We start from the raw sequence: 71,112 nt of genomic DNA, 5'->3' as shown, positions 1-71,112 counted from the left end.
GTAGAAGGACAGGGCTGATTCCTGAAAGCTGGAACCACAGACGGACACATCCAGGAAGACCGGCCGGCCAGGCGTCTCAGCACATGTGAGAAAGATAGAGAGAGAGATAGAGGGAGGGAAGAAAAAGGGGTTAGAATGGTTTTATAAAACTCTGCTGGAGTGGGATGGGCACTGGTAGCAGCAGCTCAGGACATGGGGAGAGAAAGAGAAAGCAGATGATTAGGACAGGGTTTATATTTGCTGGATAAGCTGTAAGAGGAAGAAAATTGTAATGAGACATTACTCAAAAGCTTGAGCAAATAGAAATGTTTTGAGTCTAGATTTAAAGATTGAGAGTGTGTCTGAGTCCCGTATATTAATAGGGAGGCTATTCCAAAGTTGGGGAGCTTTATAAAAGAACGCTCTTCCTCCTGCATAGTTTTTTCTAATACGCGGGACTAATAACAGGCCAGCGTCTTGGGAGCGGAGTGAACGCGGCGGATTGTAAGGAGTAAGGAGTTCCTGTAGATAATGCGGGGCCAGACCATTGAGGGATTTATACGTCAGGAGAAGTATTTTATAATCTATACGAAATCTAACAGGTAGCCAATGTAGGGATGAAAGAATAGGTGTAATGTGATCGAACTTTCTAGCTCTGGTAAGCACTCTTGCGGCTGCATTCTGAACTAGCTGGAGTTTATGGAGTAATTTATGTGGACTTCCAGCCAACAACGCGTTGCAGTAGTCCAGCCTGGAGGTTATGAATGCATGTACCAGCTTCTCAGCATAAATAGAAAATAACAATAGAAAATAACATAAATAAAATAATAAAATAATAACACTGTAAAAAGAACATATAAAATAATAATATAAATTAAAATTACAAAAGGTTGTGACTGTTATATTACACTAAATCAGTTAAAACAAAAAGATAAAAAATCAAAACATAAAAAGAAAACGAATAAAAATGTAAATCAACACATATATGTGTAATAATACAAATTCCTCAACTGGTAAACTGTTGCATTTTTTGGAACATAAAAACCAATTGCTGCTTCCCCATTTCTTATCTTCTTATTAACTTTAGGTACTTTTAGCATACTGGAAGCGGAAGTTGGTTCTGGGGTGTGTTAGGTAGGCTGATGATGTCAGGAGTTGGTTCTGGGGTGTGTGGAGTAGGCTGATGATGTCAGGGGTCGGTCCTGGGGTGTGTGATGTAGGCTGATGATGTTAGGTGTTGGTTCTGGGGTGTGTGAGGTAGGCTGATGATGTTCTGTGTTGGTTCTGGGGTGTGTGAGTTAGACTGATGATGTTTGGTGTTTGTTCTGGGGTGTTTTAGGTAGACTGATGATGTTTGGTGTTGGTTCTGGGGTGTGTAAGGTAGGCTGATGATGTTCTGTGTTGGTTCCTGGGTGTGTGAGGTAGGCTGGTGATGTTAGGGGTTGGTTCCTGGGTGTGTGAGGTAGGCTGATGACGTCAGGAGTTGGTTCTAGGGTGTATGAGGCTGATGTCAGGGTGGAACTGCTGTTGTTGTTAGTAGCTAATTGGCTCAGGATTGGTGCGTCATTAGCAGAGACTTTCCAGCTGAATCTCTGACCCACTCAGAAAGCCCTTATATAACCTTGTTTATACAGAACCCAGCCGACTGTCAGGCTTTAAAGCGAGAGTGTCCTGAATTGTACTATAGACTGGACATACAGTACGTACAAGCATGCTGTTTGTTAGTGGGGACTGGTGGGTTTTATTGGCAGCTGAGCTGGTGGGTTTTGGTGAGGGTTAATGGGCTTATGTGGGAGCAGGTGGAATAAGTGGGAGTTTAGTGGTGGCTTATGGGGTTCAGTGAGTGCGTCCTGATTTTGGTGGGGGTTGGTGGAGTTTCAGTGGGGGCGATTGGGGCTGGCGTGATTCGATGAAGGCTTGTGGGTTTTGGTGGGAGCAGTTTGGGATCAGTGAAAGGATTGCAGCCTCTTATTAATGGACAGATGTTTTTATTTTAAGTTTCTTCGTGACAAAAACAAAATCCTATGAAGCTCACACACACAAGCATACACACATTGCAATGGCAGTGTGTGTATGAAGTGGGTGTTGCTCCTCTGGGCCATTTCCTGCAGGCTGAGGTCAGTGTGTGGAGCTCTAAATGAGGGAATGTGAGATTGGTATTTTGGAAAGTGGGAGATGAAGGACAATAAAATATTCATCCAAAATATACGTGAACTCACCCTGAGGTTCTTTCAGGCCTTCTGTAGAAATAAGCTTTCAGTTCAGTATTTTGCACATTTTCAGTCTGCTTTTTTTGTCGGGAGAACTAATAGAACCCTTCATATCAGTCCTGCTGTGTTTAGAGAAGAAGAATAACTCTTCACTTTTGTTAGAGAAAAAAGTACCATAGATGGGTAAAGTAACTTTAGGTGAGTCCTGTGTCTACTGATGTCATGACGAATAAATAGATGAATTAAACTGAGATGTTTTAATATATCACAAAGCAAAGTCTCGCCTAGACTTTTGAAGAACACTGTGTGTGTGTGTGTCTGAGCGGTTGAAGGGAGCAGAACCACTGTGTTATTTAAAGCTTTACAGGCTGTTGTAGCCTGCAGGAATGTGTGCTTAGCTCAAAATTCACATTTTTCTATGTGGTTGTGTATGTGTGTGTGTGTGTGTGTGTGTGTGTGTGTGTGTGTGTGCGCGTACTTTAACATGCTGAACAGGCAGAATGGCATTGGCTGCATTCACACTGTTAGCTTTGGCACACACACATATATTCACACGATCAGCAGAAGCCAGCTAACCTGTGGAATTCACACATCCCTTTCTCTCTCTCTTTTTTCTCTCTCTCTATTTCTTTCTCACACACACATTTGAGATATCCTGAACTGACCTTATCATCAGCAGCGTCCTCAGAGATACCCAAACTGTAAGGGGTAGAGCACTGAAAAACATCAAAAGGAAGGTCCGTTGTAGAGCACCAAATTAAATGTCTATATCTCTGAAGAACATTAAATGGAAGACCTAGTGTAGAACCCTAAGGAATGTTGACATGAAGACCTAGGTTGGTTCTCAAAGAAATACCAGATGGATGGTCTAGTGTAGAACCCTAAAGAATATCAAGTGAAAGGTCTGTCTTAGAGTCCTGAGGAACATTAAATAAAAGGCCTAGTGAAGAGCCCTAAAAAGTGAAGAGTATTATGTTCTTGTGTAGAGCCTTGAGGAACACCAAATGGGAGGTCTAGTGTTGACCCATATGAAATGCAGAACAGAAGGTTTAGTGTAGCACCCTGAGGAACACGGAATAAAAGTTCTGATGTAGAGCAGCAAGGAATACAGAATAAGAGGTCTAGGGTAGAACCCTGATGAATATCAAATGAAAGGCCTCGTGAAGAGCCCTAAAAAGTGCCAAATAGAAAGTCTAGTGTAGAGCCCTAAAGGGGCATCCCTTTTAAAATGCCTTGTGTAGAACACTGAGGAACACCAAACAGAAGGCCTAGAGTAATCAAATAAAAGACCTAGCATAGAGCCCAGAAGAACATTAAATGGAAGACCTTGCGTAGAGTCCAGAGGAACATCAAATGGAAGACAGGAAGATCTAGTTTTGAGCCCCAAAGATTAACCAATGGGCGGTCTAGTATAGAACTCTGAGAAATATCAAATGAATGGTCTGGTATACAATCCTGAGGAACATCAAATGTAAGGCCTAGAGAAGAGCCTTAAGAAATGCTGAATAGAAGGTATAGAGTGTAGAACCCTGAGAAACACTAAATGGAGGGCTTAGTGAAGAACCCTATAAAAAATACTAAACACAAGGTTTAGTGTAGAGCCCTGAGGAACACTAAATAAATGTTATGGTGTAGAGCCCCAAGAAAAATCAAATGGGTCGAGTGTAGAGCCCTGAGGAATATCAAATAAAACGTCTGATTTAGATTCCTGAAAAACATCAAATGAAAGGCCTAGTGAAGAGCCCTACAAATGGCAGAATAGAAGTTCTGGTGTAGAGCCCTGAGGAACACCAAATGGAAGGTCTAGTTTAGAGTTCTATGTAATGCTAAACAGAGGTTAAGTGTAGAGCCCTGAGGTATGCTTAAAGGAAGGGTTAGTGTAGAATAGGGTGCCCAAACATCCGTATTTCTCGGGACATCGGGACGTATTTCACGTCCTGTCCGGGCGTCCCGGGTTTTTTTCAAAAAGTGAGGAAATGTCCTGGTTTTCAATTACCTTCATTGGACCATTAAATTTACAGGCACTAGGGTACTGCACACGGCGCTGCATGTGACATAATCCCTGAACCCCCCCCTCCCCCCCCCAACAATCACAGGTGTCCTGGTTTACCTAAATGAAAATATGGTCACCCTAGTGTAGAACCCTGAGGTACACCAAATAAAAGATCTGGTGTAAAGCCCTGGAGTAAAGGAACATCAAAATGAGTTTCTCTGTAGTTTTTGCACTCTAAAAAATAAAGCCTTGGGTCAACAAAAAAAATCAGTACTATGGTTTGCAATAAACTTTGAGTTCATTGAATTACATTGATCCAAAAAAAGTATTCTAAGTATGGTGAATTAGTTTTTCAGTTAAAGTAGAAAGCATTTTTAAATAGCGTTAACTTAATAACTTATCTCCAAAACAGCAACTTTACAAGAAAGAGAAAAAACCTTGTAAACTTTAAATGGAAGTCAATGTAAAAAGAGTTTATTTCAGGTCATTTTGAAGAGTTTCTATTGGTCCATTCAACAAGAAATTTTGGCACAGTTTAAGGGACAGTATGTTTGTTCAAATTATGTAGTAAACTACAAATCAACAAGAATGGAGATAAGTGTTTTTCATAGGACAGCGACGATATAGTCTACGTAAACTTAGCAACACAAAACACATTAACTTGCTCTTAGAGCCTTTAGCACTGCTGCCAGGCAGTTATTATATAACACATATATGCATCTCAAGAGAAGGCAGCCTGTGGAGAATGACTACACAGTGATGGTGAGTGAGAGGTGGGAGGACACGCCCAATATTCAAATAGTATGACCAACATTAGGTGAAAACCCCTGCATTTTGCTCAGTAGACCCAGTAGACTTAACTAAAGAGTCAAACTGAGCATGTGCAGCAGTGCTAGAGTAATTGGCTTGGCCTCAACTAGAGTTCAACTACAGAGATGATTAAGTTAGACCAGGGGTGTCAAACTCATTTTGGCCGAGGGCCACATTGGCATATTGGCTGTCCTCCGAGGGCCAGATGTAACTTATAAATGTAATAAAATGTAACCAAATGTAATATATGTAAATGAATGTAATTACTCCTTAATGTTAAATAACTCTCAATATATTATTTATTCAATCAAATATTACAGTTGCATGGAAAAAATGTTTGCTTGTTGCTCTATTAACATAAATCCTGTTATGAAATCCAAAAACTCCATCAATCAAGAACCAAACTATTCAAGTGAATAGAAATGACATCAAGTTATATTAACTTTGAAATTATTAACTGAAATAAGGCTTAATAAATATAAAATCAAATTGTGAGCTGTTAAGAACATAGCATTTCCTCAGATTTAGCAGTTCCTCATCCAACCACTAGTGGGAGCTGCAGCAGCAGCACCACAAGTCCGCAGTCTTTACTGAGTCAGAGCTACAGCCCAGCCACGGGCTACAGGGCTCAGCTCAGCCAGTCTGGAGCGTTTTTAAAATTTTTAAGTTCTTCTGTGTATGAAATAAAGATTTTTGTAACCGAATAATACAGCTCTCTACAGTTCATCTTTCAGCCCAATCACCTAACAGCAGCCGTTTAGAGCATGAGTCACTGCTGGGATTACATTATAAACAGGTCAGTTATCGCGCTGCTAACCTCAGGATGTTTATAACTACGGAGTTTAGAACACACCACGGCTGCAAGGTTAGACTGTTGAAGGCTACTGAAGACTATTAAAGGCTATTGGAGGTTATTGAAAGGGTTATTGAGGGCAGAAATCAGTAAAGGCTGGTTAGATAAGTGATTCACGTCCTCGTACTTTGCTGCGGTGAAACTGCGACTAGCGCTGTCCCAGTGATGTTTATTAACGTCATTAAAACAGATTTTGTCAGGTATTGTCTTATAAATATTTACACAGAACTTATATCTCTCCTAAAAAGCGTTTATTTTGGTCAGTAACACTCTTCGTAACACAAAAGGCATACCGGTCTTTCGCCTTGAAGCACAGCCGTCCGTCTGCATCAACTTCTCTTTTTCTGGACATTATGGGATAAACATTTATATGTCTCAATTCCACCCGCGAAGTTACACCTTCCCTCCGGCAGGGTTTCCACATCAATGACTACACTGCCGTGTAGTGGCAGTAAGCCGTAACTTTGCGGGTAATACAATCGACAAGCATTGTGGGAAATGTATTTTTTGGTCAAAGAACGCTTCTGACTTATTTATTATAGACACTAAGATCTTACAAGCTCTCGCGGGCCACATAAAAAGACGTGGCGGGCCACATTTGGCCCGCGGGCCTTGTGTTTGACACATGTGAGTAGGACCAACATTTAACAAGAAACATACTAATGTTAATTAACTAGTTTCCTATAGTTTATGGTGTGATTCAATATTCGATTCAATATAAAAAAATCACCTTAATCAATTTTTTTAGTGTAGCCTATCATTACCAAAAAATATTTTTTTAATCTTGTTGATTTACTCATATGATATATTTCCTAACCCTTCTGTATTGCCCATATAATATCAGTTTTGCTGAAGTTGTCTTAATAAAGTCAAACATTTGTTGAATTGTCAATATTCAACAGTTTGATCAACTTTATGTAGCTTCTCTACGTCTCCAAAGTGATCTCCAACATGTACAAGTGGGAGAATTTAGATGGATGAGAAAATTAAGTTGTCCAATACAGATAATCAACCCTTGTGTGGTGTTCGGGTCTGTGGGACCCGTTTTCATTTTTCATCAAATGATACTAAAAAAATATTTTTTTCTAACTCAAACTCATTGTCATTGGCTCATTTTTTGTGAAAAACATATATCAAAACACATTTTCGATAAACACACACTGTACACCCCCCCCCCCCCCTCCCCCCCCTACACACACACATTTATATTACATACAGTATGTTTGGCCAAGGGCTAATAAACATTGCTTCATTTGTTAATTTGAAACTAAACAAATTTTCTACTCATATCTTGAGTTTAATTTAATTGATTTTCTTTTACATTTTATTAAAAAACTAATAAATATTAACCATGTAAGCTGTTTATATTGATTGCAATTTAGGTGAAGCGAGCATGTGTAAAGCATTTTAATGTAAAATTGCTTAATTTTGCTGAATTAAATACCAGTAACAAAGTAAACGAGTAACAAAAATATGAACACCACATAAGGGTTAAGTTGCCAGAAAATGACTTTTGTGTTTTAGTGTTTATTGAAATATTTATATTTAGTCTGGGTTAGTCAGGAAAGTGTGTTGAAAAAAACACGTCCATTTTTATGTTACTACAACCCAATAAAACAATAAATGAAAAAAAAAACCTGCCAAATTCATATAACTTATATTTTAACTCATACAACAAGGTATTCATTTAAGTATTGGATAAAGACAATCAAAATTTTAAAGTGTGAGTGTTTTTAATTTTCCTGCCTGTGTTGCTTCTCTTCTTTCAGTTTTGAGGAGCAGCAGAGTGTGAGCGGTTTTTCAGCGTTATGGATTTTATTCAAGTAATTATTTACATTTCACTGCAGAAGCACATCTGGAGGAGGAGCACGGTGGCTCCAACCTCACATCTGGAATCTAACTTGAGTGTAAATGCGGAGATCTTCACTCCGTAGAGAGATATCACGCTTAATAACCTCGGATCACCCGAACCAGTATGAATTTCTCCACATGTTCTCGTCTGCTTAGCTGCGGCAAAATATTTAACTACTGTCTCGACCCTCGGAGTGAGGAACGTCTGCCCACACACAAACACTCCTTGTGTCACTGTCTGGAGGAAAGTGTGTGTCTGTGTGTGTCTGTGTGTGTGTTTATTCCAGTTGACTCGCAGTTTCCTGGGAACACACACACGTTCAGTGTGTTTTCTACAGTGTGTTCCAGTGGCCATAATTGTGTGTGTGGGTGTTCTCAGGAAACTGTGAATCAGCTGCTATAAACACACAGCATCTCAGTCAGATAACTTTCTTTTACTTATTACAATATATTTATTTTTGCAAGCATAGGATTCCCAAATTTCTTAAAAAATTCCAGTTCTCCCACTATCCAGAATCTCCCTATCACACAGTACCATCAGTACTGGGAGAGTGTAGGCTAGAACACCATGTCTTTACACCATGTCTTCTCAAACTGGTGCTAACGCACAACCACTGGAGCTCAACATGCTTGGAGAAGAACACTAACTGCTAACTCTGTTACAGAAGCTAACAACAGCAAATGGCTGTTGCCGCCATGATGATGGAGCAACTCACAAGGTCAAAGGTGTCAAAAGGACGTCAAAAGGTGTCAAAAAGACCAACATTAATTACTCATTAATTACGAGGGTTAAAAATACTTAAGCTTTTTACTCAAGTAAAAGTGTAAAGTGCTGGTTTTAGAACTATTAAAAGTATAAAAGTAAAAGTACTGTAAGGGGAAAAAATGCCATTAAAGACTAAAGCAGTGCCACAGAGTCCTATAGTGCACTACCACTCCCCAAAACACATTAAAAAAAATCCATCATAATGAATATAATGTTATATTAAAATGTTAATGTTTATAAATTTGGGATGCACAAATCTCTCTGTTTCAGGTGCATATATGCCTATTGTAAATGAATGTATTTTGTATTAGAAATGTAAATGTAAATGTATTAGAATGTAAATATATTAAAAAAGAAGCTTGGTTGGACGTTTCTCTGCTAAAGTACTCTTGAGTCTCTGCATGGATCATCTTCATACTAGACTACATATGTTTGCTACGTTCTTGCTGGAGTGTGGGCGGGGGGTGGGGGGGGGGGGGGGGCGGGACGTGTGCAGGTGTGATGGATCACAGTATAAACCAATAGGGTGTTGGAATGGTATATCAGATTTACTCTATCTGGATGGAGAGATTTATCTGAATAGGGTTTTTTTTGAACGATGAGAAGCCGGAATGAAAACAAGCTGAAATGAAATAGGAGTAACGAGGCTTTGTTTAAAATGCAAGGAGTAGAAATTCAGATTATTGTGCATAAATGTAATGATTAGAAGACAAAAGTCTTAAAAAAATAATTACTCCAGTAAAGTATAGATAAAACCCATTACTTGACACTTCTGATAAAGATATATTTACTTATATGTGCTCTGGTTGATTAAAGCAAACCCTATTGCTGGTGTGGTTCATTATGAGTCAGTATGGATGCTGCCAAACTTTCAAAGTTTAGTAATCAGGGTGTGACAAAGCATCGTGACACAATGAATCACGATGTAACAATTTAACCATGTGCATTGTGGGAGCAGACAATTCCATGTTCTGTTTATTGTCTACCTCAGGCAGTTGCCAGGTGTCACAAAGTGACCCAGGCAGGGAGACGAGGAAAGCGGACACAAGTGCAGGTAAGGACTAAATAAATAATAATTTAATAAATAAATAACAAATAAGCAAAGAAACAAGGAACGAGTAACACTAAACAAAGAAACACAAATAACCAATAACCAAAACAAACGAGCGATAATAATAAACAAACCAAACAGGGCAGGGAAATATAAACAAGGGAATAAACTAATAAACACAAAGCAGGGGTATATACAAGGAACTAGGGAACACGGAAATAAACAAGAAACTAGAAACATTAAACAAGAGATAAACAAAGGACAAGGGCTAAAGCTAAGAAAACGAGGGCTAGGCTAGAAAACACGAGAATGACAAAACAACAGAGGAAGGTGCAAAGACCGACGGAGGACAAGGTGGCAGAGGAGGGCTATTTATAGTAACATAAAACACACTAGAATTGGAAACACCTGGGGAAGGGGCGGAGCTACAAATGAGAAACACATGGTGGAAATCTACTGACAGGAGACACAGAGAGGCACAGGTCACGTGGGGAAGACACACAGAGACATGAGACAGGGCTAAGACGTGACACCAGGTTTGACACCAGTGGTCAGAATCCAGCTAGTGCAGGCCAGAGAACCAGTGGGCGTAATTAAAGGGTGGGGAGAATATGTCAAGAAATTTGGACTGAAGCCAATCACACAAACACTTTTTGTTGTCAGTCACTTTTTATTAAGCCAATCTGCAGCCCATCAGAGTCCACCATGCTCAGTCCAGACCGAAGGAAGCAAGAAGCCTCAGATATGATTACTGAGTTTCTGACCAATCATGATTTAGCTGTTTTTTTAAGCCCAGCAAAGCAGAGTTCATTCAGTTCAGTGAACCTTAAATCCAATCAGAACATGAACTGAGATACACAGAGGATTCAGTGTGTTCTTGTGTGTGTGTGTGTGTGTGTGTGTGGTAGTGTTTATCTGATTTAGGTCTCAGCAGTTACAGAACATTTCTGTCCAAATATTTACAGTGCTGCTCACTCTTACATCACCCCTGAATGAGTGAGTGAATGAGCAAGAGAGAGAGAGAGAGGGAATGTGTGTGTGTGTGTGAGATGTGAGAAGATGTTGGTCTGGAGTGTTTACTGGTGGGGCTCTGAACCGTCTGAATTCCACATTTATAAAATAAACAATAATAACTCACCTTTACTCTTCATCAGTCTGGGCCACATACAGTTGTTTCTTAAGACACACACGCACGCACACACACACACACACACACACACACACACATACATAGATAAAAACTGTAAGTGTTGTCTGCAGCCATAGTACTGTATTAACAGTTATTCTTCAAAAATCATCTAAAAACTAAGGCTACGTTCACATTACAAGCCAGATTGCTCAAATCTGATTTTTGCTCAAATCTTGACGGTTCACATTCACAAATGTAAGGGACCCATACTGTATCTGTATGTAATGTAAACAAATCTGTCTCTGAAACGCCTCACGTGCTCACATTGATATGTGTATAAATGCTGCCTTCTTCACCAACAACAAAAAACGTCATATTTGAGATACGACTCGTAGCTTTATAAAGGTGAAATGGATGTGTTAGCAGCTCATATGTGGAGCATCTTTTGCCGGAGTGGAGAAACAGTAAACAGTTGGTCTGAAGTACATGCTCAGGTCGAGGAGGTGAAAAAAGGACAGGCAGTTTGCTTTTGCTGTTTTTGCAGCTATAGCTGCACAGCTGCACCAAGAGATGTGTGGGTACAAAGAGAAGCAGGTAGTGCATGCCTAAAAGCAAAAAGACGCATGAATTCTGATTTGACCGTTAACATTCATGACGCATGTCCATGGATCGGATACGTATCTGATTTAGGTGATTTAAATCTGATTTGACAAATTCAGATTTGGCACGTTCACATAGCCATGAAAAAATCAGATCTGAGCCACATTGAGCAAAAAAAATCTGAATTGAGTCACTTCAGTCTGGTAATGTGAACGTAGCCTAATAGAATTCTATCTTAACTATATCCTAACTACTTTTTTAACTTGACAAAAGCCTGATGCTTGTTGTAGAGTTGAGTGTGATTATATTGGAGATTTTCATCATAAAGAACTGCCTGTATATAAAGAAAAATGTCAGCAAATATGAACCCTTGTTTCAGAATCATGTTTTTTTGTGGAACAGAGAAGCAAATCCATAAAAGCATCCCAGAGCTGCCTCGCCCTGACTGATTACATACTTTTACACCAGTATACGCTCCAGCCAAGTTCAACCGGACATCATGCCGAAATGTAACTACAAGCTATTAAGCCAGTCAACCGTTAGCCGCATGGCTCATGCAGTTTCAAGTGCCCTCTGCAGCAGGGTTAGGATTTTATCTAACAGCTGGTACAGAACTAGTTCAGCACCTGCCATGTTTATTATATGATTGTGCCCGTGCTGTAAAATCCTGGCTGATGACACCAGAACTGCGTCCGGTATCGGAGACGAGAGGTGACACAGTGCTACTGAGAGTTTTTTAGAGATCTGAAAAACAAGTAAAAAATAAAACTGTAGGTGTGTGTAATTATAGGTGTGTGTGTGTGTGTCTACAGCATACATAGTTATGGTATCTCTTTGTTTAACATTCCTGAATCCGTTTATTTCTGCTGCGGTTTTCACTCATCGGAACCTGAACATTCCGGAAAACTCTGGAACATCAGCTGTTGGACTGAAGCCTGCTGTGTCCACACACACACACACACACACACACACACTACAGAAGTGTGTATTTTGGTAGTGAAAGCAGGGTGATGGAGGATCAGTAAGTCCGTGCCGAACAACACCCTGTTACCAGCTGTGTCCAGTTGAGCCGCAGAATCACGGATTATGTGTCCAATCACACTTATGTTCACTGCTATGTTCACACAGCAGATAAATGTGGGCCAAAAATAGCAGTGATGTTTGTGTCTCAGTGTCAACAGCAAAAAACAAATTGAATCTGACAATATTCATTCTGATTTGGTTCATTTCAATATGCCAAATTGAAATCTGATACATATCCGATTCGTGGCAGTGTGACTCTGTCTGAACAGCCAGATCAGGATTCATGTGGCTTTTACTTCAAGGTCCGTTGCAACAGGACTGACAAACCAAGCAATTGCCTGTTGTCTCGAGCTGAGCAAAAAAGCTGTTCGCTCTCTGGATAAACCTATCCTTTATATTTGACAATATTTGATTTACTTTACAGCTCCTTACTCGTTTATTTGTTTATTTGACTGAACTGAGTTTTATATGGTTATATTTGTAGCCGCACTCTATCTGAACAAGGCTGTATGGTGGGGGGTGATGGTACACTTCTGCTCAAATGTTTGGGATTACAGTGAAATGTTCTTGTTTTCAATGAAAACACACTTAAGATTATGAAATAAAGCAAGTAAACAGGACATGCAGACATTGTCAGAGTAAGAAATATTGATTTGAATGAAAATGATGACTCTGTACTTCAAACTTTGCCTTCATCAAATAAGCCTTTTTTCACCTTTTGCAGCAATTACAGCCTGGCAGACTCTAGGCATTCTAGCCGTCAACCTTTTGAGGTAATCTGATGTGATTTCACCCTGTGCTTCCTGTAGTTTCATCTCCCACAACATGGATTGCCTTTGTGCAGTCTTCCACCATACCATACGGTCAAGCTGCTCCCAGAACAGCTCAATAGGATTCAGATCCGGAGACTGTGCTGCCCACTCCATTACAATCAGAATTCCGTCTGACTTCTTATTTTTTTTAAATATTGCAGACACAATTTGGAGGTGTGTTTGGGGTCATTATCCTGCTGTGAGATGAAATTGGCCTTCAATCAAGGGATGTCCACAGGGTATGGCATGGCATTGCAAATCTTGTGGTAGCCTTCTTTCTTTAAAATCCATTCCACTCTATATAAATCTCCTATTTTGACACCAAAAGCATCCCCAGACCATCACACTGCCTCCACCATGCTTGACAGATGGCAGTAAGCATTGGTCGTGCATCTTTTCTTTGGTCCTGTGCCTCACAAATGTTCTTCTGTTTGATCCAAAGACCTCAAACTTGTGGACTCATCTGTCCACAACACCTTCTTCCAATCTTCCAGTGTCCAATGTCTTTTCTCTTTGGCCTATCGCAGTCTTTTCTTTTTATTGGCTAGTGTGAGGTATGGCTTTTTCTTGGCAATTCTGCCACAAAGTCTGGCATCCTAAAGTCGCCTCTTGTCTTATAGCTCTCTCCACAACAACACAGACGCAGGTCAGTTCTTCCAAACGGGCGTTTCTTTATTGGACACGTCTTTTAGCTTGGGTGCCACACAGTAACTTAGTCACGCCGTGAGAACTGTATTTGTAAACGAAAACAGTAAAATAATATCAACAAAGGTACATAATACATGGTCAAAATGAACTTAAATACTACAAACAAAATACCTCGTTGGCTGCTTGTTGAGGAAAGAGGTTCTTGAGTCTTTGAAAGTTCCTTTTTACAGTCCGTATGTACTGCAGACGTCGGTGCTTGTATTTCTTGTGAGCTAGCAGAGTCTCGAGATATTAGCTAGCCTGCTACTAAAGTAAACACAGATCTCATATCCGCCAAACATTCTCGCGAGATGCGTGCCACCCTTTACACAGTATTTTAAACACCAAAAAACAATGAATTTACAGTATATTAAATCAATGTAATTTTAATCTAACATTAAACACTGAGCATATTATTTATTAATTATTTACTTAATGAAAATAAATGGAATGCTTTGTGCATCAACATCAGCACTTACACTCCCACCAAAATCACTCATTAACTTAAAATGTGAGATTTTCTTCTTTCTTTTACAGAAATGTTAATGACAAGTTTGAGTAAAGATATGAACCTGAATGCATGTAACCCTTTATAGTGACTTAAGTTGCCTCAAGTAGTGTAACTACCTTGTGAATGGGTCTTTCAAGGTAAAATGACCTAGTGAGTGGTTTTCCCTTCTCAAGTGTAGTGTCAGTCAGTAGTAATTTTAGCTTTCGTATCATGCCATCTGAACTAGGGTAAACTTCTACAACCCTGGCCAGCTTCCATTCATTTCTAGGTCTGCTGTCATCTCGAAGAATCACAATGTCGCCTACTTGTGAATTTCGTGAGGTTCCTTGCCATTTTTGTCGTTGTTGGAGGTTTAACAGATATTCTCTTTTCCATCTTTGCCAGAATTCATTGGCCAAGAACTGCACTCTTCTCCATCGTTTGCGCAGATAGAGGTCTTCTTTGCAGAACTGTCCAGGAGGTGGCAGAATGATTGAGGATTTCATGGTTAGTATGTGGTTGGGGGTGAGTGGTTCTGGACCAGTAGCATCATGAAGATGTTCAACACTTAGTGGCCTGCTGTTGATTATAGCCATTGTTTCATAAAGGAATGTCCTCAAAGTTGTGGTGTCGAGTCTGCCTACAGACTTGTCGAGGATGGCAGACAGAATGCTTCTAATTGTTCGAATTTGGCGCTCCCAGACTCCACCCATGTGACTCGCTGATGGAACATTGACCACAAATTCACAACCGAGTGCTCGTTGACGTTCTTGATCCATTCCCTTGAGCAACTCAGAAAACTCCTTCCTAGCACCCATAAAATTTGTTCCCTGGTCACACCTTAATTGCCGTACAGGTCCTCTGATAGCTACAAATGTCCGAAGTGCATTCATGAATGCATCTGTTGTTAAGTCATCTATTGTTTCTATATGTACTGCTCTTGAACACAAACAGGTGAACAATAGGCCATATCGTTTTAATTCCTTTCTTCCTTCCTTTACTATAAAGGGCCCAAAACAATCAATACCACAATAAGTAAAAGGAGGGGATGTCTCTGTCCTCTCTTTTGGCAAATCTGCCATTTGTTGGACTTCTGTAGTTCTTCTGTATCTTCTACATTTCACACACTTGTATATGTGTGATGAGACTACCTTTCCACATCCTAAGATCCATATTCCATTTGCACGCAGCTCATTCATGGTCATGCCTCTTCCTTGATGGCATACACGCTCATGATGATGTTTGACGAGCAAAGTTGATACATGAGATTTCTTAGGAAGAATTATTGGATGTTTTACATCATAGTGCAGAGCCGATCGGGAAAGCCGTCCTCCCACCCTGAGGACATTATTCTTGTCCAAGAAGGCGTTTAACTGACGTAAACTGTTACGCCTGTTCAGTGTGTCTGCTTTATTTAGCTTGAATTTCTGAATTTCTTCAGCAAAGGCCTTTTCTTGCACCAGCTTGATAATGAACATTTCCGCTTCCTTTCTTTCCTCAAGGCTAGTTGCTTCATTTGTTCTAAGCTGAAGTTTCTTGAACTCTCGGACAAATCTCTTGAGCCTGGCGACAGCTCTTACTGCTCTGGACCAATCAGAATATTTGGCCAGGCGAGTCAGCACAGAATTCACCTCTTTTGATTTTAGCGTGTGAACATGCACTTTGCGAAGCTCAGGGTCTGTCACATCAACTTCTCCCACCATTTTCTCCTTACATGGAAGATTCTCCTGCCATAGAAAGTCAGGTCCTTTAAACCAGTCCGACTCTTTCAACTGAACTGCATTCAGCCCTCTTGAGGCATAATCAGCTGGGTTGTTTTCAGATCTGACATGCCGCCACTGTTCAGACTTTGTGCTAGATTTTATTCGTTGAATCCGGTTGGCTACAAATGTGTGAAATCTCTTGGCGTCATTGTTTACATAGCCAAGGACCACCCTTGAGTCAGTCCAGTAGTACTCTTGTAGGTTTTCAATCTCAAGCTCTCTTTTGACAACATCTCCATTGCGGACTGAAGTCACAGCCGATGACAATTCAAGTCTGGGAACAGTCATTACTTTGGTAGGAGCTACTCTTGCCTTTCCCATGACAAGTGAGCAACAGATTTGTCCTGTTTTGCTTACTGCTCTGAGATATGAACATGCACCGTATCCACTAAGACTCGCATCTGAAAAGTTGTGAAGTTCATATAGCATGACATCAGCAAAATTGGATGGGAGATAGCTTCTTGGAACCTTCAAGGCTGCTAAGTGAGGTAAGTCTTTAAGCCATGATTCCCACTGAGGTAGAATGTGCTGAGGAAGGTCTTCATCCCAGCCTACCTTGTCTCTACACAGTGTCTGAAGAATCTGTTTACCAACCAATACGAAGGGGGCCACAAACCCTAGTGGATCATAGACGGAAGCGACGGTTGAGAGAACTCCTCTCCTTGTCAGTGGATTTTCCTTGACTATGACCCTGAATTGGAATTCATCTGCCTCAACGCACCATTGAACTCCAAGTGCTCGCTCAATATGAACTTCTCCTAAAGCCATGTCTAGATCTTTGGTTTGGGCACATTCCTCAGAAGGTATTGCTGCAATCACTTCCTTGTTGTTGGATACAAACTTGTGCAGCCGAAGGTTTCCTGTCTTACACAAGGCTCTTGACTCTTCCACCAGACGTATAGCTTCAGCAGGTGACTTTACACTTGTTAAACCATCGTCGACGTAAAAGCTCCTCTGAATGAAATTGATGGATTTCTGACTAAACTTGCCATGACCCTGGGCTGCTAGATGCTTCAGGCCAAAATTGGAACAGCCAGGAGATGAGGCTGCACCAAACAGGTGCACCTTCATTCTGTATACGGAAGGATTACAGTCCAGATCACCTTTGTCCCACCAAAGAAACCTTAGGTAATCTTGGTGTTCCTTTGCAACGTGAAACTGATGGAACATTTTTTGAACGTCACACATTATGGCTATTGGATACATTCTAAATCGACATAGAACACCAACTAATGTGTTAGTCAAATCTGGCCCAGTCAACAGATGATCATTTAGTGACGTTTCCTGGAAACGTGCAGAACAGTCAAAAACCACACGGATGTTTCCAGGTTTGTGGGGGTGGTAGACTCCGTGGTGCGGAATGTACCATGCTGGTTGGTTATCAAGTTCAGACTGTGGAACCTTCTCAGCATCTCCTCTGGATATTATGTCATCCATGAATTGGACATAATCTTTGTAGTATTGCTCATTTCTCCTCAGTCGTCGCTCTAATGAGCTGAGCCTATGAACTGCACATTTTTTATTGTCTGGTAGATGAGGTTTATCTGTCTTAAAGGGAAGTGGGAGTTCGAAGTGGCCATCTTCTTTCTGTCTTATGCCCCTTTTCAATGTGGCTAAAAGATAAGATCTTCCTGTGAGACTGAGTTGTCATCTGTAGTGTGCTCTATAAAATCAGATTCGAGAGCTTTGATTACATCTCTTGAAATAATTTCCTTTACATGAGTTTTGCACACAAAGTGTACTTCTTTCCTTAGCTCAATTGATGGCTGCAAAGCAGGTGTCACTTGTCTCACTATGATTCTGTGACTGATTCCTACTGCATCGTCATAGTCACTTGCTGGATTAGAGCAACCTATGATACTCCAGCCGAGATCAGTTCGCTGTGCGTATGGCTGATTTTCTTCTCCAGACAAGATCTCTCTAGGAAGAAGGGCTTGTTGACAGTTATAACCAATAAGAAGACCTACATCGCAATCCAGTGGTGGTGGAATCTTGTCTGCCAACTGTTCCAAATGAGACCATTTTAGAGCTGTTTCAGAAGTTGGAATATGCAATCGGTTTGCTGGAATAAACTCTCGCGTGAAAACCTTTGGCAGTGAAATTCTCTTCTCTGAGTTGTATCCTCGGACTTGTAGATTTGTTAGTCTTTGGCAGGGTATGACTGTTGACTTCGCAGACATTGTGCATAGCTGCAAACTAACATCTTCCTTATTTGTGTCAAGGTCTTGTGCTACTTCATCTAAGATAAAGGTTGTATCACTCTGCGTGTCTAAAAGTGCATAGACTAGGATTTCTTGACTTGGCTGCTTTGTGGATGAGACCCAGACAGGTATGATTGAAGACGTTTGTGTGCATAGGCCTTCTTGTGTGACTGTATTTGTAGTTGCTGTTGCCACCATGTCTTTGTTGTATACCTTGTCGTTTAAGCTGGTAGGTATCTTAGAGAGTGTAGACCTTGGATGTTCCTTGAACTTGTCCTCGTGCAAGCATGTTGGGTGTCTCTTCTGACACTTATCACATGTGTTCTTATTTTCACAGCTTCTTGAATGATGCCCAGTCTTCAAACATCCAAAGCAAAGCTTCTCTGCACGTACAAACTTAACACGATCTTCAACTGTCTTCTCACAAAACTTTCTGCACTTGTCAAGAACATGTCCTGTTCTTTTGCAGAAGGTGCATAATGGGATGCTGCTTCTTGCTACATTTGTGGACAGTGTCTTTGCTTGAACAGTTTGGGATTTAAGATGCCTTGGTTTCTCGCACTCTACACTCCTAAGTGCTTGTACTGAGGATATGGGATCACAAGCGAGATCTGCTTCCTTTGCTATGAAGTCTACAAACATTTTAAATGGTGGGTATCCAGGATTTGCTTGTCGAAAGTCTTGTACTTTGCGGTTCCATCTGGAAACCAACCAATCAGGCAATTTTCTCAGAATTTTTTGACTCTCACAGCTGTCGTTGAGAACTTCTAATGTCTTAAGGTGAGGCATTGCTGCCTCGCAGCTCTTAAGGAAATCTGCAAATTCTCTTAGTTCGCCACCATCTTTAGAGCTTATCTTTGGCCATCCATGCAGCTTGTCTCTAAAGGACTTTCCAATTATAAATGGGTCTCCAAAACGTTTTTCCAGCAACTGCCAGGCTGAGTTGTATGCTGCTTCAGTGCCAAGTAAAAAGAATCCTTCAACAGCTTTCTTCGCAGCACCACCTACGTATTTTCTTAGGTAGTACAGTTTTTCATTCTTTGGAATGTTCTTTCTGTCTATTAATGTTTCAAAAGACAGTTGCCAATCTTTGAATTTCAAAGGATCTCCAAAGAATAAAGCAGGTTCTGGTGTTGGAAGACGATTAGCACTTATAGCTTCTGCTAACACATTTACCAAATCACAGCTGCTTTGCACGTGAGGCACAGCCACTGAAGCTGGCGGAGCTTGAGATACGAACTGCAGGCCTTGGGGAACAGGAGCTTGACTAGCATATTGTAGAGAATGTGGAAAGAATGGAGAACTTGAGGCATTCAGAGCTTGAGTTGTGACTGGCAAAGAATGTGGACCTGTGTATTCGAGAACTGGGGATTCTTCTGCTATTTCAACATTAAGAACTGAGTCAACTACATCAAGCTTTTCTTCATCTTGATCGTAGATCTTTACTCGAGCTCTAGCAGCATTCAACTTCTTTACTTCTTCCAGGCGTTCAAGCTTTCTACGTTTGTCTTGCATTGCTTGTTGTCTAGCTAGATTCTCAGATTCAAATTGTGCCAGTCGCTGTTTACTTTCAGCCTCTAACTTCTGAAGTTCCATTACTTCTCTTTCCTGTTCATCCAGCACAGCCAATACTTCCTTGGATGCAGCAGCTTCTGCCACTGCCTCCTTTCTCTTAACTGAGTGAATGCTTGAGTGGGCAGAACCAAATTTTGATTGATGAGACAGTGGTCTTGATATAGAACCTGTTGAGTCTAGAATCGAACCAACATCAGGCCAAGATTCTTCTTCAGTTGTGTGCCCTTCAATCAGTCGCCCTGCCTTTCGAACGATAAACTCAGAAAGTGCAATACATGCGTCAACCTTGCGCCGCAGATCTGTTTCAGGAGTCTGCACTCGACGTATGTCTTCATAAACTACCTTCACATCAGAACAGGTACCTTTAATGTTCTCAATTAATTCACTCAATTCCTCTTCAGAGGCTTCATCTGTGAGTATTTCCTTGCTTATTCTTGCATAATACTTCCATTTCTCAAAAATCATTCGGTACCGACGTTGTACAGTCTTCAGCTGTTCTTCTTTAAGTTCTTTTCCTTTTTCTGTCAAAGTTCGTGTTCTTTCGCTTCTTCGTAGCCTTTCTACTTCTTCTGCAGACTCAGTATCTGTAGCTTCAGGATGAACCTGTTTACAGCAGGTCTCAGTACTTGTGCTAGACATCTTGAGAAACTTAAATGGTTATGTAATGCATGTGATGTGAATTAGCTTGAAATGATTTTGTGTTAGGCTATGTGTAACTGTAAAATACAGTGTTCCTGTGTGTGGATTTTAGATCTGTTGGAAGATAACTTTCAGCTCTTAAATGTATGAGTTAAATTTTAAAACAAATAAGACTGAGAACTACTTTGCTCAATATACAAGTATGAAATGTAAATGCTTATATAATCAGTAATTGTGTTCAGAGAATATATCTAGAATATATATCTAGAAATGCATTCAATTACTTGTCCTTTACACAAAAAGTTTTCACATAATCTGATGCCCCATTTAAACTTCACTTAGTACTGTTCATTTAAACTCAATTATTTCGTATATGACACACAACCTTAAAGATTCTTAATTTGAGCTTATTATTTGATTTTCTTAAATCACTACTAAGCTTATTAACTTGCTTCTTCAAGCTTGCTTAGGAGGTGAAGTTCCCCTTTAACCTTGAGATATGTAAAGAATGCACCAGCACATTAAACGTTTCCCATACATGCAGATTAAGCACAGTATGTAATAATAATAGACTTGAGTCCTTAGTTGCAATTTTCAAGTTCAACTGCTTCTCAAACCACCTTAACTTAACGGATGTGGCAGAGTACTTCTTGGCTTTAGCTTGAAAGTCAGCGATTTTAACTCAGTCTAATCACCGTAGCTTGCAGTCAGTATGCGGACAGCACACAGTGGCTTGGCTTATCTGAAGTGCTGGATCTTCGTCGCGTTGCTCCCAGCGGTTTTCCCCGCGGCGGTCCCGTAGTCTCCTTCTACCCGCGATGAGCAGACGAGTTCTCACTATAGCTCTCTCCACAACAACACAGACGCAGGTCAGTTCTTCCAAACGGGCGTTTCTTTATTGGACACGTCTTTTAGCTTGGGTGCCACACAGTAACTTAGTCACGCCGTGAGAACTGTATTTGTAAACGAAAACAGTAAAATAATATCAACAAAGGTACATAATACATGGTCAAAATGAACTTAAATACTACAAACAAAATACCTCGTTGGCTGCTTGTTGAGGAAAGAGGTTCTTGAGTCTTTGAAAGTTCCTTTTTACAGTCCGTATGTACTGCAGACGTCGGTGCTTGTATTTCTTGTGAGCTAGCAGAGTCTCGAGATATTAGCTAGCCTGCTACTAAAGTAAACACAGATCTCATATCCGCCAAACATTCTCGCGAGATGCGTGCCACCCTTTACACAGTATTTTAAACACCAAAAAACAATGAATTTACAGTATATTAAATCAATGTAATTTTAATCTAACATTAAACACTGAGCATATTATTTATTAATTATTTACTTAATGAAAATAAATGGAATGCTTTGTGCATCAACATCAGCACTTACATGTCTGTTGATGCTGACACTGGTGTTTGATGGCTTCCATTTAGCGCAGCAGTTATTTGACAGTCAGTGAGGCATCTTTCTCTCAAATGGCACATTCTAAGATATTTATCTTCTTGCACAGTTGTGCATCAGGGCCTCCCACTGCTTTTCTGACCTTGTTAGAGCCAGTTTGTGTCACTCTTTAAAGGGAGTAGTTAAAAACATGGTAAAATATTTTCAGTTTCTGCACTTCCAGATATCACAAACATTTTTGCATTGGTTGCTGCAGGTTTCTTTTGCAATATAAAGATTGTATGCAGATTTTTGACAGCCAGAAACCAAAATAAATCAGATTTTTTTAAATCAGATCCAAACCACACTTTGATTTGATTTCCAATGTGATTTGCAATGTGATTACACTTAGATTTGTACAGACGTGCATCAGTCTAGACCCTCTGGCTACTCAATTTGAACTTTGCCATGCCTTGCTGACTTTGCTCATGCAGTGCTGATCACTATCCTGCCTCATGCATTTCTGATTTCTCTCCTGCCTCATGCAGTACTGATCACTCTCCTGCATTATGCATTACTGATCACTCTCCTGTTTAATGGTTTACTGATCACTCTCCTGCATTATGCATTACTGATCACTCTCCTGCCTCATGCAGTACTAATCACTCTCCTGCTTCATGCATTACTAATCACTCTCCTGCTTCATGCATTACTGATCACTCTCCTGCCTCATGTGTTACTGATTACTCTCCTGTTTAATGGTTTATTGATCACTCTCCTGCCTCATGCGTTACTGATCACTCTCCTGCATCATGCAGTACTGATCACTTACCTGCTTCATGCAGTACTGATCACTCTCATGCCTCAAACATTAATAATCACTCTCCTGCCTCATGCAGTGCTGATCACTATCCTGCCTCATGCATTTCTGATTTCTCTCCTGCCTCATGCAGTACTGATCACTCTCCTGCTTCATGCAGTACTGATCACTCTCCTGTTTAATGGTTTACTGATCACTCTCCAGCATTATGCATTACTGGTCACTCTCCTGCCTCATGCAGTACTGATCACTCTCCTGCTTCATGCATTACTGATCACTCTCCTGCTTCATGCATTACTGATCACTCTCCTGCTTCATGCAGTACTGATCACTCTCCTGCCTCATGCAGTACTGATCACTCTCCTGCTTCATGCATTACTGATCACTCTCCTGTTTAATGGTTTACTGATCACTCTCCTGCATTATGCATTACTGGTCACTCTCCTGCCTCATGCAGTACTGATCACTCTCCTGCTTCATGCATTACTGATCACTCTCCTGCCTCATGCAGTACTGATCACTCTCCTGCCTCATGCAGTACTGATCACTCTCCTGCCTCATGCAAAATTTACAAAAAAAAGAGTTTATTAGTGATTATAAAGACTTTCTTTCTACTAATCAATTAAACACAGCAAAACTGTCTGTCTGACTGTCTGTCTATATGCTTTACTGTCAATGTGTCTGTGTGTCTGTCTGACTTGTCTGACCGATATTACGCTTCATCTGGTTTTGTGGGAATGTGGGAGTGTTTACATAGGCTGTGTGTGTGTGTGTAAAGGAGAAAATGATCTAATAGTGTGGTGTGATCCAGGTGGTAGAAAAAGTGTGTGTGAGTGAGGGGTGTGTGAGTGAGGGGTGTGTGTGTGTGTGAGGTGTTTATAAAAGCGTTAGATTCTCTGTTAGTTCATTCACAGAGACCAGAAGAAGCTGCGACACACCACAAAAAACACAGGTAGGAAACCACACACACTTCTCACACACACACACACTCACTCCATACACACACATACTGCTTACACACTTCACACACAAATACACTCCTCACACTCACAAACACACACTCCTTTATGTCATTATTGAACAGTGTGTGTTTGTACACTCATATTGTACATTTGACTGTATGTTGCATTTAGGAGTGAGTGTGGAGTGTAGGTGAAAGTGTGTAAGAGTGAGTGTACAAGTGTAGAAGTGAGTGGGAGTGTAGGGGAAAATGTGACTAAGTGTGGAGTCTGTGTGAGAGTGTGTATTAGTGTATTTATAAAAGTGTGAAAAACTCTTAAAAAGATTGTGTAAGAGTGTGTACAGAAGGGAGTGTATCATATATGTGAGAGTTCGTAGGAGTGTGTAAGAGTGAGCATGAAGTGCATGTGAGTGAGTGTGGAGTATTTATAAGAGTGTGGAAAACTCCAAGATTGTGTAATAGTGTGTGTGAGATTGTTAAGGAGTGAGTTTGAGCATGTAGGAGTGAGTAAATGTGTAGGATATATGCTGAAGTGAGTGTGGAGTGTGTGGGGAGTGAGGGAGTATGTAGGCATCTATGCAAAATTGAGTGTGAGAACGTAAGAATGTGTGTAGGAGTGAGTGAGTGTGTGAGTGTGAGGTGTATGTGGGAGTGTGTATAGGAGTGTATGTAAGCATATATGCAAAGTTGAGTGTGAGAGAGTGTAGGAGTGTGTATGGAGTGAGTGAGAGAAAGTGTGTAGGATTTAGTGCATGTGTAGGAGTGTATGTAGACGTATATGTGGTGTGTGTGTAGGAGTGAATGTGTAGTGTATGTGAGAGTGTATGAGGAGAGTGATCAGTAACACATGAGTGATCAGTAATGCACAAAGCAGGAGAATGTGTGTGTGTGTGTGTGTGTGTGTGTGTGTGTGTAGGAGTAAGTGCATGGGTAGGAGTGTATGTAGATGTGAATGTGGTGTGTAGGAGGGAGTGCATAGTGTATGTGCGAGTGTATGAGTAAGAAGTGAGTGTGTAGGTGTTTGTGTAGAAGTGAGTGTGTGTGTAGGAGTGTATGCTGATTTGAGTGTGCAGTGTAGGAATGAGTGTGAGGTGTTTGTGTAGAAGTGAGAGAGTGTGTAGGAGTGTATGCTGATTTGAGTGTGCAGTGTAGGAATGAGTGTGAGGTGTTTGTGTAGAAGTGAGAGAGTGTGTAGGAGTGTATGCTGATTTGAGTGTGCAGTGTAGGAGTGAGTGTGAGGTGTGTGTGAGATTGTGTTCACAGTTCTGTCCAGAACTTGGATCTGTAAAATGGGTTTCAGCACTAATCTCTAGCTCAGGTTCTGGATCAGCTGATTGTAATTCTGTGTGTGTGTGTGTGTGTGTGTGTTCCAGACAGCAGTAGCATGGCTGCAAAGACAGTTCTTTGGTGTGTGATGGCTTGCGTCATCATGGCGATTGCTGCTTCCTATGGTGCGTACACACACACACACACACACACACACACACATGCTTTCCTCCACATTTACATTACTAGTGAAAGCTAACGTGTGTGTGTTTGTCTCCACAGACTCTCAGGAGAGCCATGAGTCAATGGAAGGTAAAACATTACATACATACAATACACACACATTTAGTGTGTAGTTAAACAGTAATTAGTTTGTTCAGTGCTTAATCTTGTGTTCTTTATTTTTGGTGTGTGTGTGTGTGTGTGTATGTGTGTGTGAAAGATGTGTTCCTGAATCCCTACAGAGCAAACTCGTTCATGAGCCCTTCATATGGCCAATACAACACCTACAGACAGAGGTTGAGTAACACAGCTTTACTATGTGTCACTCCTCTTACAGCTTTACTGTATCTCACTTTTCTCATTGTGCACAGCTTTAGTATTTCTCACTTCTCTCACCATGCACAGCTTTACTGTGTCTTAATCTTCTCATTGTGCACAGCTTTATTTTATTTCGATCCTCTCACTCTGCACACAGCTTTACTATGTCTCACTCCTCTCACTCTGCACATAGATTTACTGTTGCTCACTCCTCTCACTTTTCACAGCATTACTTTATCTCACTCCTCTCACCACACACAGCTTTACTGTGTCTTAATCTTCTTATTGTGCACAGATTTACTGTATCTAACTCATCTAACTGTGCACAGCTTTGCTTTGTCTTAATCTTCTCATTGTGCACAGCTTTACTGTATCAAAATGCAGGACTTTGTTTTACACCAAAAGGTTCAATTCTCTCTCTCTCACTTTCACTCTCTCGCAGGGTGAAGTCACCAGCTGAGCTCAGATCAGAGATTTGTGAGGATTACTATCCGTGTCGCACCTTTGCTAACCGCTATGGTTATCAGCTGGCCTATAACACATACTTTGGCGCTGGGCAAGCCCAGCGCGGGAGCAACACTCGCCGTTACTGAGCGCGATCGTATAACTCACACCCAGAGAGTGTGCAGCAGAGTGTCTTGTTTTATAAAACACTGATTTTGTGTTGTTGTAGTTTTAGAGGTCAATATCAAACTATTAAAATTATATCATTAAAATTTATAAACCTGTGACGTCAGTTTTTGTGCACCTTTATTCTCCTCCTCTCCTCCACTCTCCTTCTCCTTCACTCACCTCCTCTCCTCCACTCTCCTTCTCCTTCACTCACCTCCCCATCCACTGTCTTCCTCCTCCTCCACTCTCCTCATTTCTCCCTCACTCTCTTATTCCACTTTCTTCCTTCTCATCCATTCTCCTCATTCACTCCCCTCTTCCTCCTCAACCTTTCTTTACTTTCTCCTCCACTCTCCTCCTTTTCTCTCTTTCAGTTTCACTTCTTTTTTTGCTTTATTCTTTCTTATTATGCACCCTACTCCTTTCTTCTCTTTATCCTTCACTCACCTCCTCTCCTCCACTCACATCCTCTCCTTCGCTCTTCTTTCTCATTCTCTTCCTCCATTCTCCTCCACTTTCCTTGTCCGTTTTTCACTTTTCCTATTGTACTATTGTCTTTCTCGTCCTCCACTCTCCTTACTGCTCCCTCACGCTTTTACTCCATATTCTCCTTCTCATCCATTTTTCTCATTCACTTCCCACATCCTCCTCCACCCTCCTCTTCTTTCTCCTTCTCTCTCCTTCTTCTAACTCCTTCTCCTCCTTTCCCCTCTTCCATTATTTCTGTTCCACTCTTCTCCTTTTCATTAAATCTTCCTTATTATGCACCCTACTCCTCTCTTCTCTTCCTCCTTTACTCAACTCCTCTCCTTCACTCACTTCCTCTCCTCCACTCCCTCCTTCTCCACTCACATCCTCATTCTCTGCCTTTATTTTCCTCCACTCCCCTTTCTCTTACTATCACTCACCTCCCCCTGTCTACTGTCTTTCTCCTCCTCTACGCTCCTCAGTTCTCCCTCACTCTCTTTCTCCACTTTCCTCTTTCTCATCCATTCTCCTAATTCACTTCCCCTTTACTCTAATTTTCATTCTCCTTCACTTACCTCTCCTCCACTCATCTAATTGCCTTCACTCTCTTCCACTCTGATTCTCCTCTACTCACCTCTTCTTTCTTTACATTCCTTCTTTCTTCCCCCTGCCTCTCTACCTGTTCCACTTTCCTTATCATTTATTCTTTCCTATAATGCACCCTACTCAGGTTTTCTCCTCCTCCTTCACTCATCTCCTCTCCACCACTTTCTCCTTCTCCACTCATTCCCTCTCTTTCACATACCTCCTCTCCTCCACTCACCTCTCCTTCACTCTCCTCCACTCCTCACTTCACCTCTCCTCCACTCTCCTCCTCTCCCCCACTCACCTCTTCTTCTCCACTCTTCTCCTCTCCCCCACTCACCTCTCCTTTTCCACTCACCTCTCCCCCACTCACCTCTCCTTCTCCACTCATCTCTCCTCCACTCTACTCCTCTCCCCCACTCATCTCTCCTCCACTCTACTCCTCTCCCCCACTCACCTCTCCTCCACTCACCTCTCCTCCTCTCCCCCACTCTCCTCTTTTTCCCCTCTCACCTCTCCTTCTCCACTCACCTCTCCTCCACTCTACTCCTCTCCCTAATTCACCCCTCCTCCACTCACCTCTCTCCCACTCTCCCCCACTCTCCTGCTCTTCCCCACTCACCTCTCCTTCTCCACTCCACTCTACTCCTCTCCCTAACTCACCCCTCCTCCACTCACCTCTCCTCCACTCTACTCCTCTCCCCCACTCACCTCTCCTCCACTCACCTCTCTCCCACTCTCCTCCTCTCCCCCACTCACCTCTCCTTCTCCACTCATCTCCCCCACTCTCCTCCTCCCCCCCACTCACCTCTCCTTCTCCACTCACCTCTCATCCACTCTACTCATCTTCCCAACTCACCTCTTCTCCACCCTCCTTTTCCACTTACCTCCTTGCCTCCACTTATCTTCTCTCCACTCTCCTCCCCCTCCCACAACTCATCTCCTATTCTCAACTTCTTCCTTCTCCACTCTCTTCTCCTTTACTCCACTTATCTCCTCTCCTTCGCTCATCTCCTCTCCTTCTACTTATCTTTCCTCACCTTCTTTCTCTTCCTTCTCCATTTTCCTTCTTCTCCCCCAACTTCCGTCTGTCTCACTTTCTCTCTACATTTACTCTGCTCCTACTCAACCCTGTTCTCTCTTGGGTAAACTCAGTTATTGATAGCAAGCAATGAAGTGTATCAGATGTGTGTCCCATTCTTCCTGCAAACCCAACTTAATGTGTGTTACAGTACAGGGTAATCACCACATCTTTAATATACATGTCCAATATACATACCCTCTTCCTTCACAGCAATGTCGTTGTAATGTGTGCAGCATATAATTTTACATTTTCTAGTTAAAAACGCATGGACGTCCCTGTTGAAAGTTGAAAGGCGTTCACAATGTATTTTCCTGCATAAATGTTGTATCACATCACACCCATACCATGACAGACCCTATATTCTGGACTGATAACAGTCTAAATGGTCCATTTCATCTTTGGTCCAGGGCTCATAGCGTCCATTTCTTTTGAGAAAGATCTGGAATACTGATTTGTCTACATGTTTCCACTGCATTCTGATTCATGCAGGTGTATCTGAGCCCAGTGAAATGGACGCAATTTTGAACATGGTTACCATGATTTACAAAAGGCTTTTGTTTTGCAGAGTAAAGGGGCATTTGTGAATGTAACTTAACAACTTATTGTTGAATGTTGTAATCTTAAGAAGTTGTTATTTGTTATAACCCAATCTCTATGCTAGAGTCACTGATTTTCTCTTAAGTTGAAAGTTTTTTGTTTTAATGGCTGAAACACTGTTCTTGTAGCACCACAACAAAAATCTTTCAAGCGTTGGGTAAAAAAGGTCACATTATTTCTGAAGTTTGTTTTGTAATTGATCTACAGTGTATGTGTGTGTGTGTGTTTGTGTGTGTGTGTGTGTGTGTGTGTGTAACTACTGAGGGAGCTACAGAAGGCCATGTGAACTCCATGCACGTGTCTAGAACCTCTGCAGAACCATTCAGAATAAAATGGATGTGGTTTTTGTTCATGATCGACCCAGACATGGAAATTACACACCAAGCAGCCAAACACACACACACACTCCAGGAATAACCTTCACAGTACTTCTGCCTACAATACACACAGCCACGTTGCACACTTCTTACACTCACACACACACACACACACAAACACATACACACTCCAGCAAAGAATCAGGTGGAAAGCCATTGTAACAAACACACCCCACATTAACACACTTTACACTAACCCACTCCGCTCTAACACTAACCAACATCCTAATAGGCAAGTCAATATCACTCAGAGGACATCATTGCAACACCATTTGGCGCTTATTTTCAGAGACCAGCCCTCCATCTGTTTAAATGGAGAAACATCAAAATAATGGAAACCAAACGTCACATTACCATTTCAGAAATATATTTAATATTTAAATAACTGAGAAAATCCAATAATAACCCCATGAATACTTTGTGATGTTTGGATAAAAAAAATGCACAAAAAACAAGATGTGAATTATGGCTACTGTGCCTGCGCACATCTCCACAGCACAAGTAATCCCATTCAAACTGCAGACAGTGGCCTGTCTCCTCATAATAAGGTCTCTACTCTAATGCCGGCCTTACACCTACCGATTTTTAAGCTATTTCTCTGTCGCAGACAAATTTCCAGATTCTGGATGAAATCACGAGAGTCTGGCTAAAATCGAGCTCAGTTGAGTTGACGCAGTCACGTCATCTGGATCTTTTTAATGTAAGGTGGTTACGACTGAAAGTTTTAGTCAGTCGGTTTCTCGTCCTCGTGCTCCGATAAAATCAACCGTGTTTAATATTATCGCAAGTCTTGAGACTCAACTCACGCAAATAGTGACGTGAACTATGACAACAACCAATAGGAGAAGAGCTATGGGAAAAGGCAAGACTATATTTCACGTGACTGTTCACGTACAAACTATTTAAAAAAGAACACATTTTGCAGTTAATAGGCCTTACATGGTTCTTAATTTAATACGGATAGTATTTTAAACATAGGTTGCACTTTAAAGTCATTATATTTGTAGTTATATTATTTTGCCCTACTTTGTCTTATTGTGAGGTGTTATTTTTTATTAACATGTTTAATAAATACACATTTTGCAAGAATGAAGTTCCTCAAATCTAAAACAAGAGTGTAGCAAAAAAAGGGGGGAAAAGAAGCTTATAATCAGAGCTAAACACAAAATGTATTCTATTAAAAAATATCAAGAACTAACAATGTGGCAAAAAAAATGATGGGGAAAAATGTTGTGAGTCTCTGATAAATCACAGTATTGTCTGCAATTTAATTATTTATAATTTAATATGTAATATTTATTGTATGTAATCTCCACCAGAAGCATGATGGGAAATAATCTCAGAAAGAATCTAGTAGCAGTCTTGCAGTAAGTGATTCCCAGTCTTTACAAAATCTTAGCCTGTGACTACTGTGTGACTAAAAAGTCTGTGACTAGTCTTTAGATGTGAGAGGGGGTCAGACTTCAGTTTGTTAAAAGTCTTTTCAGAGTCTTTTCAAAGTTGTGTAGTGTATGGACAGCTTTACACACTCTAAACTTAAAGAGGTTTGGACAATGAAACTGAAACATCTGTCATTTTAGTGTGGGAGGTTTCATGGCTAAATTGGAGCAGCCTGGTGGCCAATCTTCATTAATTGTGAAGGTTCAATTAGCAGGGTAAGAGCACAGTTTTGCTCAAAATATTACAATGCACACAACATTATGGGTGACATAATATAGTTCAAAAGAGGACAAATTGTTGGTGCATGTCTGTAACCAAGAGAGCAAGTCTTTGTGATGTATCAAGAGCCACGGTATCCAGGGTAATGTCAGCATACCACCAAGAAGGACCAACCACATCCAACAGGATTAACTGTGGACGCTGTAAGAGGAAGCTGTCTGAAAGGGATGTTCGGGTACTAACCCGGATTGTATCCAAAAAACATAAAACTACAGCTGCCCAAATCACGCAGAATACAATGTGCACCTCACCACAATAAATTATTGTGGTCTAAAACCAGGTGTTTCAGTTTCACAGTCCAACCCCTGTAGTCTCTACACTCTAACACACTCCACAATAACACACTCCACACTAACACACTCCAAATCAACATTCTCCAGTCTAACACACTTCACGCAAACTTACTCCACACTAACACTCTAACTCTCTATACAATCTAACACGCTAATCCACGTTAACACATCCCGCACTAACACACTCTACCCCTACACAATCTTCTCTAACACACTTCAGAGTAACACACTCCACATGGACAAACATCATTCAAATACACACACACACACACAAACAAACAGATCAGCCTATATGTGTGTTTGTTGAGGTTTGATATCTGATTCCTCCACCAATCACATTCGGCCCACTGTGGCAAGCAGCTATAAACCCAGTGTGTGCCAGGGTGTGTGAGGGTGTGTGTGAGGGTGTGTGTGAGCACTGGTCATTTTTGATTTTTCAATCATCAGTTCAGGACAGAAGATGAAGGCGTTCCTCCCTCTCTTGCTGCTGTCAGCCCTTGTAGCCCTGTGTGTGTGCACAGGTGAGTGTGTGTATGTGTGTGCATAAGTGTGTTTGCATCTATGTGCATTTAACCAAATTTTATTAACTGTGTAATATGTGTGTGTGTGTGTGTGTGTGTGCTTCAGGTGCTGATTCAGACACAAAATCGGTCAGTGTGGGTGACTCTCCCAGTGAGGAAGGTAAGATTGACTCTGACTCCCATAACTGTGGTGTAACAGTGGTGTTTGTGGTGAAACTGTGGTGTACAGTAAGTGGTGCCACTGTGGTGAGGCCGGTGAAACCGTAGTGTAAGTGGTGGAATCGTGGTCTGAGTGACATAACTGTGGTGTAAGTGGTGGGATTGTGCTGGAGCTGGTGGAAAAATAGTGTAGCTGGTAAAACTGTAGTGTAAGTGATGTAACTGTGGAGTAAGTGGCATAACTGTGGTGGACATGGAGGAACTGCATGTAATTGCTATAACTGTGGTGTAACTGGTAATACTCTAGTGAACGTGGTGTAAATGTGGTGTAATGGTACAACTATAGTGTAAATGATGGAACTGTAGTGTAAACAGTGAAACTGTGGTGTAAATGGTATAACTGCAGTGTAAGTGGTGTAGTATATGAAGTGTAACTGTGGTATACATGGTGGAACTGTGGCATAAGTGGCAGAACTGCTGTGTAAGTGCTATAACTGTGTTGTAACTGTGGTGTAACTATAGTAAAACTGGAGGAATCGTAGTATAAGTGGTGTATCTGTGGTATAAGTGCTATTACTGTGGTGTAACTGGTGTAAGGGTGTGCGTGGTGTACCTGTGGTGTAAGTGTGAACATTGTGTATCTGTGATGTAAGTGGTGAAACTGGTGGAATCACAGTATAAGTGGTGTATCTGTGGTATAAGTGCTATGACTGTGGTGTAAGTGTGTACATGGTATATCTTTGGTGTAAGTACTATTACTGGGGCATAAGTGTGTAAGTGCCATTTCTGTGGTGTAAATGGTGCAACTGTAGTGAAACTGGTGGAATTATAGTATAAGGGGTGTATCCTTGGTGTAAGTACAATTAGTGTGGTGTACATGTGTAAGTGTTATTACTGTGGTGTAAGTGTGTGTGTGGCGTATCTGTGGTGTAAGTAGTGTAAGTGTGTAAATGATATTACTGCGGCATAAGTGTTATTACTGTGGTGTAAGTGTGTAAGTGTTATTACTGTGGTGTAAGTGTTATAAATGTGTTGTAAGTGTTATTAATGTGGTGAAAATGATATTACTGCGGCGTAAGTGTTATTACTGTGTGTAAGTGTTTTTATTGTGGTGTAAGTGTGTAAGTGCTATTACTGTGGTGTAAGTGTTTTTACTGTGGTGTAAGTGTGTAAGTGTTTTTACTGTGGTGTAAGTGTTTTTACTGTGGTGTAAGTGTGTACGTGTTATAACTGTGGTGTAAGTGTGTAAGTGTTATTACTGTGGCATAAGTGTTATTAATGTGGTGTAAGTGTTATTAATGTGGTGTAAGTGTTATTAATGTGGTGTAAGTGTGTGTTATTAATGTGGTGTAAGTGTTATTAATGTGGTGTAAGTGTGTACATGCTATTAATGTGGTGTAAGTGTGTACATGCTATTAATGTGGTGCAAGTGTGTACATGCTATTAATCTGGTGTAAGTGTGTTTATGCTATTAATGTGGTGTAAGTGTGTAAGTGTTATTAATGTGGTGCAAGTGTGTACATGCTATTAATCTGGTGCAAGTGTGTACATGCTATTACTGTGGTGTAAGTGTGCACATGCTATTAATGTGGTGCAAGTGTGTACATGCTATTAATGTGGTGTAAGTGATATTAATGTGGTGTAAGTGTGTACATGCTATTACTGTGGTGTAAGTGTGCACATGCTATTAATGTGGTGTAAGTGTGTACATGCTATTAATTAGGTGTAAGTGTGTACATGCTATTAATGTGGTGCAAGTGTGTACATGCTATTAATCTGGTGTAAGTGTGTTTATGCTATTAATGTGGTGTAAGTGTGTAAGTGTTATTAATGTGGTGCAAGTGTGTACATGCTATTAATCTGGTGTAAGTGTGTACATGCTATTACTGTGGTGTAAGTGTGCACATGCTATTAATGTGGTGCAAGTGTGTACATGCTATTAATGTGGTGTAAGTGATATTAATGTGGTGTAAGTGTGTACATGCTATTACTGTGGTGTAAGTGTGCACATGCTATTAATGTGGTGTAAGTGTGTACATGCTATTAATGTGGTGTAAGTGTGTACATGCTATTAATGTGGTGTAAGTGATATTAATGTGGTGTAAGTGTGTACATGCTATTACTGTGGTGTAAGTGTGCACATGCTATTAATGTGGTGTAAGTGTGTACATGCTATTAATGTGGTGTAAGTGTGTACATGCTATTAATGTGGTGTAAGTGATATTAATGTGGTGTAAGTGTGTACATGCTATTACTGTGGTGTAAGTGTGCACATGCTATTAATGTGGTGTAAGTGTGTACATGCTATTAATGTGGTGTAAGTGTGTACATGCTATTAATGTGGTGTAAGTGTGTACATGCTATTACTGTGGTGTAAGTGTGCACATGCTATTAATGTGGTGTAAGTGTGTACATGCTATTAATGTGGTGTAAGTGTGCACATGCTATTAATGTGGTGTAAGTGTGTACATGCTATTAATGTGGTGCAAGTGTGTACATGCTATTAATGTGGTGTAAGTGATATTAATGTGGTGTAAGTGTGTACATGCTATTACTGTGGTGTAAGTGTGTACATGCTATTAATGTGGTGCAAGTGTGTACATGCTATTAATGTGGTGTAAGTGATATTACTGTGGTGTAAGTGTGCACATGCTATTAATGTGGTGTAAGTGTGTACATGCTATTAATGTGGTGTAAGTGTGTACATGCTATTAATGTGGTGTAAGTGATATTAATGTGGTGTAAGTGATATTAATGTGGTGTAAGTGTGCACATGCTATTAATGCAGTATGTGTGGTGTAAGAGTTAACTGGTGGAACTTGATGGTATGTTGTACAGCACCAACATCTGCTCACTGAAATCATGACTGTGCACATGTCCTTACAATGATCTGTCAATCAATGTGTGTGTTATAGGTGTGTTTGTGAAGAGAGATCTGGCCTCTGTTGTGGTGCGGCAGAAACGAGCTGGAGCTGCAGACCTCACACAGGTCCAGTTGGAGAGGTACACACACACACACACTCACACAGACCACACACACACATGCCATACACTCGTTTACTCTCTCTCTCTCTCTCTCTCTCTCTCTCTCACTTCTCTCAGTCTGCGGGAGGTGTGTGAGCTGAACCTGGCCTGTGAGCACATGATGGACACAGAGGGAATCATCGCCGCCTACACCGCCTACTACGGACCAATCCCCTTCTAACCTGACTCCTCCTCAGCCAATCAGGGCCAGCCCGCTGCTTAGACACACCCAGAGTGTGCGAAGCATCTGGAAACGGATTAGTACTAGAGTAGATTATTAAACAAAGAGAGCCACTGAATTAATATTAATATTAGTGACATCATTGATATTAATATTAGTGCAGTGTAGTGATGGAGAGAGAAAAAGAAAAAGGAGAAGGCACAGGAGGAAGAGGAGCAGGAAGAAGAGGAAGAGGAGAAGAAAAAAAAGATGATAAGGCTGTGTTGATGTGTTAAATTGTACTGTAGCAAAAATAAAGCTGAAATAAACAAACCCCGTCCCTCTTATTTACAGATTCAGATTCAACTTTATTGTTACAACACATGTATAAATACAAGGCAGCAAAATGCAGTTTAGCATCTGACCAGAGGTGCAATATGGCAGCAGGTACAAAAAATATACATTTTCTACAGTTATTGGACCCTACACACTGTCAACAGTCAATTTTTAAGCCCCCACCATTAAAATAGAGTCAGAGGCTAGAAATATATTTACTGGAGGAGAGGTGAGTTCAGGTAAATATCTGCTGTGCTTCTATCTTGGTGGTGGGAAATACAGGTGCACCACTGACTAATTAAATCCCTGACAACAGTCAACACTCAGCTGCCCAATCCTATCTTAACCATGCAGGAGCACCATGAGCACGCTCAGCACGTGAACACCCCTGCTCGTTAAACACACACATGGACATGCTGCATCACAGAGCCAACTTTTACATAAACAATAAACAAAACAAAAGGATAAAATAAAATGGATGTTCCTGTAAATGAGCTGCTGGTGTACCTTCACAGTGTGAATGCGCAGGTTAGTATCCTCTGCTGAGATGCACAAAGCACTGCGCTGTTAATATATGAACATGCCAAAGTCAGAGCTCACCTGCCTCTTAAAGGTAATGACTACTGAAACACTGATTTTATGGTTTTAACTGTTTTTTTTTTCATGTTACACCCAAAACACACCCATGATTAATTAAGAGAATTAGTACATGCCTTTTGCACGTTTCAAGCCGCATAAGGCATATTTTTTGGGCCCTTACAATAGCAAAGACACAATCACATGCCCTGCATCCAGCTGCACAATACTCAATTGAATATATACAGTATATATATAATATGTATGAAATATTTACTGCTGCCTGTGGGACTGATGCTGCTTTTAAGTGCACCTCGGAAGCTCATTCTGACGATTTCAGACTAGTAAATGTGACGTAATTTCGAAGTAGTAACAAAATTAAAATGGAAAACTGAAACACAATAAAAACAAAATGCTTTTTTGTTTACTTTTGTGTTATATAATTGAAATATATTTACAGGTACTGCAAACAAAGCAAACTAACAAAGAGCAATGTAAAAGCATTAGGTAATCAACAATTTTGTCCAGTAATCAGTATTAGTAGCATGTACAGTACAACTGTTATGAGAATAAACAGTTAGAGTAAGCCGATTCCCCATAACACCACCTCAGCACCAGATGCTTCATCAGTCCATAGGCTACACTGTGTGTGCAATGTACCCACTATCATTAGCATTATTAGTAATTACATCAGATCATACCAGAGTTCTTCTGGTTATTGTTTTTAATCTTACAGGAATTAATGTTCCAATTGATTTCCTCTTTTAAATACAGAGTGGTGTATCAGTGTGGCATATAATTTTAAACTATTTGAAAGTATTATCAGCAGACTGGGGTGAAGTGTGTTGTAGGAGGTGCAGTTTGTGGTTGGGGTGAAGTGTGTGGTAGGGGGTGCAGTGTATGTTAGGATGTGCAGTATATGCTAGGGGTTCAGTGTATGGTATGAGGTGTAGTATTTGGTGGTGAGTTAAATGTGTGGTTGGGGTGAAGTATGTGGTAGAAGGTGCAGTTTGTCATAGGGGGCGCAGTGTGTGGTAGCGGGTGCAGTGTGTGGTAGGAGATGCAGTATGTGGTAGGAGGTGCAGTGTGTGATTGGGGGTGAAGTGTTTGGTATGACGTGCAGTTTGTGGTTGGGGATGAAGGGTGTGGTAGGAGGTGCAGTGTGTGGAAGGAGGTGAAGTGTGTGGTAGGGGGTGCAGTTTGTGGTAGGGGCCGGAAGGAGGTGCAGTGTGCTGTAGGGGTCGGTAAGGGGTGCAGTGTGTGGTAGGGGCCGGTAGGAGGCGCTGCGTCGCCCCGCTGTGTTTCCCTCCAGCTCAGAAGAAGACGGCGGGAAGTAAATATGGCGGCTCGCACACAGCGCGCTAATGCTAGCGCTAACGATTCATAAACACATCAAAAAGCGAATTAATCAACCCGGAGTTCATCAATACCCCGATCTATAATCCCGCACAGCGCCGCCGGAGCGGCCGCTTCTGCCCGGCGCGGAGGATCCGAGCTCCTGCACAGATTTACCAGACAGACCGAGCGGCTAGCGGGACAATAAAACAGTAACTGCCTTTATCATTGCTATTATTACTAATATTAAATTATTCACTGATATTTTAACTAATATAATATTATTTACTGATATTGTCAGGTATTTTAAAGGTTTTTGGAGTGATATAACCGTAAATTCGTTATTAGCTGCACGTAAATTCACAGTTAGCTTCCAATTCCTGGGTGCACCTTAAATCCTGCAGCAAGTGCTGCAGATTTTAAGGTGGAACGAAAAGTTAGCTAGAAAACAAAGCCAAATTCTCAGTTATTAGGGCACATTTTGGGACATATACAGGGTTAATGCTCTTTCGCTGACAGGGACAAGTTAACATTTATCAGTTCAGTCATCAGATTAACCAATTTTGGCACTCTGTAACAACAAAAGTGGAAAAAATCTAAAACGTAATTATTTAATAATTTTTTTTCCTCTAACTGAGATTCTGACTGTGAGAGGCAGAAATGCACAGCTTATAAAACTGTAAATACTAATGAAAACCATTTTGAGCTGACTTGTTGAAAATGTACTGATAAACATCACACATTACAGTGGTCTGAAAGGCAAACTTAAATAAACATTAATTATACATTCATGGGAAAACTATATGTCCTGACATAGTTTAACTTAATTCCTTTAGAAAAAGTCTGCCGTGTTTCATTTCCATAATTTACTGCAGAAAAAAGAACAGGGAGGTGTGTGGTGAGTGAAGGTGTGTTAAGGTGTGTTTGTGTTGTATTTTGCAGGTGAGCAGCCATGGGTCGCAGGTCCACCTCCTCCACCAAGAGTGGGAAGTTCATGAACCCCACAGATCAGGCCCGTAAGTTCTCCGCCCGTAACACACACACACACACACACACACACACACACACACACACACTCACACTCACATACACTCCTATACACTCCATCTGCCATGGAACCCACACTCTTACACATTGTACATCCTGTAACACACACTCTTACACATTGTACATCCTGTAACACACAATCTTACACATTGTCTATCCTGTAATAGACAACTCTCGCACTCTGTCCATTCTGTAATACACACTCTCACACTCCAACGTCCATCCTCCAACTCACCCTGTTATACACTGTCTGCCCAGAAACACACACACACACACTCACATACACTCCTATACACTCCATCTGCCATGGAACCCACACTCTTACACACTGTCCATCCTGTAACACACAATCTTACACATTGTCTATCCTGTAATAGACAACTCTCACACTCTGTCCATTCTGTAATGCACACTCTCACACTCCAACGTCCATCCTCCAACTCACCCTGTTATACACTGTCTGCCCAGAAACACACACACACACACACACACATTGTCCATCCTGAAACTCACACTCCATCCACCCTTGAACACACAATTTCACACTCCATCTTTCCTGGAACACACACTGATACACTTGTCCACCCTAGTCTTTTGCTTCCTCTCAGTGCTTCTCCCTCTCACATGATAGTAATGCTGCTGATACCTCAGACTAAAAATGCTTTTAAAACTAATGTTTGTGTGTGTTTAGGAAAGGAGGCCAGGAAGAGGGAGTTGAAGAAGGTAAACACAGCTTTTTCAGTACTGAGCATAAGGTGTTTATACGTTTTGTGTGCCACAGCAGATTTACTGTGTGTGTTTGTGTGTGTGTGATCTAGAACAAGAAGCAGAGGATGATGGTGAGAGCGGCGGTGCTGAAGATGAAGGACCCCCGCCAGATCATCAGAGATATGGAGAAACTGGATGAAATGGGTAAAAGCTGTGTGTGTGTGTGTGTGTTTAGTGTGAACTTTTGAACTAAATATTCATACTAAGTTCAGACTGCAGGCAGATCAGATTAGTTTCTGATATCAGATCTGTTAAGATGACTGTCAGCTCTTGTCCATTATTTGTAAGTGATGAGATTGAATTTGCATGTCTGGACATCACAAGCATATCTGCACTGGTTGCTGTGGTTTCCAGGTTAGAATCAGTAACTAGCCATTGGTGCTCTATTTGTATCCTCACACTTTCATTTTTAAATGTGATGAGGTTGTTGTTTGTCGTGTTGTGAAAGAGGTACAGGAACCTGAAATTAAATTTGAGAAGCATCTGTACATATACAGATTACCTTTTTATCAGATTTATTGTGGTGTCTGTCTGTCCAGACTATCAAAATCATTCTGAATACAAGGTTTGCCAAAAATCCGATTTGGGCTGGGACTCTTAACGTAGCCTTAGATTCTTGCTCATTAATGTGTGTGTTCTTCTCTTTCTCTCTGGTAGAGTTTAACCCGGTGCAGCAGCCTCTGCTGAACGATAAGGTTCTGAGAGATAAGAGGAAGAAGCTCCGCGAGACGTTTGAGAGGATTGTGCGACTTTATGAGCGAGAAAATCCAGATACTTATAAAGAACTTCGAAAACTGGAGCTGGATTATGAGACCAAACGCGGACAGCTCTCTCTCTACTTTGACTCTGTGAAGGTTTGTGTACTTGCACTCGCATATCTTAATGTCCGTGTGTGTCAACATGTGTGTGTTTGTGCATTTGGAGATGCAGGTCAGCGCTGTAGCGAAGCTTCTGTTATTCCCAGATAGATTATTTCCAGTTGATAGTGTCTGATGAGGTTCTGATTGTCCAGTGAGCCGATTCCGTCTGTCTCTTTGTGACAGTTTTTATGTGTTTTTCCTTCAGAATGCGGAGTCTGTGGAAGTGGACAGTATCCCGCTGCCGGAGATGCCCCATGCTCCATCCAGCGTTCTGATCCAGGACATTCCACTACCCGGTGCCCAGCCACCCTCCATTCTGAAAAAGAGCTCAGCCTTTAGGTAAATCACCTTAATCCTGATAAAATAATGCATATATATTTAAACAAATCAGTATAAATAATCGAGATCAAGTCATCCATTTTCGCTCGTTTTAGAGTACTGCAGAATGCTCTGTGGATTTTTTTGAGATTTTTTTTAACCGCCCAGAAGTGTCCTGAAGCTTTGTCAGCCTCCCATACTAAAAAATCTCTATGTCAAAATATATTTAGAAATACTAAGGATGTGTGAACAAATTGTTGCTGTCCAATGAAAAAAAAGTAACTCCAAATTATTTTGGAAGTCAATGTTAAAAAATTTTAGGTCATTTTTAAGTATTTCTATTGGTCCATTCATTAAGAAATGTTGGCCTAGTGTAAGGTACAGTTTGTCTGTTCAAATTATGTAGAAAACTAAAAATCGATAAAAATAGAGATACTATTTTTTCCCCGCTTATTTTATTTAGGTTTGGTTTGGTTTTGTGCATCAAAATGGGTCACAACAAACTACATGAGCAATTTCTCTCTAGAGTAGTAAATAAAGTAAATACAGGTAAAATATTCTGTTCTGAACTAGCTTATTGCAGTTTAGCATGGAGCAGCAGCAGAGAGCGCATTAGATAATAGTGTTAGTAAGAAATTACCTGTGTAATCAGGTTAAACCACACCTGAACAGCCGTTTAGCTTAAATGCAAAGAATTGCAAGTCTCCAATTACAAGTTTCCATGTTTCTGTTTTGAGTGAGATCACTGAAACACACTTGCTGGAACAAGCCGCAATCCAAACAGTGGTGGTGTGAAAACACCCTTAAGACAAACACATATCTGTTCATATCCGTGCTAGAGAATAATAGAAATATTTTTTGAAAAGTGGGTGAAGTTCCCTATTTAATTAACCCTATTTTATGTATTATTCATGTAGTATCTTTACCGTGTGTGTGTGTGTGTGTGTGTGTTTTAATTCTCTCTGTTGCAGTAAAGGAACTGCATTGTCGTCGGCAGCTGTTGCTGGAGTTCCTCGGTTACCACCTGGACGCAAACCCCCCGGACCACCACCAGGTCCCCCACCACCTCAAGTACTACAGCTGTATGGCAACCGCAGAGCAGGTACACACACACTTACACTCACACCTGTCTATTCACTCACTGCTACACGTACCTGTCTGACATCTGTGTGTGTGTTTAGAAGTAGAGCCTGATCCTGAGCAGATGGACACAGCGGAGCGAGAAAGTGACAGTGGCTCAGACTTGGGAGAAGAGGAGAGCGAGTCCGAGAGCGAGGGGGAGAGGGAGGATCTTCTGGAGAAACGAATCCCAGACCTTCGACACGAAGAGAGAGAGGATGAACGAGAGAGAGGTGAGAAAACAGAGAGAGGTTAACTACAGCAGGGGTGTCTAAACTTTTTTTGTTGGGGGCCAGAAGGAGAAATATATTTGAAGTCACGGGCCACACTCTGTAATAAAACAAATAATCAAATATACCAATTTAAACAATACTTTTTTCCTGATTATTTCATTTACAAACTATTTTACTTGACTATCTTTATCTTTGACCGTGTTGGGTAAGCTAAGATTTATCAAATTGATGTTTAATTTCATGATGTCTCTTAATATTAAACTCCTTAATTATGGCAACTTTTAGACTCTGTTTTTCTGCGCTAGAAATGCGCACTCTCTCCACTTTCAGACTCTTTGGCCCGTTTTTCTGCGCTAGAAATGCGCACCCTCTCCACTTTTAGACTCTTTGACCCGTTTTTCTGCGCTAGAAATGCGCACTCTCTCCACTTTTAGACTCTTTAGCCTGTTTTTCTGCGCTAGAAATGCGCACCCTCTCCACTTTTAGACTCTTTGACCCGTTTTTCTGCGCTAGAAATGCACACTCTCTCCGCTTTTAGACTCTTTGGCCCGTTTCTGACACGTAGCGTTCAAACTTTGAATCTCACATTATAAAAACCTGCTTAACAGAGGGCCAACTTTCATTCTGTTTCTAAAATACCATAGTTTTAAAAGGGCCATAGTTTGGACACCCCTGCACTATAGTTAACTATAGTTTTCATAGGATCTCCGGTGGATTTTGTGTTTTACTGGGACTCTGTAAGACTAGATCAGTGGCTGAACTGCACTTAGGAGGGCATTACATATGTGTGGTGTAACATATGGCACTGCAAAGAGCATTTTTTTTCTTCACAAAAAACAGCTCACAGGGCTTTCATTCATGCTAGAGACCACAACTAGACATTTTAAAATGAATGAAAAAATGAAGGAATGAGACCTTTTAAAGCATTGTCAGTGTTTTTGGGGCACTCTGCATTTCGCTGTGCAGGGGCTCCTCAAAACAGCAGGCACTATGATATGAGAAGATATGTCTCCTTGCAGGTCAGCACAAGATTCATTTCTTACCATGCGGTTGTTACCCACACTCAAAAAGGGCTACTAAGAAAAGGCCCCGAGTTACGTTTCTTTAAATCACCTCCACTTATCCACTGTTCTGTGTCTTAATACCTTACACTAATACACTTCACTCACTGAACTAGCATCATAAATTATAATAATACATTATAAAAAAAAATTATGACTTTAATGATGTTGATGTTTGTGTTGCTGCTGCTGTTAGGGCGGACTGTGCGCTTTGCTGACATGCCCCAGCCCACAAAGAGGAAAAAGAAGAGGGTCGTGAAGAAGACAAAGGCCATCACTCCTCTACAGGCCATGATGTTGCGGATGGCAGGTAAAATCACAAACACTCACACTGCTTTGCTCTGATTTGGACTTAATTATAATAAATTTGTCATACAAACATACACTCTGAAAAAATCCTTGATGACAGTAACTAATCTTCTGCAACCTGGGATGCTGCCCAATTTCATGTATCCCCTGAGAGACACTTGGGAGAACAGGATCCTTCCGTTTGAGCAATATCGGTTGTGCTGTTCACACTACAAGACTGGATGTGCTGTAATCGCCTGTCCTTCAGTTGTTGACACTTTTACACTACATGACTGATCAGTGACACAGAGTCACAAATTACATGATTTTCTTGCTGTGGCAAATCGCCGACTTACCTGGCTGCTCTCCAAAAACATGTTTCGCCATGGAAACACACTGGAGCCAACGCACGCGAGAACTAACAATGCCCTGCCAGAGAATCTCTATAGAGGAGAATATGCAATAGCCATGAGTCCAACATAAACGGGTTCATATGAAGCAACTGAGCAAAGTCCGTGTTTAAAAATATCTGATCAGTTTTATACTGAAATATGTACTTATGTTCTTAGAACACAGAACTATTACATTTTTTTTTTTTTCGTCATTTTGAACTCTAGTTATATGCCTTTTAAACATGCTCCTTTGAGGATCAGCTTGCCAACCTATCAGATGACAGTAGCAGTAATGTGGTAGTAAACCTGTTTTCTGTAGATAAACTGAAATATACATGCACACTTGTCAGAAAGGCAGAGAGGAAGAATGGTGAGAACAGTCAAGGACAATCCACAGACCACCTCCAAAGATGGTGTGGCTGTAAGTTTATATGAGTAACCTGTTGCCTCTGAGTAAATATGTTGGTTTTGTGTGTCTTTGTCTCTTAGGCCAATCTGTGCCAGAGGAGGAGGAAGAAGAGGAAGAAGAAGAGTACACAGAAAGTGAGCAGTCGGATGAGGAAGAGACAGGCCCCCCTGGAGACATTCAGGCTCCCCATGCTCTGCAAAGACCTCCACCTTCATCTCTACCAATGGGAGCACAGCAGCCACCTCCTCACATGCAAGGTCCACCAATTACAGGCCCTCCTCCTTTGGGACCACCTCCGGCTCCTCCAATGCGGCCACCAGGACCTCCCTCAGGACTGCCGCCAGGACCACCTCCTGGTGAGTGACTGCAGCAGATGTTCAGATGGCGTGAACTTGTATTATGATTGTGATGAAACTTTGAAATTGTGAACACATTAATAAAATGTGTGTGGTTTCAGGTGCTCCTCCATTCCTGAGGCCCCCTGGTATGCCAGGGGCTCTGAGAGGGCCAATGCCTCGGATGCTGCCCCCCGGACCCCCACCTGGTCGTCCTCCAGGACCTCCACCTGGCCCACCACCTGGCATGCCCCCAGGTCCCCCACCCAGAGGACCCCCTCCAAGACTGCCACCCCCTGCACCACCAGGTATATACACTTACATACATGCCTTCCACTCAAAAAATGCCCACTCAGTCCCATCCTCTGCCAAAAAAAACTGCCCACTAAACCCTGCTTTCCACTTGAACATCTGCTCGCTTAGCCCCGCCCTCCAATCAAACACATTTACTCTCAGCCCCACCCTCCATTCAAGAAGTGTCTGTTTATTAGTGGTTGTGTTTTTTTCTAACTCTGCTGTTTGTTTTCCTCTCTGCAGGCATGCCTCCTCCTCCTCCACGCTCAGGTCCTCCGCGATTGGCTCCGCCTCTCTCCATGTTCCCACCCCCTCTGAACCCCAGTGTGCTCAGTGCTCCCCCCAGCATTGTTCCCCGCCAGAAACCGCCTGCCTCCTCCCGCGAGACCTCCCACAACACGAACCCCGTTCTTCCCCCTCCCTCTCTCCCCATATCTATACGCCCCTCGAACATGCAGGTGCCCCCTCCTCCAGGCACTGCACCCACGCCCCAAAACCCTGCTGGCCACGCCCACACCATAGAGAAACGAGCCAACATCACCAGTGTCCCGGCCCACTCGGGGGTGGCCGGCCAATCGGGCGGTGCCACAATTTCTGCGAAACCTCAGATCATCGCCCCGAAAGCAGAGGTGACGCGCTTCGTCCCCACAGCCCTGAGGGTCCGCAGAGACCGCGCCGGCCAGCCTGGAGCGGCTCCAGAAAGAGGGGGCAGGAGAGAGGAGGAGAGGTTGGGGCAGGGTCAGAAAACCGCTGCCTCCTCAGCCCCTGTCCAGCCTGGTGCAAGCTCTGCCCCCTCAAACATGAAGACCAAGGACCAGGTTTACGAGGCATTCATGAGGGAGATGGAGGGGCTGCTGTGAGCCGGAGGGGAAGGGGTTAAAGCGATGGAGCGGTCAGGGCTCTGATCGGAGCAGAAGGAGGAAAATTAGACGTTGTTTGTAAAAGGCATACATTTAAAGTTAAATTCTGCAGTTGGGTCTGGAACTCTCCTCCAGGCCTTAGTTTTATATTTGGAATTTGATTGACAGTTATGTGTGAATCTGTGTTCTGGAGCTGAATCTGTTTGTGTCTCTGAATAAACTCTCGAACCCTTGAACTGCTCCGTCTCTGTCTCTGTTCTGGAAGGTCTTTTGGGTCCACTGCAGCTCTGCTTTATTTAAAGAGGTAAATATGGGTTTAAGAAGCTCCACTCCGTCTGTCACCAAAATCTTATGATTGTTGTGTTTCAGATGCTTTCCGCCAAACAGAAAACCTCTGAATGTCCGTCTGTACGGAGTTCTGTCTGACTGTGGGAAACAGGCTAACCCGACCACAGTAAAATCCGGATCAGAGGAGTTTACTGCAGGACTTCTCCTGGTTTATCCAGAAAAATAAATAAAACCTAATCCTGAAAGTCTCTGGGGTCATCAGGGTCAGGGTTCCTCTTGGTCAGTGGTGGTTTTTCCTGTGGATCCTAGTTGAGGCCTGTCTTGTTCTAACAGAGAAACTCCTACGGTCTCCCACCTGGTAGGAAGGGCTGCAACTATGATTATTTTGGTTGTCAATTATTTTTCTGAGTAGTTGATTTTAGTCAACAATTATTTTTGTCATGCGCCCATCTCTGCCTCCTGCGGGTGCAATCAAAACAGTAATACTGTACAATAATTACGTTATCTACTTATCATACAGTATATGGACACACACCCTCAACAATTTAGCTTATTGAGTCCGTAAATTTAAATGAACTAGTATGTCATCTTTGATAAGGTGATATTGATTTTCTTTTTTTTTCTTTTTTTACAATTTTTGCTTGTGTTGGAATTTTATGTTGGAAAACGCATGATTGGCTAATGTCTACTTTGTTAAAAAAAAAAAACAGCAGTTTAGTTAGTAAAATTTTATATTTGAATTCAAATATCTGTAATATTCTTTGAGAATCAAAAGTCCATTACTCTTCCAAACTGTAGTTTTATTATTTTGCTGATGTTGTTCATTGCAATAATTTATGGTACAATATGTCGTCCACACAGAAACGGTTATTAAGACGGGTCTAAAAAAAAAAAAAGAAAAGAATTGACTGCGGGAAATACAAGTGCTCTACTAACTGAAAAGTCAAAAGTCAGCCATCCACCGAAGCACCCTAAATTCATCTGTGTGATCCGCAATTGACTGATTTGCTGTAGATTGCAAAAATAGGGCCCTAAACGGGATTTTTTGTGCTCAGAAGGCACCAGAAGGCATTAACTGCATTGCAATTACAAATTCACAATGTCAACACTGAAATTTAGAGTGGACGAAAATTTATCAAATTTGAACAATTATGATAACTAATTATTGCAGCATTGCACTGAGTTTTAAAGCATTAACCCAATTTAATCAGTCAAATCTGAAAATGATTAAGTGTTGTGAAACGTTTGATTCCTGACTCCCCACTGCCATCTAGTGCCCAGTATAATTTTCTACAGTGACTTAATCTCTGATTCATGTTTGTACTTAAAGCTAACTAACACAAATAAATCTTTATAATAATGCAAGTTGTTGAGGATAAAATGCATCTGTAACTAGCTGGTGAAATTGCACTTTTCTGAAAGGAACTGAACCCAGATGAAACTAATGTGAAATATTGTACATTTGCTTTTATTACAGGTAGTTTGTTTTGTTAAATACTAAAATAGATTTTAAAATTTCTGTTTATTTTATGTAAACTACTGGTCAAAAGTTTTATAACGCCCCTGTTGTTTAGTTGTCCAGTAGCAGTGTTGTTTGGCCCAGACAAGCTGTTTTTTTTTCTATTTGATTATCTTAGCAATGACTTTATTATTATTCTATTCACTGCTGAAAGTCCTTTTTTATTTAGTGTTACACTTAGTACAGACCGTACATACATACATACATACGTGTGTTGTAAAAGATAATAGAATGCACAAATACACAGTAAACATATATATTTTTTATTCCCACAAAAACAATGTAGACAGTGTACATCCCAACCAACACACAGTTGCTTAAATTAGGCTGAGCTCACCTGTTGCCATTTTGTGCTAAAGTTCTGGTTGCTGATCGTAAAACGCTTTTTACCACTGTCTGTTTGCTGATGTGATGAGTCAGTGTGCATAGTAGTGTTTTGAAAAAAGGGTGTTTTCAAACTGCAGTGTGAGTATTGAAGGTGTGGTTATCTCTGAGTGAAGGGTGTGATTGGAGATAACCACACCTTCAGTATAAAGCAGGAACTGTGTTTGTAGTTTAGCAGAACTGGTTCAGGCGGTTGGTGGCCAAAGTTACATGTGGTGGTCATTGTGTTTAAGTACCAGTTTATGTTTTAACAATCGAGAAAACCTGTAAGTACAGTAGTGCAGTAGTTCTACTTTCTTACTTCAATCTACCAATCAATCGTGGCCAGCATTCTCTTCTATGCTGTGGTGTGCTGGGGAGGCAACATGAAGAGGAGAGATGCATCACGGCTGGACAAGCTGGTCAGGAGGGCCGGGGCAGTGGTTGGAATGGAGCTGGACTCTCTGGTTACAATAGCTGAGAGAAGGACTTTGGATAAACTGCTTTCTATCATGAACAATGATAGTCACCCACTTCACACCACCATCATGAAGAAGAGGAGTGTGTTCAGTGGCAGACTGCTGTCACAGAGCTGCACAACAGACAGACTCAGAAAATCCTTCATTCCGAGAGCCATCAGACTCTTTAACTCCTCTCATCGGGGACGGGATGCTGCTGCTGACTGAGTTTAACTCAGTCACACCACATGGACTTTATTACTCCACCACTTAATTATTTACATTAACACTTCCCCAACCTCACTTACGTTCAAGTACACTTTACTCATGATTGGGTATTCACATATTCACAATCTCCTTTTAGAACTATATTTGTTACGGATGCATATTTATATTATATTTCTATGTCACATCAGCCACTTTCATAATCAATGTCATTGCACACTGCACTTTGCTCTGTTAATTATTTAATGAACATCAGCAACAACTGCACTGCTCTGTTTACAGATATGTATCTTACCTTGTATAGTACGTTTTTGTATAGCCTTATATATATATATATATATATATATTTTTTTTTTTCTTCTTCTTTTTCTCTATTCTTCTGTTTTAATTTATGTTTGAATCTGTTTCTTATTGTATTGTGTTGTTGCTGCTGGATGCCTAAATTTCCTTCGGCATAAATAAAGTATCTATCTATCTATCTATCTATCTATCTATCTATCCATCCATCCATCCATCCATCCATCCATCCATCCATCCATCCATCCATCCATCCATCCATCCATCCATCCATCCATCCATCCATCCATCCATCCATCCATCCATCCATCCATCCATCCATCCATCCATCCATCCATCCATCCATCCATCTACTTTACTATCTTAGTAGCAGCGAATCTACTGTCTGAAACCTGTTTATTGTAGAATATCATGGACAAGTGGATGCTTACTATTTTTAATTTGTGTTTTTAGACGTTATATCTATTCACACCAGTGTTGGGAGTAACGCCGTTACTAACGCCGTTACTTTTTTTTTCAGTAACAATAATCTAACTAATTCCTCTGACTGTAACTATAACGCCGTTACCATTTCCGATACCCCGTTACTTTAGCCGCTCTATGCACTTTTTTTTTTTTATACTTTGCTTTGCCCTGGTTAACCCCTCCTCTTTCCGGTAAACTTGGCTTGGTTTTTTCTTAATTTTATCCCCAGACGCGTTTTTCCGTTTTTTTCAGTATTAGTTTTAGTAATTTTCTTTGGTTGTGTGGAGATTTTTTTTTTTTTTTTTTTTTTTTGAAATTCGTTAGATTATATTTTTGTCAACATTTTGGGTTTATTTTTGTTTGTTATTTTTCTAACAATAATAGTAAATACATAATTGATTTTCCTTTTTTTTTTACGGGCGAATAACAACTTGATAGTTACTTTTACTGGTAACTAGTTACTTTTATAGTGGAGTAACTCTGTTAGCAACTCAGTTACTTTTTTTGGAGAAGTAACTAGTAACTATAACTAATTACTTTTTCAAAGTAACGTGCCCAACACTGATTCACACTTATTCATTCAGGAGTCACAGGCTTCCACTAGTGGTTCACAGTCATTTTCTGGTATAACAGGAGAGCTCAGCAAGCTGCTGAACATCATGGAGAATGTTCACCATCCTCTGACTGCACAGCACAATTCCCAGGCAGAGGAGCTCATTCAGTGGCAGGCCATCAATGGACACACCCTCCGAGTTGCCCTATTATAATATTTTTTATAGTTTTACCAAATTCTGCACTATTAGTTCATGTATTTTCCACTGTTTACGTCTTTACAAATTTGCACTGCTAAATTATTGTTATAGAACTGCGTACTTGCACTTTCTCTATGGCTGACATCAGTCATCTTCTCAATATGCACAACAAATGGTGTACATTGTTTTACTGTGTTTAACTGCACAACCTCCATTACACAGACACTATCCTTCTTTTTTAACATAACTAACTAACTAACTAACTAACTAATTAAAAGGCAGTGGGCAATGTCTTCATAAACCAGCTCTGCTAGAGTTGCTCTGTCTGCACTACATTTCCCAGAAGGCCTGTGATCTCTCTCTGTTTCCGGTCCTGCGCAGTGTGCGAGTATTCGGTACACGCTGCTGGAAACATGGCGGAGGAGGAGCAGAGCAACGAGGCAGAAATAAAATCTGAAACCGACGAAACAGAAGAAAATCCCACAGAGAAGATCCGCAGCTTTAAAGAGCTGGTAAATCAACAATCTATAATCAGTGTAATCTGTAATTCAGCAGTGACAGCGCTGTGTGTAGAGCTTAGCTGTACCTCATCAGTGTTTACCTAGCGTGTGTATGTGCGCGTGCATGCGCGCGTGTTGTAGAGTTTATAGTTTTTATAGAGAGAGTTTAGAGTTTATATTTCAATTATTGGTTTATTAAAGTGAATATTGATTTTTTTAGTAGATGTGACCACCTGAAAAGCTAAAGACGTTACGTTTAAAGCCCCCTGAAGCCTGTTAGCTATCATAGCAGCATTTAAGGTGGAATGGTAACTGAATTCAATCAGTCTAAAATCTACATGGGAGTGGCTTCCTGATGATAATAAAGTGTATTTAAGAAAAATAGATAGCAGCTACTTCCAAGTACTGCCATGACACAAGTGTTTACACATGTAAACACTCCTGAAACTTGGCTTTAAAACCCACAGAAAATTGTATTGTTTCAGCTGAAGCCTCAAAACAACAAGGAAAATTGCTGTAATAAGGGAACTTGTAATTAGTACTGCAGAGTTTACTGTTTGTAAAAATAGCTGGATATGTGTGTACGGACCTGAACATAATACAATGTCAGGTAATGTATTCATAACCGTTTGCTGTGATCATTTTGTGAGAGAGTTTTTAGAGATTCAGACGTCTATAACATTTTACTTCGTACTGGTTCTAGACCCATTTCTGAATATTGATACCAATATTCAGTAGGGGTGGGCGATATGGCTCTAAAATAATTTCAGGGTATTTTTGCGATAACGATATACTTGGCGATATAGGAAAACTAAAATAATTTATTCATTTCAGGAATATAGTATAATAGTATAACAGTATAATCATAATGTGGCAAAATAAATAATATAGCATTAAATATTATAATGCAGCAAATAATATTGCAGAATATTTAGTGCATGCATATAAACTGCAAACTAAAACAATTATACAATAAATACACCTAAAGCTTCACAGTAAATAATAGACAATAAATAGCCCCTGTCATTTACTTTGTCTGTGATCACTTACAACAGTGAGGTACTAACAGTGTGTGTGTGTGTTTGTGTGTGTTTGTGTGTGTGTTTGTGTGTGTGTGTGTGTGTGTGTGTGTGTGTGTGTGTGTGTGTGTGTGTGTCTTTAGGGTGTAACAGAGGTGCTGTGTGAAGCCTGTGAACAGCTGGGATGGAAGCAGCCTACCAAGATTCAGATAGAGGCGATTCCAGTGGCTCTAGAAGGTGAGAACCGGTCTTCCTCTGCTGGACTCTCTCTCTTTATTAAAGTGTATTGTACTCACTCACCCACACTCTTTCCCTTTCACTCTCTGCAGGTCGGGATGTGATTGGGTTGGCTGAAACAGGCTCAGGTAAGACAGGTGCTTTTGCCCTGCCCATCCTGCAGACCCTGCTGTCCCACCCACAGCGCCTGCACACGCTCGTCCTCACCCCCACTCGCGAGCTCGCCTTCCAGATCGCAGAGCAGTTTGAGGCCTTGGGTTCCAGCATTGGTGTTAAAACAGGTACACACACACACACGGTGTAACGAGTTTGTACGGTCATGAAAAACTTGGAAAAGTCATTACATTTGAAACTAACAGTTTTCAGGCCTGGATAAGTTTTGACAAAGTAAAAATACCCAGAAAGTTTTGGAAAAGTCATGAAATTTGGTCTACAAATCTTTGTTTCAGTTTATCGATGGAGAAAAACTATTTTAAGCTAACAATTATGGCAGCTCAGAGTTAAGATTGTGTGTCCAATATTTTATCTGATTCATTTTATATCTATTATAATCCATTTTGATTGTAGTTTTAGTTGATTTTTGGTTTTCTTGTCCATGTCGGCACTGATGTTTTAAAAATTTGCCTTGAAAATATGGAAACATCAGAAAAAAAAAATGAAATTTATTGGTTAAAACGTTTATGAGCCCTGCACAGATAATCTGTGATCAGTTTTATCACCACTCACTGTTAAATATGCATGTAAACTGTGGATCAGTTGGTTTAAAAAAAAAATCACATATTAATTACTTTGTTATTAGAGTAAAATTATTAAGGGGATAAAGTTATAATTCTGTAAATTTAGATGCAGAGGTGCAGTGGAAAGACAAAAATGCTGTGTGTCAAATAAATAAAGCATTTTCCGAGCAGTTGGCCGCACCATGGCTGCTGGAGTACAGTAAGAACTACTGCAGTGGAAAAATTACATGTATGGGACCATTTAGGCTTCCTAGTAACATCTCCTGAAAGCCGTATGACCAAGGCAACACATCCAGCAAAGCAACATGGCAGAAGACAGGCAGAAATCTGGTATACATAAAAGGAGCAGTTACTCGTGAAAGCTGTAAAAACTTAATATAAATATCTTGGTCACTATAGATTTCATTATGTTTTAATTTATGGAAAACAGGGTACATTTTAAAAATTTTAATCCAAATTTTTTTTCTGATTTGTGTCTTAAACTGTCTGAAACTGTGAACCCTATCCTTAGTAATGACGTGTATATGTGTGTGTTACAGCTGTGGTTGTTGGTGGGATTGATATGATGTCACAGGCGATGGTTCTTGCAAAGAAGCCCCACATAGTAATTGGTGAGTGATTGATAAGGAGGAGTCTCTTTACCTGTAAATATTTTATCTTGATAAAACACAGAATATCATCTCTCTTTCTCTCTCTCTCTCTCTCTCTCTCTCTCTCTCTCTCTCTCTCTCTCTCTCTCTCTCTCTCTCTTCTCTCTCTTTCTCTCTGACTTACTGTCTCTTTGTCTCTCAAAGTAGCTTCTAGGGCATGACTTTATGCTAACAATATTACCAAAGCAATATTACAAAAAAAAAGCAAGAATACTTACAAAATAAGTTACAACAGTAGTAAAAAAAATATCCATAATAAAAATACACTAAACTTTTTACAAAAGGATACATATAAATAATATAGATACTATATATGTATATATACATGCTACAGTGCACACTACGTTATTGAAAATGCAACTGAATAGAAAAAAGAACAGCAGCAATTTTAACTGTAAATGTAATAATTGCTGTTTTAATATTTTTTCTCTCTTTTTATCTCTCTTTCAGCAACTCCGGGTAGGCTGATAGATCACCTGGAGAACACCAAGGGTTTTAATCTGAGAGCTCTGCGCTTTTTGGTGATGGATGAAGCTGACAGAATTCTGAACATGGACTTTGAATCAGAGGTAAAACCTGTCTGGTTCCAAATTAGCACAACAAATTATTATTATTAAAATAATTAGTGTATTTTGATTTCAACTGTATATCAGACCTTAATAACCACAGCTCTCTCTCTCTCGCTTTCTCTCACAATTTCAGGTTGATAAGATCTTAAAGGTTATTCCCAGAGAAAGACACACGTTCCTCTTCTCTGCTACAATGACAAAAAAGGTACAGCCTAAACACACAGTGACAAAAACACACACACATACACACACACACACAGTAATTGCAGGTCGCTTGTGTATAGAAATAAATTGTATATATATTAAACAGTGTGTTTGTGTGCACAGGTTCAAAAGTTGCAGAGAGCCGCTTTGAAGGATCCCGTTAAATGTGCTGTTTCCACCAAATACGCGACAGTGGATAAACTGCAGCAGTACTACATCTTCATCCCGGCCAAGTACAAGGTTAAACTCACACACTAACACTTACACACTTTCACCAAGGCTCCAAACTAACATTGTCCTGTCATCCCAGGGCTGGTAACAATAGCACACAGGACAAGATTAATACAAAAATAAATTTAGGACACTTCGGGATGGGCCCTGTTGTGGTGATAGTGTTATTGTATTGTAAATACCTGGTGCTAATCGAGATGTTGAAATATTTTTAATTGGGCGCCAGTTATTATGTTAATTGAATTGGATTATTTAATAAATTAATCAATTAATTAATAGCAAGACATCTCAGAGAAGCGGCTTCTACAGGTAACATTTTCATAACCAAGTTATCCAGAAAACACACTGAAATTACAGGTTTTGTTATATAAAAAGTATTTTATAATCCTTTAAAATATCATTGATGTAGCCGCTAGATATCAAATCATAGTGTATAAAGATAAATAATAATTAAGAGAAAAATACGTTATAATACTGGTATAGAAAGGAATAACTGGTCAGCATAATTTAATAAGGCATAATTTTGGGGCAGTAATCAGGGTTTAGAAACTGCTTTAAACTACAAAAATAAAGTACTGTACTAAATTCTGTCTATCCCCTACATCCAGCTTCTTGAATTTTCGTTCATTATAGCTCACAGTAAGTCCTTTAATCCTAAATTAATAAAGACAGTTTGAAAATTAAATAGTGGCTTCCGGTCCAGGGCAGTATGGCGTAGGTCACAGAAAACGCGAGCTCCGCAGAGCGAGGTTGTTTCTTACTTATGGTGCACTGTTAATTTCCTTTTTTTCTCGACTGAGGCTTGGTTTTGGTCTACTTACCCGTTTCGCCGTTCCTGTTTTTGCCGACATGCCACCTAAAACTAGTAAAAGTTCGGCTTCCTCTCAGCCCCTCATCGGCCCGGCGCTCGCTGCTGCCTCCTCGGCCTCGAGTGATGCGTCTCCTCCAAGAGAGAAGCCTGCTTCCCCCGTTCTTGCCAAAGAGCTTACAGCTCTAAAATCGGACATTATACAAGCGGTAACCTCAGAGATCACGCGTGCACTTACAGCTGAGTTCCACGCTATCTCCAGGGATTATCATTTCAGACGGAGCTCCAGGAGATGAAATCCGAGCTACTTCGAGACAACGCGTCGCTGAGAGCGGAGCTCGGGTCAGTCGTGCGCACCGTTTCTGAAGTTGAAACCTCCCTGTCGGGACTCTCGGATGAGGTTGTGGGACTCAGGACGAAAGTTGAATCCCTCACCAGTGAGCTTGCTAGAGTCGACGCTAAATGCGAGGACTTGGAGGCTCGATCGCGTCGTCAGAACATCAGGATTATCGGCGTACCTGAGGGTGATTCACGATTCACTTTATCCAACTCCACTGTTTCGGAGCTTTTGCGGGAAGCCCTTTCTTTGGAAAAAAGCCCACTTGTGGACAGAGCTCACCGTTCTTTGGCGCCTCGCCCAAAACCTGATGAACCCCCTCGCCCAATAATAGTGAAGTTACACTATTTTGAGGACTGTGTTCGGATTCTCAGAGAAGCAAGAAATCGTCCGCGCATCACATTCTCTGATATGAATCTCTCCATCTACCCTGATCTCACCTCCAAAGTGGCTAAGGCAAGAGCGGCTTTCAACACAGTCAGAAGGAAACTTCGTTCAATGGACGGGGTAAAATATGGCATGTTTTATCCAGCTCGACTTCGTATTACACACAAGGGCGAATCACGGGAGTTTACCTGTGCTACTGAAGCTGAGCGTTTCATTTCTACACTGCCTGGGTGACTGTTTCTCTCATTCTGCCTTTTGTGTGTGTCCTCCTCATTCTTTTGCTGTTCGACAGTGAATATGTGAGTGTATGTATGTGTATGTATGTGCATGTATATGTGCATGGAGAGTTGAAGGGTGAGGGGGGGTAAACATAAATAGGTACATAAATGGTGATTAATATAATTACAACGGTAACTACAATGGAAATAGGTCGCTAAAGGGTGAAAATAAATGGAAATGTTTGAGATGATGATAACTGCTTGGATGTGGTGCACCGTCCGATACTTGTAGTATGTTGTAGTTTTGCTTGTTCTGTGGAGTTTACTAATGGTCTGTACTCGCACTGAGCTGTTCTTTCGGAGGTGCTGTTCATTTGGGATTGACTCCCGTTGGAGTCTGTTTGGAAGTTGGGTGGGGGGGCGGGGAGTTCCTTTTTTTTTTTTTTTTTTTTTTTTTTTTTTTTAATATATATATATATATATATCCAGTTGGCCTGTACGATGTTTCACAATTATTGTACGATGACGTAAATGACTGACTCTAATTTTAAGACAGTGTCAGGCGAGTTCCCTTTAAGTTTCCTGACTTGGAATGTTAGAGGTTTAAATAATCCACTTAAACGGTTAAAGATATCTAATCATTTGCAGCATTTGACTGCTGATGTGGTATTTCTGCAGGAGACACACCTTAGGAACGAGGATCATCTTAAATTGCAATTCTCTTGGGTTGGTGATATTTTTCACTCCAAATTTAATTCTAAAACCAGAGGAGTTGCAATCTTGATTAAAAAGGGAATTCAGTTTGTTCTTGGAAGTGTTGTTGCAGATGTGAATGGCAGGTATTTGATTGTGCAAGGTCATTTATTTAATACCCCGGTGTTGCTTGTGAATGTTTATGCTCCTAATTTCGATAATCCAAATTTTATGACAGGATTACTTAGCTCGATACCATCTCTAAATACTCATTTCTTGATTCTTGGTGGAGATTTTAATTGCATTATTGATCCAGATTTAGATCATTCAGCCCCTTCCGTAAAAACCCGCTCTGCTACGTCTCAAGTACTTTTCGATTTCTTAACAGACAATGCTATTTTCGATCCTTGGAGAGCTCACAATCCCAGTGCTAAAATATTCTCTTTCTATTCTCATCCACATAAAACTTATTCTCGCATTGATTATTTTTTTTTGGATAGTTTCCTTTCTTCAAGGGTAATTTCATCTACTTATCATCCTATTGTCTTGTCTGACCATGCCCCCCTCACTGTTAGTGTGAAGTTATCTAACCGTTCTTTTGTCTCACCACTTTGGAGATTTAATTCGTTGCTGTTGTCGGATCCTGCCTTTAATGTATTTATAAATTTTTCTATAGACGATTTTATTATTAACAATAAAAATCATTCTACTTCAGCTTCTCTTTTGTGGGAATCCCTCAAAGCTTACTTACGAGGGCAGATTATTTCTTATACTGCTTATTCCAACAAGATGCGGAAACAGGAGGTGCAGGATCTCACAACTGCAATTGCAGATTTAGATAGGCTCAATGCAATCAATTCAACTCCCTCTTTGCAAAAGCGTCGATTGGATCTTCAAACTAAATTCGATCTTCTTACTACTTCCGATGCAGAGCGCCTCCTTTTACATGCACGCAGCAATTATTATGAATATGGTGACAAAGCCTCTAGGTTACTAGCCCATCAGTTAAAAAGACGTGCAGCTTCTCGATTGATTCCCCAAATAAATGACCTGGAGGGTGAGCTGGTTTTAGATCCACTGTCCATTAATGCAGTTTTTAAATCATTTTATTCTGAACTTTATCGATCAGAAGCCGCGTCTGACAATGAGGTGTCTGCCTTCTTAGACCGCTTAGAGTTTCCCACTGTAGATCTGCCAGATGCAGAATCTCTTGATTCACCTCTGACCATAGAGGAGATTAAGATTTCTATTAAAGCTATGCAGACTAATAAGGCTCCTGGTCCAGGTGGGTTCCCTGTTGAATTTTTAAAAAAATTTATTGATAAATTGGCTCCTATTCTTCTGGCAGTCTTTGAGGAATCTTTAGCTTCAGGAACTTTGCCACACACGATGACACAAGCTTCTATTTCACTTCTTCTTAAAAAGGACAAGGACCCTGAGCAGTGTGCATCATATAGACCTCTCTCTCTCTTAAACGTGGATGTAAAGATTTTGGCCAAGGCCCTAGCGCTGAGACTGGAGAGTGTTCTGCCCGGGGTTGTTTCACATGATCAAAATGGATTTATCAGAGGTCGTCAGCTTTTTTTCAATGTTCGTACACTTTTGAATGCTATATTTATGGAACATTCCACTTCTTTTCCGGAATTGGTTATTTCTCTGGATGCAGAAAAAGCGTTCGATAGAGTTGAATGGAATTTTTTATTTTTAGTGCTGCATAAATTTGGATTTGGAGAGATATTTATTTCCTGGATTAGACTTTTATACACTGCTCCTCAAGCTAGTGTACATACAAATGGTATTCGCTCTCAATATTTTCCATTGATGCGTGGGACAAGACAGGGGTGCCCGTTGTCACCATTGTTATTTGCTTTGGCTATCGAGCCCTTGTCTATTGCTTTAAAGTCCCTTCCACTTTTTCAGGGTATTGTACGTGCTGGTGTCGAGCTAAAACTATCTTTATACGCTGATGATTTGTTATTATACGTGACTGATCCCGCCTCTTCCATTCCGTCAATTCTATCTCTGTTGAATACATTTGGCTTAATTTCGGGATATAGAGTAAACTTGCAGAAGAGTGAGTGTTATCCAATTAACACATTGGCCCTGACATTTAATCATTCTACTATACCATTTAAATTGGCTCCAACAGGTTTTAAATATCTGGGGATACATGTCTCTCGCACCCTACCATCTCTTTTTTGCAATAATTTCATTCCTTTATTAAATAAACTCAAATTGGACTTGCAGAGGTGGAAATCCCTTCCTTTGTCCTTGTTAGGCAGAATTAATGCCATAAAGATGAATGTTTTGCCAAGATTTCTTTTTTTGTTTCAGTCCATTCCCTTATATTTACCTAAAAAGTTTTTTAAAGATTTAGATCAGCTTATCATCTCTTTTATTTGGAATGGGAAGCCTCCTCGAGTAAGTAAATTAGTTTTGCAAAGATTCAGATCTGATGGAGGCCTCTCCCTCCCCAACTTTTCATTCTATTATTGGTCAGCACATGTTCACAAAATACTTTATTGGCTTCACTCTCCAGAGTCGCTGTGGTGCAGACTGGAGACTCAAACCTGTGTCTCTTCCTCTCCAGTTGCTCTTCTTACCTCTCCCTTACCTTTTAAGATTAAAAAATTTTCCAAAAACCCAGTGTTGATCTCCACTCTTCGCATCTGGTGCCAGTTTAGACGCCATTTTAAATTCTTAGCTCCTTCTTTGTTAATGCCTATCTTGAATAATCATTTATTTCCCCCATCTCTTTCTGACACTGCCTTTCTTATTTGGCAAAAGAGGGGTATAAAATCTTTTGGTGACTTTTTTAAAGATTGCAATTTTTGCACCTTTGCACAACTGGCCTCTGAGTTTAACCTGCCCTCTTCGCATCTGTTTCGATATTTCCAGATCAGACATTGTGCCTTATCTCTCTTCCCTAGCTGCCCTATAGTGCAGCCTTGGGATGATTTATTATCTTTAGATCCTCACAAAAAGTCACTTATATCTAGATTGTATTTGCAACTTCTAAATTTTGATGTAGCTGGTGTGTGTAAAATTAAATGTGCCTGGGAGGGGGAGTTGGGCATTTCTCTTTCGGACCAATGGTGGGTCACAGTAATTAAGGTGGTGCAGTCTTGTTCACCCTGTGCAAGGCTTCAACTGATTCAATTTAAGATTTTGCATAGAATGCACCGTTCTAAATTGCAGTTATCAAAATTTTATCCCAACCTAGTCAGTGATCGGTGTGATAGGTGTTCATTTTCTCCTTGTAATCTAAGCCACATGTTTTTCTTTTGCCCAGTTTTGCAGAGGTTCTGGACCTGTTACTTTGATATCATGTCCAAGGTTTTGGAGGTTGAAATAGATATGTGTCCACTTGTGGCAATATTTGGCCTTTCCCTTCAATTATCCTCACTTACCCGAGGGCAGGCACAGGTCTTGGCCTTTACATCCTTACTAGCAAGGCGCCGCATCCTTTTTCTATGGAAGTCCTCAAAACCTCCTTCTGTTGCTCTGTGGCTTCAAGATGTAATTCAGTTTCTCAAAGTGGAAAAGACGTCATGTACCTTGAAAGGCAACTGCGCCTCATTTTACACCAAATGGAACTCTTTTCTTTCCTACGTTGATTCGCTTTCGACATTGCCGGCTGACTGAACCTGAACTTTGGAGTACTATAATAATTTGGATTGATTTATTATTATTATTATTATTATTATTATTATTATTATTATTATTATTATTATTATTATTATTTATTTATTTATTTATTTATTTATTTATTTTGTGAGTGTGTGTTTTTGTTGTGCTTGTATTTTTATTTTTATTCATTATCTCATTCAAATTTGCTTTATTGTGAGTTTGTATGGCTAGGGTGGACAAAAATGTTTGGGGGGGGGATGGGGGGATGGGGAAAAAAAAAAAATGTTGAGCATAGAAAGTGTTGTTTTTCACTGTCAAATAATTGTAACTGCTTTTGATTTTGCTCTAAAATAAAGGAAGAAAATGAAATAGTGATTAGCTGATCAGGTACAGGGCAAGTTTTTCATATTTCATATAGTTTCACTACATTTCATATAGTTTTTTTTTTCTTTAACCTTGACTCCCAATCCAGCTAATTCCAAAGTTAAGCTAACTCACTAACAAAGCTACAGTCAGTTTTGATCTGTCTCCTCATTAAAAGTACAGCTGATTTGAGCGAAACGATATCATTTTTGGGGGGGACAAATCCACCTGTTTTTTTCCCCAATGCATTACCTGCAAATGCTTTATAGCACTGGAATGTCACATTCTCTGTTCCTCGAAAGATTAACTTCTGCCCTTTCTAACCATATATGGTTTGTGCTGATGCATGAAGACATTCCTGAGTAACTAAGCTGAGAGCACAAGTTGCAATTTTGGATGTAAAATCCGTTCGCAGGGTTAATGATGTCCTCAAGTAGAGGTTAAGCAGTACTTCTACTGTGTAAAACTGATTGAATGAGACAGTAATAGACAGAAGTTCTATCTATCCCTATCTGTATAACACTACTGCTTTTACTACTGTTGATGAGCACTAGAGGTGTGCCAAAAAATCGATTCACATAAGAATCTTGATTCTCATTTACTACGATTCAGAATCGATTTAAAATGTCCCAAAATCGATTCTGAGGGGCGGGTTTTAGACTGATTTTGGGCTGGGTATTTTTGTTGGACCTGGCAACCCTGGGGATAGCGCTTGTCCTTTCAAACGGAGATCTTCCAGACACACACAGAGCGTAGGTGTTTGAGAATCACCGGTAAGATGGCAGAACAAGCACTATATTACATTAGATTAACGTGTAGTTTCAATGTTTTATGGCAGAATGCTTCATAACAAGCATAAAAAAGATCGCTAGTAGTTAGTTTCAGTAACTGTTAGCTAGCTAACTAGCTAACTTTCCAGTTCCACCTTAAATAACGCTACAGGTGGCAGCGGGCTGCAGCATTTAAGGCGGAACGGAAAAATACAATAAGCTAATCAGAGCTAATTTCAGCTCCTCATCACAGAGGAATTAAGGAATGGACAATATGAATTAATTTCTCCACCTCCTGCCCCCTTTCTGAAGAAATACAACGACCTTAAATTAACTAGTTAATCAGCAGCTGCTCCTGAACTTTAGCGCTCCACTGCTATCATCACATCAGCCCAGCAGCGTCACCTACACACCACCGCTAGTAGCCTGGTAATAAAGCAGTGTTATTTATTATTTATTTATTGTTCATTAACGTCATTGTGATATCCCAGTGATTCCTCTGTCACTGAGGACCCACATTCCTGCACATTTTATAGTTTTTGTAACACATTACCTGCTCCAGGACCAGTGTATATTATGGAGGGTTTTTTTTCAATAAGATTCATAAGCCAGAAGCAGAAATTTTTATAATTCAAATCGTTTTGAATCAAAAATCGATTTTGAATCGAATCGTGGCCCCCAAAATCGGAATCGAATCGAATCGTGAGATAGTAAACGATTCCCACCCCTAATGAGCACCACTCTCTTGCATAAATACTGATTGTCTCTTTCTCTCTCTCTCTCTTTCAGGATTGTTACCTAGTGTCTATACTTAATGAACTGGCAGGTAACTCGTTTATGATTTTCTGTGGAACGTGTAATAATGCCCAGCGAGTGGCACTGTTACTACGGAACCTCGGCATCACCGCCATCCCACTGCATGGTCAAATGAGCCAGGTAAATAACACGCACACACACACTGTTCATGTATTTGTGTGATATTTTTATATATATATATATATATATATATATATATATATATATATATATATATATATATTAGGGGTGGCACGGATCACAAAATTCACGGTTCGGTGTGTATCACGGTTTGAGGTCTACGGTTTACGGTTTTGTACGGTTCTTGTTTTTTTTTTTTCCTTTTTTTTTATCTTAGCCCCATAATACACGCCGTTACACCAGTGGAACACTGTAATAGTCGCTGAAAAGATTTTACTACCATAGCACTACACTTCTATGACATTACACAGTGCTGCCTTTAGCAAAGCATTACATAATCATACATAATAATAATAATAATAATAATAATAATAATAATAATAATAATAATAATGCACAAACTTGAGTTTCAATTTACTCAAAGCACGCTGTTTTAACAATCTCAGAAAGATAGTATTTTGATAGAACAAGAGGGAAGACATGGATGATTTCAACATGTTTTACATTTATTACTCAAAAAAAGTGTCAGGAATGTGTGCTGCCATCTGGTGACATCCATCTACAGGAACCTTTTTCAATATCACAGAATAGAAATTGAAACATAATATGAGCCCACCATCCAACCAGCTCAACAGAAAACAAAATCAACAACTCTTCTAATCCCTGAGAGTAAGGATGTATTTTTTTCCACTTGAAATTAAAGTGCAGTGCTTTGAAACATATGGCTGGATTTTTTTAAACCTAAACTTAAAGTGCCATTGTTATATTAAAACAACTTAGAACAAAAACACACAGACACCATCAGTGTAAATATTGCAATAAAACACTGCACTGCACTGTTTAAAACAGCCCTCCCCCTTTCACTTAATTCTCATATTCTTCTGCATGAAAATCAGTTTGTCAACATTTTCTGGCAAGAGGCGAGACCTACTTGCAGTGACAATGTCCCCTGCTGTGGAAAAAACACGCTCACTTGGCACAGATGTACCTGGGACAGCCAGGTCACGTTGTGCCAACTTTGCTACATGGGGATACTTATGTGCGTTGGTTTTCCACCATGCGAGGGGATCTTCATCCACAGAAATGCAGCTTGTTTCCTTGTATGAGGTGACCTCTTCACGAATGGTTTCTGGCAAAGGCTTTGTACTTCTTGCCTCTGTTGTAAAAAAATCAGCAAAAACTGTTGCCATGGCAGATTTCTTGTGGGGAGGAGAGGTCTCTGACGGCTCAGATTCCGCTGCTGAGGATGAACTGGCTGCCTGAGCTTCACAGTGTTGTTGAGCCTGACAAGAATCAGAAAATAGACATTTAGGAAATGTTAATGAAAGTGACACAGTTTAGAGCTTTGATCAGGCCCAAAAATGCCAGCCCGACCAGGCCCGAGCCGTTCAGGCATACCAACGCTATGAGCGATCCACCGATAGAAGAGGGAGCTAAAATACAGAGCAGAGCCCAGAGGAACTGCTAATGCGAATTTAATTATAACAGAAAAAAAAATGAAATTGGCAAAATCACCAACTAAACTAACCCCAAAATAATAACAAAAATATAATCTAACGAATTTCAAAAGATAAAAACGAAATAGTCAACACAACAGTAGAAAATCAATAAACTAATATAAAAAAACGCTAATGCTAAACTGCTGCCTGATTATAACATTCTAAGTTGTGCAACTTTTTTACATCACAGTTTGATGTGTTACTTTTCTATATTTTGATGATCACGCCATAGCTTTATATAAAATAAAAATAGCATTAAAAACAGACGCCTACATCATGGATATTTTTTTTAAGGCCGAGCCCGCCGGCGAGAGTGTTGGGAAATCTCGGCCCGACCCGGGCTGAGAATCTAAACTCTAACACAGTTACAGTATGTTCCACAGGGCAGTGGGGAATATAAATATTACAAATGCAAAAAAAAAAAATTTAAATGCAGTTTAGAATTGATAAATAACATTTAGGCCTATTTTAGATAATATACATCATAAAATCAAAATAGCTTACCTGCTCTTCGAGGTTTACAATTTCCAATGTGAGATCATCCCAGATTTTCTGAACGCAGGCTTCATCCAGATAAGGCAAGGACTTGAACCTGGGATCCAGTGCTGTGGCTCTGTGCAGATAATCCTGAATACTATGGTCACTGTATCTGCTTTGAAGATCCTTGGTGATGGCTGCCTTGGCATCTTTGATGGTGGAACTGTCGTCTGCACTTGGTGCCATTGCTTTCAGTACCATCCTCTGCAGTGGCATAATCATTGAGACAGAGGGAGATGTTTCTGTGCTCATCAGGGTAGTCACATTCTTCAAAGGTTTAAGAACATCAATGAGGCCCTCTGTCAGCTTTGTTTCACTGTCGGTTAACAGGGAAATGTCCTTGGCTTTTTTTTTCATATTTTTGTCCGTCACCGCGGAATAGAGGGCCGCCTGTTGCTCCACATAGCGCTCTAACATATCGTATGTGGAGTTCCAGCGCGTTGGCACGTCGTGAATTAACTTGTGGTCTGGCAGTGTCAGCATGTCCTGCTTTGTTTTCAAGATGAAGGCGGCTGTTGTGCTTCGATGGAAAAAGGTGACCACCTTTCTGACCTTCGCCAGCAGTCGTGAGATTTGGGCTGTAGAGATGGCGCTTTTGGCTGCCAGGTTGACTGTGTGAGCAAAGCAGGATATCTGTGGCCCAAGTCCCTCCGTCAAACCTACTGCATTCACTATGTTCTTGGCATTGTCAGTCGTGACAGGGATGGTGCCGTTGTCCCTCTCCAATTTCCATTCCTCCACCACCTCTCTTAGCTTTTCGGAGAGAAATTCGCTTGTGTGACTCTCATATATTGGGCGCGTTTGCAATACGCAGCTTCGTAACTCCCATTGGGGCGTAATGTAGTGGGCAGTCACTGTAAGGTAACTTTCGGTGGACCTGGAAGTCCATCCATCCGTCGTCAGAGCTATTTGGCATGCCTCAGATAACTCCTTAACTATGTCCACCCTTGTCTCTTCATATAAGTTCGGTATCACATTGGTGCCAAAGTATCTACGAGAGGGCATGACGTACCGCGGCTCCAGCACCTTTATCATATTCCTAAAGCCTTCACCCTCCACCACGCTGTAGGGCTGCATGTCCTTTGCAATGAATATACCTATGGCTTTGGAAATTGATTTCGCCTTGGCGGTGTCCTCAGCCAGGGGCTGTTTAAATGCCGCGCTGATTGTGAATGGCTTTTTGGCAGGCTCTCCTCTCCTCCCCTCTACTGACACACTTGGGTGATGTCTTCGTAAATGGCCGGTCATATTGGAAGTGTTTCCACTAGCGTATGCAATGCGGGTTTTGCAATGCTTGCATATTGTAACAGTTCGATCCACGTTTTTATTGCCAGTATCATCGTATGTGACGGGGAATCCGAAATGATCCCACACACCTGATTTAAACAATGCTGGGGCATCCTTCATCTCTGGCCTAGGCAGCCTGCCTACTCCACTCCCACTTGCCATGTTTGTCCACGCCACCACAAACCTTCGCTTTCGCTTCTTTGGCACGAATGAGAACCACGTGGTGACATACGGGCATTTGGCTATAATGCGAATTTCGAACGTCTGGAGAAAAAAAAAAACCCGTGGACCCTGTACGGTTTACACACGCCCCGCACCGTGACAAGCAAACCGTACGGTTCGGTTCCTTCACAAAAACCGTTCCATGCCTAATATATATATACTGAGTGTATTTATGTATTTGTTTGTTTTTTGTGTGTGTGTCTAGAATAAGCGACTAGGATCTTTAAATAAGTTCAAGGCGAAGTCGCGCTCCGTCCTGCTGGCGACCGACGTGGCGTCCCGTGGGCTGGACATTCCTCACGTGGACTGTGTGATCAACTTCGACATTCCTACACACTCCAAGGTAACGTGCAAACAAACACACACATAAAATTAATCATTCTGTTTATCTCATGATCCTCAAAGTCTCACTCTCAGTTTTAATCTGTTTCAGGACTACATTCACCGGGTCGGCAGAACAGCTCGCGCCGGACGCTCGGGAAAGTCCATTACCTTCGTAACACAGTCAGTCACACTGTTTAATATGCCTTGGGGTGTGTGGGTGGCTATGTAGAGCTGGGCAATTTGACGATATTTTATTTCATTTTGATAAAATGTCATTGTATTAATAATTATTTTAAGCATATACCACTGCTGATGCTTTATGTCTGCATGTCAAAACATTGCAAAGAAAATTGTGTATTCTGAAAATGTCTATAAATATTGTGATACATTATTTTTACCATTTTGCCCAGCTCTAGTCATAGATGTGTCTGTTGAGTGTATGGGTATGTGTAGGTTTGTGTGTGTGGTGGGTCAGTATAACATTTAGCAGTTTAATTTTCTGGCTGTATCAAGCTTATTTTGGAAATAGAAAATTGGATATTAAACTTCATCATTGATTTTTTTTTTCCATTCCGTATAGAGAAAATGAATTGCTTTTTCATCTAATTTTTCAATTATTTAGTTTCATTTCAGCCTTTCGCAAACAGAATTTCAAGAAAAAAAAAAAGTTGAAGTCTTGATTTTCGTTAAAATCCAACTTGCAAAATGCAAAGATGCAAAATAAAAATCAGAAAATAAGAAAAGATTCTTTTTTTTTTACAGATTTTCCAGAAATTCCGCTTGTGTGTGCAGAGATGAAAAAAAAAAAAATGGAAAAATTAATGAAGACTTATTTGTTGTACACTGCACTACATAAAAAAAAATTATACATCCTATTTTCTAATTTTGCATTTAGCCTCAAACTGTCAGAAAATTTAATTAATAAATGTTACACTGACCGTGGTGGTCTGGTGAGTTTCAGGAGTTTGATGTGTTTGCTGTTATTAACTGAACTGTGGTAAACTGGGTAAAACTAGGTACCGGCACTTTACCCTCTCACAGAATAATCTTTCAGCTGGGTCCGAATGATCAAGTAACCGGTTAGAACAGGTCTTGCCAAAATTGTAATTTAGGTCTGTTCTCCATTTCCTCTGCAGGTACGACGTGGAGCTTTTCCAGAGGATCGAGGCTTTAATAGGAAAGAAACTTCCGGCCTTCCCAACACAGGAAGAGGAAGTGATGATGCTGGTGGAGCGAGTGAGCGAGGCACAGCGATTCGCCCGAATGGTACAACTGTGTTTTCTCTCTACTGACGGAGCTGCTAATGCAGATCTCTAATATATGATTTCTAATATATCTGACTGTGCAATATCCCAGTACTTAACAACACACATAAGCTATGTTCCAAAATGTAGGCTGCAGTTTAGGTAGAGTGGATCCTCGGTAGGACTGATTTACAAGGAGTCCTTCTCAGTAACTTCTTGGTCACATATTTGTAATGTGGTGATGTGTCACGATTGCAAAGAAGTGTGAAATTTTATGTTCTTCACAAAAATTATTATCGTATATATATTTAATATAACTTTATTCTGTGGCTTCGTTTTCTGCCATTTGCTCAATTTTTGTGGTGCTGTTTTTCTTCCTTTTCTTTCCTCTATGTTGGATGTGCACAGTAGGGTGGGTTATTGTGGGTAAGTGAGGCAACTGAAGGATACATCAGTAGTGCCCTTTAACTCAAATCTAAAAGACAGCTGTGTGTCTTAAGTGTCTCAAAGAATCCTTCAGTGATGTAGTGGCTGAGAAATGCGGACCATCTACGATGCAGCCTACATAGTAACGAACCTCATTGGTCTGTTTTATTGGTTTACTCATAATTGCTGAGGGTTAGTGTTCTACTCTCGGACACCCAAGACTTACACTTTACTGTAAGTTACGTATCTGTAACTTTTATTAATCTTTGTTTATGCAGGAGATGAAAGAGCAAGGGGAGAATAGGAAAAGGCCGAGAGGTGGAGAGGAAGAAGGGGATGATGCTGAACAGTCCAGCGGCGTGAGGAAGAAAGTGAAAGGAGGAAAATTTGCTGGAGGGAAATTTGCCAGAGGAAGAGGCAAGGGGTCCAGGAGAGGGCGCTAGAGTCCAACTTTCATATATCAGAATGTACATAAATTTTTCTCGTATTAAATAAAATGCTCACTCTGACCTCATCAGTGTCTCCACCATGATTTAACTAATATCATACTTATCAATGTGTTTAAAAGAAAAAGTGATGTCCAATTAATGAAATGATGAAAACCTTTACAAGTCAAGTCAAGTCAAGAGGCTTTTATTGTCATTACATCTGAGTACAGGTACACAGTGTGATGAAATTACGTTCCTCCGGAACCATGGTGCAACATAGAACCACAAGCAATAGACAACATAAAGTGCAGGAGTGACGACAGTGCAACATAAAATTATAAAATTATAACACTAAATAACAATAAATACAAAAGACGAGACAATTTAAAGACAGGACAGTGCAGTACCGAGACGGTATAATAAAGTGTATTATTGTAAAGTTTCAGTATTTATTTGTAACATCAAAAACAACACAGTATGCTGCAAATTTATTTGTAAATATCAATCTGTGGATATCAATTATAAATATTTTATTTAATATAAAGAAAACAATTAATATACAGTCATGGGGTATGTCAATTGAGTCAGTAAACTGTGCTGGATGGTGTTTGCAATAGTTAAATAACATTGTCATGCTGCTCCTTCAGTTACATTGTTCCTGTTAGGATGACCTTATTTACACAAGTCTGTACTCTGTCATCCCTCCAGTAACCAAACTATTTCCACACTAACAGTCTGCGTTTTCATGTTTAAAAAATATATCATACTAAACAGGGAAACCCCATTGACCAAGTTAAACATTTTATTTTGTTGTGAGGAAGCTTTTTATAGTATTTTTTATTGGGAGGAAAACGTATAAGTACTCATTTTTTTAATTGTGTAAATTGCCATTGTCAGTATATTATTTCTGTATTTTTAATCTATTTATTAGTAATTTTAGTTTTAATATTTCCCTTTGTATTGCGCTCTTGAATTGCTTTTATGACCTGAGTTGCCAGGTTCACAATTTTCCCATTAAACTGGGCTTGTTTTATAATGGAGGGTGAAAATCTAAAGACCGAGGTTAACTACTTTTATATTTATCGCAGCTGCCAAGGAGCCTTTATATTTCAATCTGTTCAAAATGAAAATGTACGATGTTGTGAATGTCTGTGGCAACCTTAGATATTGGGTTAATTTATGCATCTGACAAGGAAGATTTTACACAGACTTTGCTATAAGGGCTGAGACACACACATAAATCATAATGTCCTGATCTAACTGTTTGCCATTTAACAGCTTTTTTACACTGTGCGTCTTGTTGATAGACTTAATAGACTATGAGGTGCATCATGGCAAAAAAATAAAACAAACAAAAATAAAAATATTTGAACTCCGATATTTTGTAACATTTCAGATCAAAACTTAATATGGCATTTATCAAAAATAAATAGTCACATAGTTTAAACCAAGTCAAACTCTTAAAAAGCAACAGATTACAGTTCATTCACTAAGAACTAAAATAAATCTAACTCTACTTACATTTACTTTTTATAGCATTACTTTTTTGGACTAAATTAACAAATGCTAGTTTTATTACGTGTTGAGAATTCCTGTAGAACTTAAATTATCATGTAAAAAAACTTTTTAGACTGTGAGGAAAACATTTTAACTTTCTTTACTTGTAAGAGGAATTTGTCTCTCCCCTTTGTTTAGATAAGGCAGGTTTAGTATGTGGAAGGGAATTTATGACGGATGTGGAAGAGGCCAGTTTACACCCTCAGAATTTGGCTGCTGCTTTAGGATAGGAAAGAATGCTTAATAATGGTACATTCAAATGAATTATTTCAGCATGTATTGTCTTATTCTGGGAATAACCAGAAGCATGTACAATCACATTGCTGTAAAAAATGTTATGCACATTACTAGCTCAGTTTTTCCTTTAAAGAGGATTAATTCTAAATGTTCTGCAGTACGGACCACAATTGAAGGACAATGTGCAATGTTGAAAAGTTCAAAGTTTATGACTGTTAGTTTTGCTCCTGATAAGGTTTGTGTTTGTCCACGAGTGCATTTAAGAAGCCTTGCGAGAGGCTGGAAAAGTCAGATAAACTATGAAATTTGAAATTTACGGCTGCTTAATTATTTTGCTGACTCTTGCTAGGGATAAGAGAGTTCATGAAAATGTCTGTGTGTTTGTGGAAGGGTAATTATTGCCCGCATTCCTTTGGAGGAGCTCAGATTAGTTGTTGACAGTCAGGTTTAAAAAGGTTACAAAACCAATTTTAAATGGTATGGACTTTACCAATCCACTGAAACAGACAATTAGAAATGAACCCAAGGTAATTTCTAAGCAACTAAAGGTCTTTCTCACGCTGACTCATGTTAATCTTTTGTGGCTCCACAGAGGTTTTCACCCAGCCTACATTAAAACATGGATGTGGTGGTACAAGCATACCTCATGTGACAAAAAGGGTTTAAAATCCTCAGGATGCTGCCAGAAGCGGCTGTCTGGAGTGTGCAGCCGGAATTTAATGCAGAAAGATTGTGCTCCACAAAATACTAAACTCTCTTTTCATGAAGAGGTTGAATAATTATAAGACTTCAATATGGTAAAATGGCAACAGTATTTTTTTTATTAATGTTTTAGGAACTTTTTAAAGCTGTTGTGTTCCTCTTTAAACAATATACCCATATTTCTGGAATACAGGTTAGGAACTGGAATGGTTTGAGGTGTGTGGCTGCATAGTTTTACGACTGCTCTTAATGCATTTGTGTCTCTTCCCACAGTCTGAACAGAAATGCAGTTTTTCTCCTGTTTGAATGCACTTGTGTTCAAGGATATTACTCTGATAAGTAAATCTCTTCCCACAGTCTGACCAGTGATTCGGTTTCTTTCCAGTGTGAATGCCTTTGTGTCGTTTTAGTTCACTGTAGTTTAAAACTCTTCCCACAATCCAAACAGTGATATGGTTTCTTTTCTTTGTGAGTTCGCTGGTGTCCTTGGAGAGCTCTCTGCTTTTTAAAACTCTTCCCACAGTCTGAGCAGTGATACAGTTTCTCTCCTGTGTGAAAACGCTGGTGGATCAGTGATCAGTGATGTGCAGTAAATATAGTGGGTACCCCTTCTGACCTTCTATATTATTGTAGGTATGTGCTGTAAATATTTTAAATTTAAAATTGTGTTCTAGAAATCAGGTCATAATTAGATGTATGGAATGTAAAACCCCTAATTAAAGCATTTAAATGGTTAAATAGTTTGAACAGAGCTGTAGATGCAA

The 71,112-nt window shown here is 40.4% G+C and overlaps 5 protein-coding genes across 5 annotated transcripts; 4 read left to right on the top strand and 1 right to left on the bottom strand.

Annotated features, from left to right (window-relative positions):
• Positions 1-17,630: 17,630 nt before the first annotated feature.
• On the bottom strand, positions 17,631-21,760 carry LOC125799291 (uncharacterized). Its single transcript, XM_049475675.1, has 2 exons — positions 21,475-21,760; positions 17,631-21,385 (listed from the first exon to the last, which is right to left on the bottom strand). Exon 2 carries the CDS (start codon positions 20,430-20,432, stop codon positions 17,631-17,633), a length of 2,802 nt encoding a protein of 933 aa, XP_049331632.1. The 5' UTR covers positions 20,433-21,385; positions 21,475-21,760.
• Positions 21,761-23,461: 1,701 nt separating this feature from the next.
• LOC103033697 (matrix Gla protein) lies at positions 23,462-26,123 on the top strand. The gene is made up of 5 exons (XM_007239197.3): positions 23,462-23,584; positions 24,967-25,044; positions 25,142-25,171; positions 25,302-25,377; positions 25,842-26,123. The coding sequence occupies exons 2-5, from the start codon at positions 24,978-24,980 to the stop codon at positions 25,990-25,992; spliced, it is 324 nt and encodes a 107-aa protein (XP_007239259.1). The 5' UTR covers positions 23,462-23,584; positions 24,967-24,977; the 3' UTR covers positions 25,993-26,123.
• A 5,402-nt stretch (positions 26,124-31,525) lies between these two features.
• On the top strand, positions 31,526-35,345 carry bglap (bone gamma-carboxyglutamate (gla) protein). Its single transcript, XM_022664356.2, has 4 exons — positions 31,526-31,655; positions 31,762-31,815; positions 34,730-34,817; positions 34,917-35,345. The coding sequence occupies exons 1-4, from the start codon at positions 31,595-31,597 to the stop codon at positions 35,017-35,019; spliced, it is 306 nt and encodes a 101-aa protein (XP_022520077.1). The 5' UTR covers positions 31,526-31,594; the 3' UTR covers positions 35,020-35,345.
• Positions 35,346-37,202: 1,857 nt separating this feature from the next.
• LOC103034211 (WW domain-binding protein 11) lies at positions 37,203-45,465 on the top strand. Its single transcript, XM_007239198.4, has 12 exons — positions 37,203-37,457; positions 38,188-38,261; positions 38,984-39,015; positions 39,111-39,204; positions 39,718-39,914; positions 40,126-40,259; positions 41,210-41,340; positions 41,420-41,590; positions 42,848-42,961; positions 43,821-44,096; positions 44,198-44,383; positions 44,613-45,465. The coding sequence occupies exons 2-12, from the start codon at positions 38,198-38,200 to the stop codon at positions 45,227-45,229; spliced, it is 2,016 nt and encodes a 671-aa protein (XP_007239260.3). The 5' UTR covers positions 37,203-37,457; positions 38,188-38,197; the 3' UTR covers positions 45,230-45,465.
• Positions 45,466-49,967: 4,502 nt separating this feature from the next.
• ddx47 (DEAD (Asp-Glu-Ala-Asp) box polypeptide 47) lies at positions 49,968-67,938 on the top strand. Its single transcript, XM_007239199.3, has 12 exons — positions 49,968-50,108; positions 51,259-51,352; positions 51,445-51,633; positions 52,629-52,700; positions 53,190-53,308; positions 53,442-53,513; positions 53,636-53,752; positions 61,739-61,885; positions 65,636-65,773; positions 65,864-65,934; positions 66,891-67,020; positions 67,703-67,938. Exons 1-12 carry the CDS (start codon positions 50,010-50,012, stop codon positions 67,865-67,867), a joined length of 1,413 nt encoding a protein of 470 aa, XP_007239261.2. The 5' UTR covers positions 49,968-50,009; the 3' UTR covers positions 67,868-67,938.
• Positions 67,939-71,112: the final 3,174 nt, after the last annotated feature.

The sequence above is a fragment of the Astyanax mexicanus genome, chromosome 3 (assembly GCF_023375975.1).
Source record: "Astyanax mexicanus isolate ESR-SI-001 chromosome 3, AstMex3_surface, whole genome shotgun sequence".
Classification (NCBI taxonomy): domain Eukaryota; kingdom Metazoa; phylum Chordata; class Actinopteri; order Characiformes; family Acestrorhamphidae; genus Astyanax; species Astyanax mexicanus.
The sequence above is the reverse complement of the archived record's forward strand: the minus strand, read 5'-3'. Positions and strand labels throughout refer to the sequence as shown.

Bases quoted from the DNA above. Each gene is read 5' to 3' on its own strand.
- LOC125799291 (XM_049475675.1), bottom strand. From the start codon at position 20,432: ATGTCTAGCACAAGTACTGAGACCTGCTGTAAACAGGTTCATCCTGAA.
- LOC103033697 (XM_007239197.3), top strand. From the start codon at position 24,978: ATGGCTGCAAAGACAGTTCTTTGGTGTGTGATGGCTTGCGTCATCATG. The intron at 25,172-25,301 runs GTAAAACATTAC...TGTGTGTGAAAG, and splicing joins GAGCCATGAGTCAATGGAAG to ATGTGTTCCTGAATCCCTAC. The intron at 25,378-25,841 runs GTTGAGTAACAC...ACTCTCTCGCAG, and splicing joins TACAACACCTACAGACAGAG to GGTGAAGTCACCAGCTGAGC.
- bglap (XM_022664356.2), top strand. From the start codon at position 31,595: ATGAAGGCGTTCCTCCCTCTCTTGCTGCTGTCAGCCCTTGTAGCCCTG. The intron at 31,656-31,761 runs GTGAGTGTGTGT...TGTGTGCTTCAG, and splicing joins AGCCCTGTGTGTGTGCACAG to GTGCTGATTCAGACACAAAA. The intron at 31,816-34,729 runs GTAAGATTGACT...TGTGTGTTATAG, and splicing joins TGACTCTCCCAGTGAGGAAG to GTGTGTTTGTGAAGAGAGAT.
- LOC103034211 (XM_007239198.4), top strand. From the start codon at position 38,198: ATGGGTCGCAGGTCCACCTCCTCCACCAAGAGTGGGAAGTTCATGAAC. The intron at 38,262-38,983 runs GTAAGTTCTCCG...GTGTGTGTTTAG, and splicing joins GAACCCCACAGATCAGGCCC to GAAAGGAGGCCAGGAAGAGG. The intron at 44,384-44,612 runs GTATATACACTT...TCCTCTCTGCAG, and splicing joins GCCACCCCCTGCACCACCAG to GCATGCCTCCTCCTCCTCCA.
- ddx47 (XM_007239199.3), top strand. From the start codon at position 50,010: ATGGCGGAGGAGGAGCAGAGCAACGAGGCAGAAATAAAATCTGAAACC. The intron at 53,753-61,738 runs GTTAAACTCACA...TCTCTCTTTCAG, and splicing joins TCATCCCGGCCAAGTACAAG to GATTGTTACCTAGTGTCTAT. The intron at 65,774-65,863 runs GTAACGTGCAAA...AATCTGTTTCAG, and splicing joins ACATTCCTACACACTCCAAG to GACTACATTCACCGGGTCGG.